Genomic DNA, 58,018 nt, shown 5'->3' on the forward strand with positions numbered 1-58,018 from the left:
TCACATGTAGGTTGAACCAAGTAAGGATGGCAGATTTCCTACCCTAAAGGGGCATTAGTGAACCAGATGGGTTTTTGCAACAATCAGTGATAGTCTCATGGTCACCATTACTGAGACTAGCTTTATAATTCCAGATTTTATTCATTAAATTGATATTCTACCAGCTGTGGTGGGATTTGAGCCCCAGATCAGCCTGGGCCCCTGGATCACTAGTCCAGTGATGTTACCATTATGCCAACATCTCCCCATAATTTTAGATTTATCTAATTTAATATATAAATAATGCTTTCTGTATTTTATTTAGATATTTTCTAATATGTAAGTTACACAACAACTTGTACCTACATGGTGCCTTTAACAAAGAAATAAGTGGATATAGTGTCATAGTGGTAATATCGCTGGACTAGTAATCCAGGGGCCCAGGCTAATGCTGTGGGGATACTAGTTCAAATCCCACCACAGCAGTGGATAGAACTTAAATTAATTTAATAAAACCTGGGAATTGAAAGATTGTCTCAGTAATGGTGATCATGCAACTGGATTTATACTACGGGAGACTTTTGTGATTGTTTGAAATTTGGTATTCTTGCATTTGTCCTGATGAGTGCAAGACAAAAAACATTGACAGCATGTCTCTCTTTTCAGAAATATATCTTTTGTTATTTAAAGGCTCAATAACTTCCATCTCCAGTGGCTACAACACATCCCTGGCATCATGTGGAAAGACAAAGTCACCAATGAAGCAGTCCTTTCTAGAGCAAATATGCCAAGCGTGCAAGCAAAGAGGGCTTCGTTGGCTTGGGCATAGGCACAGGATGGAAGTTGGCTGCATCCCCAGGGATGTGCTATAGGGGGAGGTAACCTTTGCCAAGAGACCAGCTCCAATTCAAGGATGCTGTCAAAAGAGACATGAAAGCCCTCAACATCAATCACAAGTGGGAAGCTGTAGCTGACAAGCAATGCAAATGTCAACATCAGCTTTGGGCAGGAGTTTGGTCTGGCCTACATGTGACCCCAGAATGTGGTTGACTTAACTAGTCCTTTGAAATTTCAGTTCAAGGGCAATGAAGGGAAGGGCAACAAATGTTGGCTTTGCCAGCGACTCCCACATCCCTTGAGAGAATGAAGAAAACATATACACTAAGCAACACTGTGGTCTGGTGGCTCAGAGGGTCAATACAGTTCTCTGTGGTGATGAGCTACACAATCGCTTGTGGCTTCAGAAGCTTCAAAGCAGTTGCCAGCCCTGCAAACAAGGTGTCAGCAGAGATCACCCCGCACCACCGGCGAGGGACAACTTCCCTCTTGGCAGATTTCACCTTTCGGAACCGGCTTGCTCAGCCATTAAAGGAAGTGCAGCTGATGATCTCATCTGACTGCACCAAAGTTCTGAGGCTGCCTGTGTTCCAGTCAAATCTCGTAGATGGAAGGATGCCAACCATCTATATATTATAGTGAACTTCTTAATCAGCCATTCTAGTTTCAGCAGAAGCCCTGGGCAAATTGCGTAAATGGAAACTCCACCAAGGTTTTGGCAGCTGATCGAGAGACACCGTGAAATTTCAAGCTGATTGTGATTATTTCAGGCAAGTTGCCATATTGATCATTTGTGGGCATGAGACAATGGAATGAAACTGGGACGTGGTGCAATATACATTGGTACTTTTATTTCAATTTACAATTTAATCACATTTCCCACGTTTTTGTGAGGTACAATTTTGAGATAGGTAAGAACGTTTTTCAAAAGAATGAACTTTGTTCTGTAGACAGCTGGGGGTGAAGATAATCACTGACGCACACTCCAACATGGAGGAACAGTGAAGAACCCTTCACTCCAGTAGATATGGAGTGTCTCTGCTTAACGTAGGGGAGCCAAACCTTCCAAGTTTGCGGCTCCTCTGAGAAAGAAATGGCGACTAAATAATTCTTTTAAAGCAACAAAATAAATTAAGATGGGACAGGATTTCATGGCCTCGGGGATGTTGGTGCTGTATTTAAATGAACAGGAAGCAGAGATAAGGCCAAGTCACCCCTCGGCTCCTGGATAAGTGACCCCTGAATTGTTTATAAACCCTTCCATGGTCCCGCCCTTCTGTAACCCTCAGCACCACTTCCCTCCGTGATCTCTGCGCTCCTTCAATTCTGACCTCTCGAGCATCCCTGATTTTAATTGCTCCACCGTTGGCGGCCATGCCTTCAGCGGTCTGACGCCTTAAGCTCTGGAATTTCCTCTCTGCCCCTCTCTCCTCCTTTAAGATGCCCCTTCAAGCCCACTCTCTTCACCTGTCACAATATCTCCTCATGTAGTGGCTTGGCACCAAACTTTGTTTTGTAAGGCTCCTGCGAAGCACCCTTTGGATGTTTTGCCACATTAAAAAGACACTATGAATACAAGTAGTTGTTGAAAGACATGATCCTTCAACCTCGCTCGACAGTAGCATTTGGCTGACAAAAGAACAAAAAAAATCTGGCCCTTTGTGGACTTTCATCAGAAAAAGATGACCTTAAACTCCTGAATGATTTAAAAAAAAACAACTGGGTCACTAATGCCCTCCCACCTACCCAGTATGGCCAAGTCCCACAAAACATGATTAGCCCTTGGAAGCAATCTGACCACCAGCGCACAACACAGTTACCCTGAAGCCTTGCAGGGCAACTAAGGGATGGTCAATCTTGCTAGCGACATCCACATTCTAAAAACAATTTTGGATTTGTACAAGTCTCCCAGAGTTGGAATATTGTTTGCAATTCTGGGTATTTCATTGTCAGAAGGATATTAGATCCAGTAGAATCTGGACAAGGAAGATTCACAGGAGCAATACCAAAAATGAGAGATTATCATGTCGCTAAGACCCAAGAAATTTGGCCTCTTTTCGGTGGGACAGAGGAGGTTCAGGATCTGGTAGAGGTGATCAAAGGACTTTGATGAGGTGTCTCCTGAAATTGGTGGATCAGTAAATAGGGGGACACAAACTGAGGATGATCACGTGAAGAATGAGCGGAAGGAAAAAGGTTTCTTTACCCACACAGAGGATTCTTAAAAGATGGAGTGCTTTAACAAGACTGGGGTATGTATCATATGTGAGACACATCAGCTATAAGAACAGCAGAACAAGCCAGAGGGGCTGAATGGCCTTCTGCTATTCTTATGTTCCATTGGTTCTGCCCAGAAACAGGAGACCACAGCTCAAGAGATTTACCAAGTGACCCTGGCCTCAAAATATTTCTCGGACTTTAAAGCAAAGCAGCCAACATAACCCTCTGGGGTTTCAGTCCCTAAGGTGATTTATCATGAAGTGGCCAGCCCTTCCTGCGATGAAGTCTGGGGGAGTTCGTCTCTGTCCTTGGGCCCATACACAAAATGGAAGGCCGACTCCCCCTTCTGCCGCAGCTCTTCCTTGACCTTCTGAGGGTAGCAATCTTCCTCCAGCAGCTGGTAAGAGTCGCCCCTGACCACGAAGATGTCGTAGTTCTCCGGGTCCGGCACTTCGAACTTCTCGCCGCAAGCTTTCCTCACTTCCACCATGCTCGTGTGCGCAGGGGCCAGGATAGTGGCCTGGATGCCGCACGGCTCCCGGAAAGAAATGTGGAGCAAATCCTACAGGGCAAGAAGGAGAAGGCAGAGTAAGGGAGAGCGCTGACTTTTACGGGCCTGACACTTTCACACCACCAATGGTTAGCCATTCCCACTCACTGTAAGCTTGGTTAAACCTATCATTTGCCAAGAGAGAGAATCAGATGGCACCTTAGGATGGATATCAGCTTTGGGGGTGCGTCTGGGGGTAGAGGGTTGGTTACAGTGCAAATTTATCACAATGTGCACAAGTGTCCAAATTTTTTTCTCTGGACTATTTTAGGGGTTCACCATGAGGCTACATATCAATCGGTTCCCATTAATCCCTGCAGAGCTCAAGTGCCTGGTATTAATGTTGTTGGTATTCAGATTTAGGATTTTTCTCCCAACGAGGGAACAACTCTCCAAAATTCCAGGTCCCAAAACCCCGGCACTGGGTGAGAAACATGGAGTTGGGCTGACTGGGCCTCATGAGGTGGATTATCCTATGTTCCAACACCTGAAATGGCCCTTGATGAAGGGGTGTGTATGCTCCACATGAGTCTCCTATTCCACCTCTCTCCATATCACCCTATCAACATATCCTTCTATTGCTTTCTCTCTCAGGAGTTAATCAAGATTAAGTCCATCTATACTATTCACCTCAACCACTCCCTGTGGTAGTGAGTTCCACGTTCTCCCCATTCTCTGAGTAAAGAGGTTTCTCCTGAATTCCCGATTGGATTTGTTAGTGACTGTCATTTACCTATGGCCCCCAGTTTTGCTCTTGTTCACAAGTGGAAACATATCTCCTCTATCTACCCTATCAAACTCTTTTCTAATAGTAAAGACCTCTATCAGGTCAGCCCCCTCAGTCTTCATTTTCCCAGAAAAAAGGACCCCAGTCTCTTTTACCTTTCCTGATGGACCACTCAGTCCTGTTATCATTCTCGTAAATCTGTTCTTGTAAATCAGGGCCTCTACATATCCTTCTTATAACATGGAGACCAGCACTTAGACTGTCTGTTTAGGGAGGGAATTTAAGGGTTTAGGACCTCCTAGTTAGCTGAAGGCACAGCCAGCAATGGTGGAACATTGAAAATTGGCAAAAGGCTAGAATTGGAGGAGTGCAGAGTTGTCGGCGAGTTTGTGTGGGCCTAGAGGTGGTTTTAGAGAAAGGGAAAGGGTGGGGGTGATGGGGGGATTTGAACACAAAGGATAAGAATTTTAAAATCGAGGTGTTGCTGGGGATCAGTGTAGGCTGGTGAGCACAGAGGTGATGGGTTACCAGTAATGATGCTCCAGGGTAGCCTATCAATCTGAGATAGCTGCGTTCCTCTAATCCTGGCCTCTTGCACATTCCCAATTTTAATTGCTGCACCATTTGTGACCATGCTTTTAGCCTTTGGGACCCAAAGCTGTGGAATTCCGTTCCCACACCTCTCCACCTTTGTACCTCGCTTTCCTCCTTAAAGCCTTCCTCTTTGACCAAGCTTTTAGTCATCTGCCCTATACATCTCCTTATGTGGCTCGGTGTAATATTTTGTTTGATAACCCTCCTGTGAAGCCCCTTGGGACATTTCATTATATTAAAGGTGCTATATAAATATAAGTTGCTATTGTATAATTGTACAAGGAGCCCCACTTCTGTTGGCGATACCAGCCCTGCCAGTGGTACCAACCTGTGCCGAGCGTCTCTTTGACTGGGTATGGTGTAATGTCCTTCTCCTTCTCCACTGACGAAGCGATGACTTGGCCTCATCACTCATCTGTCGGGTTATATGCCTGGGCTGGAAGTTGCTGATGTGGTAGAGTGCGCCAAACATCGTTACTAGATAATATCCACCTAGATAGTGTAAAAATGAGGAGGAGACAACATTTTAAGAACAGGAAGAGGATCAGTTCATCCTACCTAATTTTGACCCTGCCCCTGAGTTCTGTTTTAAACCATTCAACAATTGAGGCCTTAGGGGGGAGGTGGTGATATAGCGGTATCGTCACTGGACTAATATTCCAGAGACCCAGGATATTTCAATAAAAATCTGGAATTAAAAATCTGATGACGACCATGAAACCATTGCCGATTGCTGTTAAAAACCCATCTGGTTCACTAATGCCCTTTAAGAAGGGAAATCTGCTGCTTGGTCTGGCCTGCATGTGACTCCAGACCCACAGCAATGTGGTTGACACTGGGATGGGCAATAAATGCTGGCCTAGCCAGTGATGCCCACATCCCATAAACGAATAAAAAAACTTCTCAAACTTAATTCAAGCCTTGATTAGAAGCCTGATTTGAGTCAAGTCTTAAACATTAGCCCGTGACAAAATTATATAGAGGTCATAACACAAGAATAGGCCATTAGGCCCAAGTAACACATATTTAAGTGCTTCACATGCCATATTCAAGGCCTTAACTAAAGATCCTGTAATGCTAGGCCAAGACCTTAGGTCTTGGGCCAAAAGTCTTCTCTAATTCTACATTTAAACCCAAGGATTTTGTACTGATTAAACTTCAGGCCACAATCCGTACATCTATTCCCAGGTAATTGAGAATAAAAGTAGTGAGAGAGGTAAAATGGACGACCAACCCACTATCATCCATTTTACACTACTGCACAAAGGTTATATATCCCAGTGGGAGGGAGGGAGAAAGAGGGAAGGAGAGAGGGAAAATGGAGGGTGGGAAGGAGAAAGCAGGGTGCAGCGCCGGCGGAGAATGCATTGGGAGGAAAACAAGGGCGCACAGACTGTTACTATGCCTGTCGGTGCCCCCACACTTGCCCTATGGATATATGACTCCCTGTGGCCTGGCAATTAACCATTATCCTGGCAAAATCTTGGATTCTGGAATAGGAGAAGCTTTGGGCATCAGAGGCCCATCAGGGACTTAAGCAAGACTGGGGACTGTACACTGAAGTGGGGTATAAAGTGGCTCTGTTCCTCTAGGAGATAGATGGCGTCACTTCACCTTCACCCTGTAGCTGGCTCTGGTCTAAAAGCTCCATCATGTATTCCACATCGAGGGAGAGGTTTGTCAAGTTGCTGCTTGCCAGAACGTAGGTCAGGACCGGTAGAAAGTCATCAGCTCCATAGGGTTTCCCTGTAACAGTGAAATTGGGTAATGTTACATGACAGAGTGGCTCGGATAACAGACATTTACCAGTGCCGAAGTCGCTGATCTGAGAAAGAGCCTATCAGTTGTTTCTCACCTGATGTCGCGGACATTGCTTCATAAATAAGTTTGCAGGCCTTCAGGAGCTGGGTCACCTTCTTCCAGGGACAATAAGACGAGTGCATGGCATTGAATTTCTGCTGGATTTTCTCCAGGCCCACAGCATCAGGTACGTCAGCCAACACGCTCAGCTCTGCCAGGCTCTGGGACTGGAGAACCAGCTGGTTGTCCCTCAGCTTCTTCAGGGAGCCGTCCTTGGTATGGAAGTCGAGGAGGCAGGAGTAGATGTGGTCCCGCAAAGGCTTCAAAATGCACTTCTGCAAAGCCTTTTCAATGGATGCGTCTGAAAGAGACATGCACACACACATGATCATTCTCTGGGAGGAAAGTTCACATGCAGGCACATCACGCAGTTAGGAAGGCAAATGGCATGTTGGCCTTTATTGAAGGGGGACTGGAGTACAAGAATAAAAAAGTTTTGCTTTGGTGAGACCATGCCTGGATTACTGTTTGCCATTTTGGTCTCCATATCTAAGGAAGGATATACTTGCTTTGTAAGTGAAGGTTCACTAAATTGGTCCCTGGGATGAGGGATGTTGTCCAATGATGAGAGGCTGAGTAAATTGGGCCTGTATTCCCTGGAGTTTACAAGAATGAGAGGCGATCTCATTGAAAAATACACAATTCTGAAGAGAGCTTAATGGGGTAGATATTGAGAGATTGTTTCTGCTGGTCAGGAAATGTAAAACACGGGGGGGCACAGTCTCAGGATAAGGGGCCAATCATTTAGGACTGAGCAGAGGGGAAATGACTTCACTCAAAGGGCTGTGAATCTTTGGAATTCTCTGCCCTAGAGGGTTGTGGATGCTCCATCGTTGAATACATTTAAGGCTGGGACAGACAGATGTTTGGTCTCTCAGGGAGATCAGCCATGATCGAATTGAATGGCAGAGCACACTTGATGGGCCATACGGTCTACTCCTGCTCCTATTTCTTGAGTTCTTGAGGACTCCTTCATGGAGTCATCTGACCACTAATACCTCCTTATGTGGCTCAGTGCCATACTGCTCTTGTGTAGCACCTCAGGATGTTTTATTACATCGAAGGCGCTATATAAATATAAGTTGTTGTTGAAACAGCAAAAACTACAAACAGGACTATATGGCTGTTAAACTGCATCAAGTGGAGCCTTAGGAACGAAGCTTAAATTCTGGCTTCAATGTAGTCTTTGTAGAGTGTTATCGACAAGGTATAAATTAGGGATATAGGGCTGGTGGAGTCTTGTCAAAGCAACGGAGATTGTGAATTGAATTTGAAACAGATTAGAGAAATCTGGCAACAAACAATCAAACCCAGAATTTGCAATTTTTGACAAAAAAAAGATTAGCCTGATCCTTAAAAAGAATCAGAGAATAAATATCAGAAGGTGGAATTTCACCACAAAAAGTGACCAATTTCTAAAGACTGCTACTAGACAAGCAATAAAACCATTACCAAATCATTCTCCTCCAGGATATTATTTAACTGGGGGGAAACTACAGAATGCTGCAGTGCAGAAAGACCTGGGTGTCCTTGTACATGAATCACAAAAAAGTCAACATGCAGGTACGCCATGTAATTAGGCAGGGAGATGGGATGCTGGTGTTTATCGCAAGAGGAATGGAGTATAAAATTAAGGAAGTCTTGCTGCTTCTGTACGGGGCACTGGAGGGAGGGACAAACTTGAATTGGAAGCAGTGCAGAGAAGATTCACTCGGCTGATTCCTGGGGTAAAGGGGTTTGACTTATGAGCAAAGATTGATGATGTTGGGCATATACTCTTTGGAGTTTAAAAGAATGAGCGATGATCTTATTGAAATAGTCCTGAGAGAGCTTGACAGGGTGGATGCTGCGAGGGAGAATCTAGAACTGGGCGGCGGGGGGGAGGGCAGAGTTTCAAAATAAGGGGTCTCCCATTTATTAAGGAGATGAGGAGGAATTTCTTTTCCCCCAGAGGGTCGTTAGTGTTTGGAATTCACTTCCACAGAGAGCAGCGGAGGCTGGGTCATCGAATATATTCAAGGCTGAATTAGACAGATTTTTGATCGTCAAGGGAGTCAAGCGTTATGGGGAACAGGGCAGGCAGGAAAATAGAGTTAAGACCACAACCAGATCAGCCAATATCTTACTGAATGGGCGCAGCAGGCTCGAGGGGCTGAATGGCCTACTCCTGCTCCTAATTCTTATGCCCTTGTGTCCCTGAAAAGCTGTAAGATTCTGATTGTCTGTCCAACTGCTGCCCATTTTATTGCCCTCTGTAATTAAATGCCACCTTGGATCTGACACTTTGTACAACCAGGCCAGCAGAGAGGAGGGTGGCTTAAATTTGGGTTGCCAACTCTGGTTGGAAATTTCCCTGGAGGTGTGGTCACTTGACCTTCTGCCTCCAACTGCCCGCCCATCAAACTGACCTGTCCTCTACCCCGTCCCCAAGACTTTTAGAACCAACAAATGAACGTGTTTTAAGAGATTGAAAAGTTGGTCCCATTCTCCTCTGTGATTTTTCTCCCATGGCTTATGCTGGCAGTAGATACCAGGAGGCAATCCTGGAGCTCTGGCAACACCCAAATCCCCGAATCCACGATTTAAATATTAATTCACTGTTCGAGCTCAGCTACCTGACTGATGATGCTTGTAAGCAGGAAGTGAATGAATGAACGAGCTAATTCTATCTGTTCACTCACTGACGTTGCCTCAAGTAAAACCACGAGCTCCAGTGTCTCTGTAGCTGGGCTGTGTGACTGACTATATAAGACTAACAGGTGCTGACGCACAGGCTCAAATAAATATAAAACCTGTGAAAAGGCCACACTGGCTTTTTGCTTGTCATGTGATTTCCCATAAAAGCCAGCCAAAAGGTATGAGTAAAACAGAAATTGATTTACTCCCTTGCCATTCTCTCTATGCCACACGAAAATAAATAATTCCACTGTGAGGGTAGTAGGACAGGCACTTAAAGATGCCCCTACGCCCAGAAAGAAAGCCCTGCATTTATATAGTGCATCCCAAGGCACTTTACAGCCAACAGAAGAACTTTGGGAGTGGCAATCGCTGTTGTAAAGTAGGAAACGCAGCATCCAATTTGTGCACAGCAAGATCCCACAGTAATGTGATAATGACCAGATCGCCTTTTTTTCTTTAGTGATGTTGATTCAAAATCTTGCCATGGGATCTTTTGTGCCCGCCTGAGAGGGCAGACATGGCGAAGGATCAAATCTTGTGGACTGAGGAAGTTAAGGGTGGCACAGGTTTGACCATTTATTCCTTGCCTTAGGAGACACTCTGTTGCTGTCTTCAGCTTCAAAGCCCTGGCCCAGAGGTCTTAATGGTTGGTAACACTCTTGCACTGAAAGTGGTTTTGTTGCCCATTGAGAGTTGGACCCAGATTGGGAGATTCTAGTTTGCTTCTAAACCTCCTGATCTTTCTTGGGAAATGAGGCACGCGGTAGAGTGCTGGGGATAATAAGCCAGAATGATTTAAGAACCAATGATAGAGACACTGTTAAGAAAGAACTTGCAATAATATAGCATTTCAGGGTGTCCCAAACCACTTCTGAAGTTCAGCCACTGTTACTTTCCACAACCCACCGAGATATCTGTGCTCCTCCAACTCTGGCCTCTTACACATCTCTGATTTTAATCACTCCACCACTGGCAGCCGTGCCTTCAGCAGCCTGGGCCCCAAGCTCTGGAATTCCCTCCCTAAACCTCTCCATCTCTTTATCTCCTCCCTTAAGATGCTCCTTAAGAAGCCTACCTCTTTGAGCCAGCTCTTGATCACCTGTCCTAATACCGCCTTATATGGTTCGGTGTCAGTGATCACTTATGCGACTAGAGGTCAATTTTTGTCAGGTAACGTGGGACATTTCTCTACATTAAAACGCGATATAAATGCAAGTTTTCTTAGAGGGCATCAATATAAGATAGCCACCAAATTGATATTACAGAGGAAGCTTTTCTCAGAGTGATGATGGAACTCACCACCAGAGGAAGTGGTTGAAGTGATAGCACAGATGTATTTAACGGGAATCTAAAGGGGCAGGGGAATTGAGCGTTCTACTGATAAGTGGTGTGGTAAAGTGAGGTACCCGGTCCCTTTAAGAGAATGCAAGTGTGCTGATCATGTGACAGCACTGACGAATCACTGTACAGTGCGGGCAACTGAGAACTGTAAGTCTAGTCCTGGAGGTTTTTGAGTGAGCACATATAATCTGGTACTCTGCCCTATGTCTCAATAAACCATCACTGTTTATTCTTACATCAGTCTGTCCCCGTTATTGATTGCAAGCGGCTACTGAAGACACATAGGAAGGTGTGCTGTTAGAGTTTGGTTGGCCAACGAACTCATTTACCCTAGACATAAAAAGTGGATAAGTGGATGCTGGCATGTTAGTAATGTCACTGGATTAGGAAAATCAGAGGTTTAGGCAAATACTGTGGGGGCACAGGTTCAGATCCTATGTCAGCTGGCAGAATTTAACTTTAATGGCAGACAGTGGTTTAGTGGTAATGTTACTAGACTAGTGGTTTAGTGGTAATGTTACTAGACTAGGTAATCCAGAGGTCGAGGTTCATGGTCTGGAAATATGGGTTCAAATTCTGCCATGGAAGCTGGTAGAATTGAATATTTTTAAGGCAGAAGTAAATAGATTGTTGACTATCAAGGGAGTCAAAAGTTATCGGGGGTAGGCGGAATATGGGGTCGAGGCCACAACCATATCAGCCATGATCTTATTAAATGGCGGAGCACGCTCGAGGGGCTGAATGGCCTCCTCCTGCTCTTAATTCGTTTGAGGAAGGATGAGAGGAGATTTGAGAGCAGCAGAAGAACTGGCAAAGGTTAGTTGGGCAGAATGGCCTGTTTCTCCGACGTCCATTCAAAGTAAAGCTGTTGACTGTGATTACCTATATCACATTCTTCATGGTCTGACTGGTCCCGGATGTGAGTGAGTTCTGAGCTTTGGGACAGATAGTGACGGAGGCTGGTGATCATGTGGTAAACCCCCTGCAGCATCTCGGTGCTGCTGGCATACTTGTCCTTGTTTTCCATGGCGTAGGAGATAAACCCTTGCACCAGGCTCCCAAAGTAAGACCCCTTGTCCTGCCCCAGCTCCATGATCTTGTTCCTGATCCTGCGGTCCGTGGACATGAGGCCAGTGAAGGCGTGACCGACAGCCGATAGGCGGAACCTGACCTTGTCGGACAGGCCGGTGGAGTGGCACTTCTGCTGCTTCTGGACCGTACCCGCCGGGTCGCTCTCGTCCTCCATGCTGCTGATCGACAGCGAGTCCAGCTCAGAGATGGGTGGGAGGGGCGGGCTGTCGCAGGCGAAGAGGGAGGTCTCCGAGCCGGATTTCAGGAGGCGCGACGACGTTCCCTGATTGCCCCCTTCCAACCAGGAGGCACGGTAGTGCACCGGCAGTGTGCGGCAGTCCCGTGCTCTCACCTCCGACCCGGTGCTCCGGGGCCTCGCCCGGTCTTGGTCCATGACCTTCCGCTCGGGGAGGTTGGACTCTGTGTCTTCCCCCCAACTCCAGGCAGCCCGCCGTGTGAAATTCTTCCTTCTCAAAGCTGTTTCGGTGCTCTCGGAGGGCGTGCTCTTCTCCACACTCCGGACGGGACCTTCAAAGGAAGCACATAAAGTCAGGATGGTTAGAGCTCTTTAAAATTAGAAAAGGTTTCAATGGGGTAGATGTAGGGAAGATGTTTCCACTTATGGGCGGGAGGTCCAAACAAAGGGGCCATAGTCAAAAATAAATCCAATAGGGGAATTCAGGAGAAACGTCTTCAGGCAGAGAGTAGTGAGAACATGGAACTCGCTACCGCAGGGAGCGTTGAGGTAAACAGAGCATTTAAGGGGAAGCTAGATAAGTACATGAGGAAGAAAGGAATTACATTGACCGGTTGAGATGAAGATGGCCGACTCCTGCTTCGAATTCGTATATTTGTATGTTCATAAGTAGGTCGAAGCTTATGCGCGTGTGGAGCATAAACAACCAGCATGGACCAGTTGGCCTGAATGGCCTGCTTCTGTGCTGTACGTTCTATGTAGTTCGTGTTTCCCTGGCGACCTGATAAAAGCCCCCAGTTTTATTGGTTTGCCCAACAGCTTCACAGAGACAGACAAAGAGGCACATTCAGCCCACCTAGCTCATCCTTCACCAGGTGAACAATGGAAACCTTCCTCTATGCGCAATGTGTTGTATGATTGGCCCTGTCAAAAATGCAGCAAACTCATTGGATAGTCGCATTACAGAATGCCACCGTACAAAAACGAGGGGCATGAAAAGACCATTTTCCCCCTCCTTCAAGCCTGCCCCACACTGTCATGTTGCCTGACCCATTGTGACTAGACCCCATAGCCTTCAGCAGCCACTGAGTCTTTTGATATAGAAGAATTTTAACAGAGAGAGAGAAAAAGAAAGATAGGGCTTCAGAAAAACTTAACTCCAGTAGCCAAAAATGGCAAATAATTCAATGCGTTGCTTGTACAAAAGTTTCAGGGTGCAGAGGTGTTATTAAGCATTACCAAGAGAGAACAGACTTTGGAAATGCCATCTTGGAATTTCCTTTGGGAATTGGATTGAGATGTCCACTGGCGTAGGAACAGGAGGAGACCATTCAGCCCCTCGAGCTTGTTCCACTATTCAATGAGATCATGGCTGATCTGTAGCCTAATGCCATGTATCTGCTTTTGCCCCATACCCCTTAATACCTTTGGTTAACAAAAATCTATCAATCTCAGATTTAAAATTAACCATTGATCTAGCATTAGTTGCCATTTGTGGAAAATTAATGTTTCCTAATTTCACTCCTGAAAGGCCTGGCTCCAATTTTTAGTCTCTGCCTCCTAGTCCCAGACTCCCTGACCAACGGAAATAGTTTCTCTCTGTCTACCCATTCTGTTCCGCTTAATTTCTTGAGAACTTCGATCAAATCACCTTTTAATCTTCTCAATCCCAGGGAATACAATCCCAGTTTGTAGAACCTCTCTTGGAGTCCAGGTCTCATTCTGGTAAACCTACACTGCACTCCCTCCACATCCAATAGATCCTTCCTAAGGTGTGGTGCCCAGAACTACTCACAGTGACTCCAGGTGTGGTCTAATCAGGGCTTTGTACAGCTGAATCATGACACCTACCCTATTTGTATGTTAGTCCTCTAGATTGAGACGTCAGTATCCCATTAGCCTTTTAGATTATGTTTTGTCCTGACGTTAAATAGAGAAGCTTAGTAGCAATTGGTTTCAGACATCAATTAAAAGCTGCATTCAGTTGCCTAGTGAGAATTGGGGTTGAAATATGCACTTGGAATTGGGTTAGGATGCCCAGTAGGGAATGAATTTATGATCTCAAACTAACCACATGCTGTAGACAGACAAGATAGACTTCCATCCACAATTTTATGAAGTCAGGTTGTACAGGTAAAAGGGCAGCATGCCAACTGACCACACCAACAAACCATCTGATGGGTCATCACAGAACTGCAGAAAAGTTACACTGCAGAAAGAGGCCATTCAGCCCATCATGTCTGCATTGGCCAGAAAGAGAAAAAAGGAAACTAGCCGTTCATTTTAATCCCACTTCCCAGCACCCGGTCCATAGCCTTGCAGGTTACAGCATTTCAGATGCAGATCCAGGTACCTTTTAAATGAGTTGAGCGTTTCAGCCTCAACCACTAACTTAGGCAGTGAATTCCAGACACCCACCACCCTCTGGGTGAAAAAGTTTTTCCTCATGTCCCCTCTAACTCTTCTGCCAATCACCTCAAACCTATGCCCCCTGGTGATTGACCTCTCAGTTGGGGGAAGCAAGTCTTTCCTGTCTACCCTATCTAGGCCCCTCATAATTTTGTACATCTCAATTCAGTCACCCCTTAGCCTCCTCAGTTCAAAGGAAACAAGCCTAGCCTTCCCAACCTGTCCTCATAGCTGCAATTTTCAAGCCCCGGCAACATTCTTGTAAATCTCCTCTGCACTCTCCCCAGAGCAGTTATGTCCTTCCTGTAACATGGTGAACAGAACTGTGCATACAATTCCAGCTGTGGCCTAACCACCCTTTTATACAGTTCCATCATTACATCCCTGCTTTTGTATTCAATACCTCACCCAATAAAGGAAAGCATTCCATATGCTTTCTTGAACACCTTGTCCACCTGTCCTGCCACTATCAAGGACGTGTGAACATGTACTCCAAGGTCTCTCACTTCTTCAACCCCTCTCAATAACTTCCCATTTAATTAGTATTCCCTTGCCTTGTTTGCCCCCCGCACCAAATACATCACCTCACACTTTTCTGGATTGAGTTCCATTTGCCACTCTTCTGCCCACTCAACCAAACCATTGATATCATTCTGGAGACAACAGCTATCCTCTTCACTATCAACTACACAGCCAATTTTTGTGTCGTCTGCAAATTACCCAATCATGCCTCCCACATTTAACTCTAAATCATTAATATATACAACAAGCAAAGGCCCCAACACCAAGCACTGTGGAACACCACTGCAAACTATTTTCCACTCGTAAAAACATCCATCAACCATTACCCTTTGTTTCCTGTCACTGAGTCAATTTTGGACCCAACCTGCCACCTTCCCCTGTATCCCATGGGATCTCACTTTCCTGACCAATCTGCTATGTGGGACCTTGTCAAGAGCCTTACTGAAACCCGTGTAGACAGCATCCACTGCAATAACCTCATCAATCCTCCTGGTTACTTCCTCAAAAAGTTCTATTAAGTTAGTAACGACCTTCCCCTAACAAAACCATGCTGACTATCCCTGATCAATCTGTGCCCTTCTAAGTGACAGTTTCTCCTGTCTCTCAGAACAACTTTTAAATTAACGTGCAGACGGCTGGCTACCTTTAACTATCTCCTCCTCTTCCTCCAAGCTCTTGCCAGAATCCGAGCCTTCCGTGTCACTCCGCTCCGCCATCTCCTGGTGCTTTTGGGGGGGAGTGGGACTCGCTTCGGAGCTGACCGATGGTTTCCTGCATCTCACCGCCAGTCTCGAGTGCCTGAAGGGGTGCGCCCGCAAAGGCATTTTGGTGAGCCAGCTGTCTCCGTGCTCTTTCAGGAAAAGGGGGTTGATGAAGAAGAGCGCCCCATTTTCGGCCGTCACCTGGATGGAACACATCGGGAGGTGCTGCTGTTTCAGGAGCTCCAAGCTGGGGGTGGGGCTGACGTCGAGGACATTGCCCGTGGTTTCCTGGTAGAATGCACCTTGGCTTTGGTTGAGCGGCGAGTCCCAGAACACTGGACGGAGACAGGGAACAGGTTCGTTCAAACCGACGGTCAAAGAACGGCTTACATTTCTATAGCGCCTTTCACAGCCCCTGGACGTCTCAAAGAGCGTTTGCAACCACTGAAGCGCTTCTGAAACATCGGCTGGGATTTTCTGGCCCCATCGCAGTGGGGGACCCGCCGGCGGGGGTGGGGCAAGGCGGCGCCCCAGCCAGAAGCCCATTGGCTTGCAGTGGGACCGGCGGTGTCTCTGTCGTGGGAAACGTAGCCGTAAATTGTGCACAGCAAGCTCCCACAAACAACAACGCATTCGTGGCAAGTTTTGGTTTTAGTGATGGGACAAATATTAGCCAGGACACTGGGGAGAACTCTCCCTGGGATCTCTTACCCCCACCCAAGGGGGCAGAAGGAACCTCGGTTTAATGCCACCCCCAGCAGTTTAGCAGGGACACTGGCTATGGGAAGGTTGGAAGCAAAATCCTTGAATGCTTAGGGACGAGGTTTCTCACAGACCTTCCAAAAAATGATAAGTTTATATTATTGGCCGTGAATGCACCTGCCTTTTTTATTTTATTTAATATATTCTAAACAGAAATTATATAGTCCTTCCTCGCGGCCTTATTTAAGGATTCAGAACAAAGGAAAATTGAACCATTGCACCCTGGCAAGGCTCATACACCAGGATAAAATGCAGGAGAAAGACTGCAGAGTGTGGAGCCTCAACAAGAGGTCATTGTCTTTGGAAAGAAGTGGGGGTGAGAGGAGGGAGGTGGGGGTAATTCAGGGAAGAGGGAAGGAAGGAGGGGGACAGAAAAAGGGATGGAAAGGGGGAAGAGAGAGGAGGTGAGGGAAAGAGACGAATTGAGAGGGAAGGGAATGAGGGAAAAAGGGAGAGAGAGGGAAGGGAAGGAGAGGGGATAAGGTGAGAGGGAGAGAAATGGGAGGGGAGGAGGGAGAGAGATGGGAGGAGAGGAGAGAGAGATGGGACAGGAGGAGGGAGAGAGATGGAGAAGGGGAAAGAGATGGGAAGGAAGGAGGGAAAGGGAGAGGGTGAGGAAAGGAGGGGGAGAGAGAGGGATGGGAAGGAGAGGGGATAAGGTGAGAGGAACGGGGAGAGAGATGGGAGGGGAGGAGGGAGAGAGATGGGAAGGACGAGGGAGAGAGAGGGAGGAGGGAGAGAGAGATGGGGAGGAAGGAGCGAGAGAAAGAAAGTGAGGGAAGAAGCGGGAGAGAGAGGGAAGGGGGGAGAGAGGCAGAGGGAGAGAGAAGGTGTAAGAAAGATAGGGAGAGAGGAGAGAAGGAGGGAGAGAGAGAAGGGAAAGACATAAAAAGGGAAGAGAAGAAGTGAGAGAAAGAAGGAGGGAGGGAAAGAAGGTGAGGGAGGAAAGGAAGGTGAAGGAGGGAAGGGGAGACAAAGAAGGGGAGGAAGAAGGGGGAGAGAGAAGGGATGAAGAGAGCGGAGGAGAGGAGAGACCAAACTCTTTCCAATAATGACACTGCGGAGGTGTGAGTGATGGGGAGGAAACACAATGCAGGAAGCAGACTCAAGTGAAAGGAAATCAAACTGAATATGAAAGTGAACTGAAAAGATAGCGTCAAACAAACTCACTCATGCCCAGCGCTGAGATCTGCTGCAGCTCTTCTTTGCTGGTCATGTGTAAGATGGCTGGTGGCAACTGCAGCCGAAATGGCAGGACATCTCTGTGTTGGAGAACAGTGTTAACACAGCAGTGGAAGAATACAGTAAAAATTAACACAGTTCCGTATTTTACTTCTAGCCTTCCTGTTTTTGCAATTAACAAATTTGTAGAATTCAGGATCCTGTTTTTTTTTTCCGTGTGGTCCAAGTGGCCTCATATCCCACATCTTGAGGTTGCTCAGTGTTTTTACATTACTCATTTTGGGAGGGAGAGCAAGAGAGAGAGAGAGAGAGAGAGACGCCCACATCTTAAAAATCTGCCACAGTCATTTCCTGCAAAATTGGTGTCTAGCTGGTGAAACCTTAAAGTACAGCTGCGAGGTCATTGGTGAAAGAAACAGGAGAGAGATGAAAATTGTTTCTGTTAAACACAGTAGGATGTTATGACCTGGAACACAGTGGGATGGATTTTCTGGCTGGCAGAGGGGCAGAGCGAGCACAGGCAGGTGGGGACCCAACCTCCGCCCGCGATCGGGCCTGTGCTGCCATTTTCCGTGGGCAGGTCAATTAAGGCTCGCCCAGCGTACTTTACGACTCCTGTGCATAGCGGGTACGCTCAGGCTGCCGGGTCCTAATGGCGACCCGGCGGCCTGTATAAAGGAAGGCCCTGGCAGCCTCGGAAAGGCCGCTCGCAATGGCTGGACGAGGGCTCTGCAGAGGGGCAGTTAGAGGTGACACAAGGCCGGAGGGTAGGCCGGGGGGGCAGGCCAGACCGGAGGGTAGGGCGGGGGGGGGTGTTGCCAGTGTGCCCCTCGTTTTTCCGATGACTGCCTTGCTGCCCTCCTCAAGGAGGAGGCAACACGGCGGGAGGTGCTGGTTCCCCAGGACTGGAGGAGGAGGCCCCCCCCGCCCCTCCCCCCTACATGACCAAACGTGTCTGGGAGGAGGTGGCGGACATGGTGAGCTCCCGTGATGTGGTGCAGCGGACCTGGGTCCAGTGTCGAAAGCGCTTCAACGACCTGTTGTGCTCAGGAAAGGTGAGCACCATGTTGGCGCTGGTCACTTAACCCAGCAGGTCGGCTTTCCCCCCTGGTGCCCCCACCAAGTCTGAGTGTAGTGACTGCATTGAATCATTGACGCCATGTGTCCTTCGCTGGGTGGGCCAGCAGATATTGCCCATGCCGAGGTCACCCTGAGAGGGTGGTGAAGAGATGGGTTCTGCTCCCGCAGCATGTGGTACACTGAGACCCACATGACTGTTTTGGGGGTGACCTGGAGGAGCTGCACCTGGGCGCAGAGCTGGAACTCCAGGACATGCCAAAGTCAGGGTGATGAGATGCTGGGAGGGGAGCTTCAAGGTGGCGTTGGCACCGATCGATCTGCTGTCCTCTGCGTTCCATGTCCTTGCGCCTCCTTGCTATGGAAGGTTAGGCCGTGTGGGGCCTAATGTGATGTAGGCAGCATTTGGCCAAGGGGGTGGGGGGTCAGGACAGGCCTAGCATCTTTGTGTGAGTGTTTGGCAGCAGCGGGGTGAGGAGGCACTGGATCCCTGCAATGTCCCACTCTGGTTGGGATGGGCCGTCCACGGAGAGAGTCCAGGTTTCCACTAATCAATGCTCGTCTTTTATTTTCAGGAGAAGAATGCATATAACTTAGACTGTGGAGCAGGCTCGAGGGCCGAATGGCCTACTCCTCCTCCTATTTCTTATGATCTTAAGACTTTTTCTGTAGTGGATTGACACAACTAAATGGCTTTGTAGGCCACTACAGAGGATTGTTAAGGCTAAACTTTGCTGTGGGTCTGGAGTCACATGTAGGCCAGACCAGGTAAGGACGGCAGATTTCCCTCCCTAAAGGACATTAGTGAACCAGATGGGTTTTACGACAATTTGGCAGTTGCGTTGCCGAGACTTGCAATTCCAGATTTATTAATTAATGGATTGCAACGGTTCAAGAAGGCATATCACTACCACCTCCTCAAGGGCAGTTAGGAATGAACAATAAATGCTGGCCTTGGCAGCGATGCCCACATCCCAGGAAAGAATAAGAATGGAGAGGCACAGGAAAGGAGGAGAGAGCAGGAGGGCAAATAATTCTTCTCACCACATCCTGTTGAGGAGTGTTTACTCATACGAAGGGGATAAGGCCATTCAGCCCCCACCTCCAAGCCTTTAACGTCATCCAATTAGATTGTCTCTGATTCGCAGTGCAACCCCATCTACCTTCGTCCTGTAACCCCTAATACCCTTAACTCAGAGGGTTGTGAATCTTTGGGATTCTCTACTCCAGAGAACTTGCTCAGACGTTGAATATATTCCAGATCGAGACCAATAGCTTTTTGGACTCTAAGGGAATAGGTTAGGGTGAACAAGTGGAGTTGATGTAGAGCATCGGTCATGATGATGTTGGAGCAGGCTCGAAGGGTTGAATGGCCTACTCCTACACCTATTCCTTATGTCCTACCTACCAGTGTCAGTCATAATACTTTCAAATGACCTCAAGAGCTTTTTGGGGGAGAGGGCTCCAGATTTCTACTCCCCTTTGTGTGAAGAAGTGCTTCCTGATGTCACCACTGAATGGCCTGCCTCTAATTTTAAGGTCATGACCCCCTATGTTTTGGAATAAATGTTTTTTTCCCTGTTTGCCCAATCAGGTGAGGATGGGGGTCAGACTCAAATGCGATGCCTTCCCCATGGTCAAATGACCTGCCAACACAATCTGCCCTCTCAAATGAAGGGGGCCCACTTAACTGAGGTACAAAATTCCAAGCTCAGAATGAAATATAAGAAAAACGTGCGACCACTCTGGACATTGAGGCCAAGGGAGTCGGGTTCCCAACTGGACAATTCTAATTGGACATATTCCTGGAGGTTTCATCACATGATCTCCTGCCCCCAACTGCCCCACCCCTACTCTCTTGCCATTGGTCACCCAACATGCCAATCTTAGCACCACCCCTCCTTACCCTCTGTTGGCAACCCTCTGAGGGGGGCCTATTTTTCCAATTAGCTTTAGTCATGGAGTCATTAAGACACAGAAAGAAGCTCTTCGGCCCATCTAGTCCATGCCGGCTCAGAAATCCACTCAGTCCCATCCCTCTGCAATATCCCTATAGCCCTGCAAGCTTATTTCCCTCAAGTCATTGTCTTGACTGATGTTCTACATCACTCCACCTTCTCACCCTCCCCAGGCGATGGTGTAGTGGTATTGTGATCCAGAGACCCAGGATAATGCTCCGGGCTCCAGGTTTGAATCCCAGATGGTGAAATTTGAATTCAGTAAAAATTGCCTTTTGAAATCATTGGTCACCTCTGTTTCCATCACCCTCGTAGGTGAGTTCCATTTGTTGTGTAAAAATGCTCTTCCTCACATTCCCCTCTGCATCTCTGGTCCAAAATCCTAAATCTGTGTCCCCTAATCTTTGTACTATCAGTGAATGGTAGCAGCTTTACTTTGTCTACCTTATCTAAACCTGTCCTAATCTTGTACACCTCTATCAAATCTCCCCTCAACCTCCTTTGCTCCAAGGAGATCATATTAGTTCATTAATGTAAGTGCGGGTATGTAGTAATACTCTCTTACCTGCTCACACAGTAATAGCCAATCAGCTGGAATAAGCTGCTGAATCCCAGATAGGAATGTTCCAGATAAAAAACTGAAAAATGAAATTAAACTGCTGTCAGTTGCCATCTCTCCATTAAACTAAAAGTCTCTCTTAATTGAACAGTGAATCACAGAATGGTTATAGCACAGCAGGAGGCGATTGGACCCATTGTGTCTGTGCTGGGTCTCCTAAGGAGCACTTCACTTGGTGCCATTTCTCAGCCTTCTCCCTGTAGGCCTTCATATATTTCCTTTTCATTCCTTTGAATGCCTCGATTGAACCTGCCTCCACCATACCCTCAGGCAGCGCCTTCCAGATCCTAATCACTCGCTGCATGATAAGAACAAAGAACAAAAAACAAAGAAAAGTACAGCACAGGAACAGGCCCTTCGGCCCTCCAAGCCTGTGCCGATCATATTGTCCGTCAACTAAAACATTTTGCACTTCCGGGGTCCGTATCCCTCTATTCCCATTCTATTCATGTATTTGTCAAGCTGCGTCTTAAACACCACTATCGTACCTGCTTCCACCACCTCCTCTGGCATTGTATTCCAGACACTCACTACCCTCTGCGTAAAAAACTTGCCCCGCACATCTCCTCTATAGTTTTCTCTTCTCACCTTAAATCTATGTCCCCTAGTAATTGACTCTTCCACCCTGGGAAAAAGCTTCTGACTATCTACTCTGTCCATGCCACTCATAATTTCGTAAACTTCTATCAAGTCGCCCCTCAAACTCCGTCGCTCTAGTGAGATAAATCCGAATTTCTCCAACCTCTCCTCATAGCTAATAACCTCCAGACCAGGCAGCATCCTGATAAACCTCCTCTGCACCCTCTCCAATGCCTCCATATGCTTCTGGTAATGTGGCGACCAGAATTGCATGCAATATTCCAAGTGTGGCCTAACCAAGGTTCTATACTCTTTTATACTCAATACCCCTGCCGATGAAGGCAAGCATGCCATATGCCTTCCTGACTACCTTATCCACCTGCGTTGCCACTTTCTGTGACCTGTGGACCTGTACACCCAGATCCCTCTGCCCGTCGATGCACTTAAGGGTTCTGCCATTTACTGTATAATTCCTGCCTGTATTAGACCTTCCAAAATGCATTACCTCGCATTTGTCTGGATTAAACTTCATCTGCCATTTCTCGGCCCAAGTCTCCAACCAATCTATATCCCATTGTATCCTTTGACAATGCTCTTCACTATCTGCAACTCCTCCAACCTTAGCGTCGTCTGCAAACTTAATTAGCCCAGTTACATTTTCCTCCAAATCATTTATGTATACTACAAACAGGAAAGGTCCCAGCACTGATCCCTGCGGAACATCACTAGTCACAGCTCTCCTTTCAGAAAAGCACCCTTCCACTGCTACCCTTTGTCTTCTATGACCAAGCCAATTCTGTATCCATCTTGCCAGCTCACCTCTGATCCCATGCGACTTTACCTTCTGTACCAGTCTGCCATGAGGGACCTTGTCAAAGGCCTTATTGAAATCCATGTATATAACATCCACTGCCCTTCCATCATCGATCATCTTTGTCACTTCCTCGAAAAACTCGACCAAGTTAGTGAGACACGACCTCCCCTTCACAAAACCATGCTGCCTCTCACTAATATGCCCATTTGCTTCCAAATGGTGGTAAATCCTGTCACGAAGAATCTTCTCCAACAATTTCCCTACCACTGACGTAAGGTATTTCCTCATGTCTCTGCTGCTTCTTTAGCCAATTATCTTAAATCTGTGCCCTCTCATTCTCGATCCTTCCACCAGTGGGAACAGTTTCCCCTAGCTATCCTGTCAGACCCCTCATGATCTTGAACACCTCTATCAAATCCCCCCTCAACGTTCTCTTCTCCATGAAAATAGTGTTAACTTCTCCATTCTATCTATGTAACTGAAGTTCCTTGTACCAGGAACCATAAGGCTGCTGCCTTTTAAGATGTACAAAACAAGATGAGATAAGGTATCAAAGTAAAGTGAATTTGTTGATTTTTGCGTTGTGCACACTATTTGTGTGCAGGACTGAACACTGAGATGCACAGAAGCTGTACATTGTAATACTGAGTGCAAAGAATTGCTACTTTTACATACTGTATACTGTACACACACAGGAGCTAGCTTTGTGTGTGAGAGAGAGAAAGAGAGACTTACATTTATGTAGCGACTTTCCCAACCTCAGGACATCCCAAAGCGCTTTGCAGCCAATGAAGCAGTTTTGAAGTGTAGTCACTTCCCAAAACATTCCTGCCAATTTGTGTTCAGCAAGCACCCTCAAGCAGCAATTCGATAATAACCAGACTGATATTGGTTGAGGAATAAAAGTGGAGTTCAGAACATCGGGGAGAACTCCGCCCTGCTGCTCTTTCAAATTGTGACCGTGGGATCTTTTGCATCCACCTGAAAGGGCAGCTGGGACCTCTCTGTTTAACATCTCAAGTGAAAGACAGCGCCTCCGGCAGTGCAGCACTCTCCCACCAAAGAGTCAGCCAGTATTCAAAATCTCTGATGCTACCCACTAAGCCATGGTTTGAGGTTAAGACAAACACCAGGTATGAGTGAATTGTTACTTTTTCCCTTTGTCAGTAGAATTCTAGATTAAAAACTGATGTAATATTAAGAAAACTATTGACAACTGAATGGAAGAGACAGGCTAGAAACAGTGCAAGAGCACACAAAAGAGTTAGTTTGGAATCAATGTAACTCTGGTTTCTTTCAGCTTAAGTCAACCCTCCCTTGAGCCACAAGACACTCAGAGCACCGATTGACTAACGGAAAGTGTGAACAGACTTTATAGAGTTTCCGCTAGAGTGCTATTCTGTTCATGACAAAACCTTCCCCGTCTCATCAAAGAGATCAAATTCAATCAGACAGTTTCCATGACAAATAGCAAAACTGAAAACAATAGAAAATATCAAAATTCATATTTTTTATTCACTCCATGGGATGTGGACTTCGCTGGCTGGTCCGGCATTTATTTCCCATTCCTAATTGCCCTTGAGAAGGTGGTGGTGAGCCACCTTCTTGAACCGCTGCAGTCCATGTGGTGTAGGTACACCCACAGTGCTGTTAGGGAGGGAGTTCCAGGATTTTGACCCAGCGACAGTGAAGGGACGACGATATATTTCCAAGTCAGGATGGTGAGTGGCTTGGAGGAGAACTTCCAGGTGGTGGTGTTCCCATGTATCTGTTGCCCTTGTCCTTCTAAATGGTAGTGGTTGCAGGTTTGGAAGGTGCTGTCGAAGGAACCTTGGCAAGTTGCTGCAGTGCATCTTGTAGATGGTGCACACTGCTGCTACTGTGTGTTGATGGTGGAGGGAGTGAATGTTTGTGGATGGGCTGCCAATCAAGCGGGCTGCTTTGTCCTGGATTATGTCAAGCTTCTTGAGTGTTGTTGGAGCTACACTCACCCAGGCAAGTGGACTGTATTCCATCAGACTCCTGACTTGCGCCTTGTAGATGGTGGACAGACTTTGGGGAATCAGGAGGTGAGTTACTCGCCCACGGGATTCCTAGCCTCAGACCTGCTCTTGTAGCCACAGTATTTATATGGCTGGACCAGTTCAATTTCTGGTCAATGGTAACCCCCAGGATGTTAATAGTGGGCGATTCAGCGATGGTAATGCCATTGAATGTCATGAAGTTTTGGTTAGATTCTCTCTTGTTGGAGATGGTCATTGCCTGGCGCTTGTGTGGTGCGAATGTTACTTAATGTAACAGAATTATCTTGCAGAGTTTCATTGAAATGGCGGCACAGAATGGTGCCATTCAGCCTGTCATGGCCATTGCTAACTCCCCAACTGGAGCTATCCACTGTGAGACCATGTCTCAGCCCTCTCCCCATACCATTTTCCCAATGGCTAATTTTAAATGGACTTATTAACTCTGTCCCTTCTGTTAAAGCATGTCACGTTCTCTCCCTCTCTCTCCCCAGAGGCTTGAACACAAAACATCAAGGTTGACACTCCCGGTGCTGTACTGAGAGAGAGCAACATTGTTTTAGAAAAAGAGCAGCACAGTTCTTGCCGTTATCAACAGTGAGTATATCAAAAAGCTGGCTGGAAAGCACTTTAGGACATCCTGAGGTTATGAAAGGCTCTATATAAATGCACATTTGTTTTATTTTCGCGGTGTAATCATTTCCTTCTCTTTTACACCAAGTGACCACTCCCTGTCTGTTCCCCTGGTTACCTTTCACCAACTGTTTGAAACAACCCCTCACTCTTTACCCACTCAAAACCTCTCCCAATTGTGGAAACCTCCATTAGAGCCCCCTTTGACCTTGTCCTTTGCGGTTGGGGAGTGGTGGCCAAAACTGCGAGCGACATTCAAACTGTGGCCGCAACGAAGGCCTTGAACAACTTCAACACAACTCTCCCCACCCCCTGCCAGAAACCTGAGCTGATTCTCTCCAGCATGGATGGGGGGGGGGCATACTAAGGCCAGTGGCCCTAACCAGTCCCCAGCTGAGATTAGACATCGAGAATGAACCTGGGATTGTCTTAGTTACCATGACCTAGCAACCATTTGAGTTGGTGGGAGGGGGAGGGGGAGGAGGTTGTGGTTGGGAGAGGAGAGTCATGCATGCCATTGGCTGTCATGGCAACACAACATGTTTTTAACACCTGTTATTTCTTGGATTACATAAGTTAGTCAGAATGAGCTCTACTTTTCCACTGTTAAACTCATAAACTTCCTTTTGAATCTTTCAACTAAACATATTTTTCTCTCCTATTACAGCCACAGAGAGCTGAGTCTGTTTGTTCAGAGTAAATTCTGTGAAGTAAGTGTATGTTTCGTTGCGATAAACATCATTGTATAACTATTGTTATTTGCCTTTATCCATTTGTCTTTCTATCTTTGTTATTTTTGTCACAGTCAGATTTAAATGAAACAGCTCAATGAATCCTGGCTAGGTGATGGATAAAGTGCCAACAAGGAACATATCCCAAAGCTGGTGGCATCAAGGAACCCCTCTGAAGGGATTGAGTCACTCGGATTGGAGGGTCCCTGTCAATGATATGTTAACTATATTGTTAGGATACGCAGGTGAAGGGCATTGTTTCATTAAGTACTTGGAACACGTATAAATAGGGGACAGCTGGGACACTGGGTTGTGTGGGAGGAGAGCTGTGAGACTGAACAAGTCAATAAACACTCTCAATAAAGAAAAGCTCTGTGTCTTGGTTTTTGGTTTCACCAATCAGTGGATCTTGTAACAGTCCCAAGTCTGAACACTGGTTTCAGCTAAGTTAGCTGACCAGAGTTGCATTTGAGGTGGTACAATTGAACTCAATACCACTAGATGATGGGAGGAGGGGAGAGGAGGGGAGAGGAGAGGAGAGGGAGGAAGAGAAAAGGAAATGGAGGAAAGGGGCAGAGGGAGAGCAGGGAGGGGGAGGGATAAAAGAGGGGAGTGAGGGGAGGAAGAGGAAGAGGGGAGGGAGGGAGAGGAGGGAGGGAGGGGAAGGAAGAGGGGAGGGGAGGGAGAGGGTGGGAGGGAGAGGGAATGAGGGGTAAAAGGGGGAGGGATGAGAGGGAGGGGGAAGGGAGGGATAAAAGAAGGGGAGGGGGGAGGGGGAAGAAGGGGGGAGGCAGGAGGGAGGGTGGGAGGCGGGAAAGGGGGGAGGAAGGGGGGGAGAGGGAGGAAGGGGGGAGAGGGCGGAAGGGGAGGAGGGAGAAGGGATGGGGGAAGGGGGGAGAGGGAGGGAGGAGGGGGAGAGGGAGGGAGGAAGGAGGGGGAGAGGGAAGGAGGGGGAGAGGGAGGAAGGGGGGAAGGGGGGAGGGAGGAGGGGAGGAGGGGGTGGGAGGGAGGGGGGAAGGGGAGTGGGAGGGGGAGGGGTAGGAGAGGAGAGGGGAGGGAAGAAGGGGGGGAAGAAGGCGGGAGGGGGAGGGAAGAAGTGGGGAAGAGGGGAGGGAAGAAGTGGGGGAGAGGGGGAGGGTAGAAGGGGGGGAAGAAGGCGGGAGGGGGAGGGAAGAAGGGGGGAGGGCGAGGGGAAGGGAGGGAGGAGGGGAGGGAAGGGAGGGAGGAGGGGAAGGGGTGGGGGGGAAGGGGGAAGGGGAGTGGGAAGGGAGGGGGAAGGGGAGTGGGAGGGGAGGGGAGGGGGAGGGGGTGGGGGGAAGGGGAGTGGGAAGGGAGTGGGAAGGGGATTGGGAGTGGGAAGGGAGTGGGAGGGGGAGGGATAAAAAAGGGGAGGGATAAAAGGGGGAGGGCAGGAGGGAGAGTGGAGGGAGAGGGACAGAGAAAAGGCAGGGAGAGAGAGTGAGGGGAGAGGAGATTGAGATGTGTGGAAGAGAGGAGCGAAGGAAGACAAAAGGATAGGAGGGAGAGGAGAGAGGGGGAGGGGAAGGAAAGGAGTTAGAGTGAGAGAAAGAAATGGAAAGAGGGAAAGGGAAAGGGAGGGAGAGGACAGGCAGGTGGAGGAAAATAGAGGAAGGGAAAGGAAAGAAGAGGGAGGAGGAGAGAGCAGGAGGGAAGAGACAGAGAGAGGGAGAAAAGAGAGGAGGGCCAGGAAAGAGGAGAAGGAAGAAAAGACGTTGGGCAGGTAAGATGGCGATGAAAGGTAAGCAGGAAGGGGATAGAGGGAACGGCCCAGGACTTATGTTTCTGATCCCACTATCTATCAGAAAGTGCTGTTGTGGAGCTTTTGAACATCAGGATCAGGCTATGATGCCCTTTGTGGTGGAATAGCTTGCCAACACTATCGTGGATTATTAGATTTGTCAAACAGTCGGAAGGCAGCTGCAGGACTGATGCTCGTGTGTGGCTCACTCCATCCTGTGTACAACTCACTGCAGCCTGTGTACAACTCACTCCATCCTGTGTACAACTCACTCCATCCTGTGTACAACTCACTGCAGCCTGTGTACAACTCACTCCATCCTGTGTACAACTCACTCCATCCTGTGTACAACTCACTGCAGCCTGTGCATAGGTGTGATACCTTTCATCGTTCAATAGCTTGCTCATTCCCATGACCTTAGGAAAGTGGCAAAACTTGAGGTAAATGATTGTCGAGAAGGATTTACCTGAACCATCCTCCTTGACGATGAAGTCCTCAGATTCAGACGTTCCATTTCCTAGTCGAACAGTCAGGATCTTATTTTTCCCACAATTGTTGCTCCACAATAAAAATGTCTGAAATGATGAAGGAAATAAAAGCAGTTAAATATGAGTGAATTTCTCATGGCGCAGTGTGATACAAAGATGAAAAAGCCACTCCTGGCTGGCCTCTCATATTGTACCTCCATAAACTTGAGGTCATTCCAAAACTCTGCTGTCCATGTCTTAACTCGTGCCAAATCCTGTTCCCCTATCACCCCTGTGCTCACTGACCAACATTGGCTCCCATCAAGCAGCGTCTTGATTTAAAAGTTCTCTTCCTTGTTTTCAAATCCCTCCTGGCCTCGATCCCTCCCTATCTCTGTAATCTCCTCCACCCCCCGACAACCCTCTGAGATATCTGCACTCCTCTGATTCTGGCCTCTTGTCCATCCCTGATTTTACTCGCTCCGCCCATTCAGTTGCCTGGGCCCTAAGTTCTGGAATTCCTTCCCTAAACTTCTCTGCCTCCCTATAAGATTCTCCTTAAAACCTAACTCTTTGGCCATCTGAACAATTATCTCCTTATGTGATTCAGTGTCATGTTTTATTGTATAAAAGCTCCTGTGAAGCACTTTGGGACATTTTGTTATCATCATCAGGTCCCAGGTGGGCATTGGCAACCTGACTTCCATTAGATTGGTCCATGATTACACTTGGCAAAGTAGTGCAGTGGTTTGCTGCAGTATGGCTGACTACGAAACTCTCCCACTCTTACCACCTGCCATCAGGTGTTATAGGAAGGATTTCCAGGCTGATACTCAACCTGTTTGGCCACATTACAAACACACTTTCCATGGCCCTCAAGTCCTGGAGTGGGACTCAAACCTGGAGCTTCTGGCCCAGAGGTAGGGATGCTACAACTGCGCCACAAGACTTCTGTTATGTTAAAGGCGCTATATAAATATAAGTTGTTGTTCATACTAATGTGTGTTCTGATTTTCTGTTAATGTGGATGGCTCTTTTCCAAAACTCGAGGCTCACAAATTTCAAGCAAATCGGCAGACGACAAAGTATTTTGGCTGGACAGACCCAGTTGCCTGGATTTCAAAGGTTAGTTTGTTAAGGGAAAATGTCTGTATGTAGCCCACGGCCTGCAGCTTATACTGAGGGCACAATAGCAAAAGAACACAGGGCAAGTTCTGATCGCTGTCCGAAAGATCTTTGAATAGGAGTAATCGACGCTTGGGATGAAATTGGATTAGCCTATCGAATAAAAAAATAAGCTCTGGAATTGTTTAACAAAGTTTTGAGTTGTAAAGGTGGGATAATAGAGACTCGTTCAGGGAGGATGAGCAGACCAGTTCAGTATCCTGTGATTTACCTCTGTCTTTTTAATGTCAGGAGGGAGCTGACTGCCTACCCCACCCTTTAAAAGATTGTTCGGCGGGGGTGGGGGGGGGGGGAGCACTCTCAACTCAGTGGCTTGTGGTTTCAAGTCTTGCCTCAGAGACTTGAGCACAGAATCTAATCTGAGACTCCAGTGCAGTACTGAGGGAGTGCTGCATTGCTGGAGTTGCCGTCTTGCAGTCGAGATGGTGGGTTTAGGCCCTGTATGCCCTCACAGGCATACGTAAAAGAGCCCATTACCACTATACTGAAGAAGAGCAGGGGAGTTCTCTCCGGTGACCAGAGTTGATATTTATCTCTCAATCAACATCAATAAAAATCAATTATCTGCACATCGCTGTGTGTGGGAGCTTGCTGTGTGCACATTACATACATTACATTGAGCATACAGCAGAGAAACAGGCTATTCAGCCCAACTGGCTAACTGGTGTTTATGCTTAACTTGAGCATTTTTCCTCCCATTTTTCCTCATCTAAGTCGTAACCCCCAATTCCCTTCTCCCTCACTATCTAGTTTCCTTTTCAATGCATTGATACTATTCGCTTCAAACTGGCTGACACGGCTCCTACATTACAACAGTGACTGCACTTCAAAAAAATACTCCATTGGCTGCAAAGTGCCTTGGGACATTGAAAGGCGCTATAGAAATGCAAGTTCTCTTCTTTCGTGAGCATTTCTGACAGTGGGGAGTGCAGCTAGTCACTGAACTCTCTGCAAACAGGTGTGTCCAGAGCTCCGACATTGATGCAGAGCTGGTAGCATACCACTGACCAACACTGCCGCCCCCACCAACCTGCACCACATCCTACCAAGCAACTATTGGTCTCAAACTTCGACTTCAAGAATAACTGTGCACTAACTTGCAGCAATTGTGCTGCATAATTTTTCCTGAATATGTCTTTGCTCAACCACGCACTCCACAATCAACTTCAGCTGGAGGACCATCAACTTGGTGAGAGGCTCTTTGGCCTAACCGAAATTTGCTGATCTTCCAGTGCAAAAAAACGTTGTCCAGGATTACATGCTGGGGGGAAGCACTAACACTTGGGGCAGCTGCTGAGAAGGCACAATGAGGAAAGGCCACTTTCCAAGGCCCTTCAGCCATAGTACACCCAGGGACTGGAGCTATAAACATTCTCAGACTGAGGTGCTTCAGAATTAAATATGCCCAAAGGCCTCCTTGGGCTGTCTATTCATTATGTAATGCATATGATGAATATTAATTGTAAATGGAACCATAGTGAGTAAAATACAGTATTGGAATAAAGTGACTTGGTTTGCACCTCATATAATGTCAACTTTGAGCACTCATGTAATGTACTTTTAAAAATTAAGACTGCACAAATTGACAACAATCACCTGTTATACCTATCTACATCTTGAGAATGAATTAAGAACAGAGCCCGGGTTGGGTAACTTATATCGTTATGATCACTGTTTCCTGAACCGATTAGAAACTGAGAGGGTAGTGAAGAAATGAGGGACTTAAGTTATGTGGAGAGATTGGAAAAACCAGGATTGCTCCCCTTAGAACAGAGAAGGTTAAGGGGCGATTTAATAGAGGAGTTCAAATTATGAGGGGTTTTGATAGAGCAAATTGGGAGAAACTGTTTGCGCTGATAGGTGGGTCAGTAACACAGGTTTGGGATAATCGGCAAAAAGACCTTGTGGTAGGGGGGAAGCTGAGGGGAATTTTTTACTGCAGCAAATTGTCATGATCTGGAATGCGCTGCCTGAAAGGATGGTGGAAGCAGATTCATTAGTAACATCCTGTGATGACTGTCACTTAAAGATCAGTTCAACTGAGTAGTGGTCATGTGATTTGGTCAACCAATGTGTGGCTAGCACAGGGGGAATAAATTCTAGGGAGGGCTTTCTTAGGAAAAATGTGGCTGTATGAGGGGCTGGCTGGATTTAAGCAGCCTCGGAAGCTCTTGTGAAAATAAGAATTGTTTTGTTTAACTAAGAAGCCTCCCAGAGCATGTTTCTACATTCAGCAGGGAACTGGATACACACTTGCAGGGGAAATACGTGCAGGGATATGGGGAATAGAAAGGAGAATGAGACGAATTGGACAACTCTTTCAAAGACCCCGCACAGGCACAATGGGCCGAAAAGCCTCATCTTGTGCTGTCTGAACTTCCAACTCTAATCCAAGGTCCTAATTGAAGGCAGGAGGGGACAAAGTTCTGGTTCCCCTGTAGCTCGTCAGCCTCTTTACAGGTTAAAAGACCTACCCCTGGAGGTTGCCTCCCGAGCACTTGCTTCACTTCAAACGGCTCAATTCCAAGCTGCAGCCAGATGTTGTGGGACAGCGTCAACTTGTCAAAGAGACTGAGCTTTGAACATGCGGAAATGTCTCTTTGATCCTCCTCCTCCTGAGGCCTCTGATATCCTCCATTGCAAAGTTGCTTGTTGGGGCTGTAGGGACTGAAATAAAATAGGATTAGCCATTTCCAGACCCCTGAGACTGGACCCTTACCCAAGTGCAACTCAACATAGGCATTAATTTTTTTCCACATGGGGTGTCACTGGAAAAGTCAGCATTTGTCCTTGAACTGAATGGTTTGCTAGGGCCACTTCAGACAGCAGAAGAGTCAACCACATTGGTGAAGTCACATGTAGGCCAGACTAGATAAGGATGGCAGATTTCCTTAGTAGTCTAGGTGGGTTTATTATGACAATTGGGGACTAGCATCATGTTCTAGATTTATTAATTGAATTACTCCCACCAGTGGCTTTGATGGGATTTGAATTTATGTCCCCAGAGTATTAGCCTGGGTTTACTGAATTATTAGTCCAGTGATATTACCACTACACCACCGTCTCCTTTATAGTAAGGATTTAATTGGCTGTGAAGTGCTTTGGGATGTCCTGAGGTCATGAAGGCACTATAGAAATTCTCCCTTTCTCCTCCTTTACCATATTGTAGGTAAATAAATACTGAAATTCTGGTAAACTCTGTGAGTTTCTGTGAGTTCTCAGAGTGAGGTGTTTGAGAACTGAACATGCCCAAAGACTTCATTATGGTTGGACCTTCTGATCAGACACAAGCTTAATTCTGTTTATTTTTGCTGTATCTTTTCAAGAAGTATATTTTTGCTCTTCTCCAACTGAAAGCTGCCCCAATTGCCAGTAATATCAATAGGGAACAGGTCATTTTCATGGTGGCAACTCGGCTAGTTTGTTGTGACTTGCGAGAATGACAACAGTAACTTATACTTATATAGCGCCTTTCACATCATGAACCGTACCAAGGCGCTTCACGGGAGCATTATAAAGCAAAGTATGATGCTGAGACACAGGAGGTATCAGGTCCAATGACCTAAAGCTTGGGCAGAAAGGTAGGTTTTAAGGAGTGTCTTAAAGGAGGGAAGTGAGATAGAGAGGGGTAGAGGTTTAGGGAGGGAATTCCAGAGCTTAGGGTCCAGGCAGCTGAAAGCACAGCCGCCAATGGTGGAGCAATTAAAATTGGGCATGTACAAGAATTAGAGGAATGCGTGCGTCTTGGGAGGTTTAGGACCAGATGAGATTATTGAGATAGGGAGTGTTGGGGGAGTGGGCAAGGACACAGAGGAATTTAAAACAAGGATGAACATTTTAAAATCAAGACCTGCAGCCAATGTAGGTAGGGAACATGGGGGAACAGGCCCTTGTGTGAGTTAAGGCATGAGCAGCTGAATTTTAGATGAAGTTTACAGAGGGCAGAATGTGGGAGACCAGCCTGGAATGTGTTGGAATCGTTGAGTCCAGCCATAGAGGAGGCATGGATAAGGGTTTCAGCAGCTGAGACAGGGTAACGTCGGGTGAAGTTAAAGGTGGTCATAATGATTGCACGAATATGAGGTCAGAAGCTCATCCCGGGATCAAATATGAGACCAAGGTTGTGAACGGATTGGCTTAATGTCAGACTGTTGCCAGGGAGAGGGATGAGATAACTAAGGATGGTTTCTCTTGAACTTGCCATTTCCACACTTCATGGCTTCCACTCAGCAACTCCTGCCCTCCCTGATACCCATCAGAGTCAGAAAATGTCAATGAACGCACAAAGAAATGGCGAGTGAGAAACTATTCACATGGCTCACCATAGAATTTTCCCAACAGTTCCATACCGGCATTATTGTTTCACAAGAGCCTCTGCCTTCTCACCCTATCAGCATATCTTTCTAATATCTTTCTCCCTCATGTACATATAGAATAGAATCATAGAATGGTTATAGTATGGAAGGCAACCATTCTGCCCATTGTATCTGTGCTGGAACAACTCACCCTGTCACACTTCCCCTGCCTTTTCCCCATGGATCTACAAACGTTTCTTCATCAGATAATGGTCCAATTCTCTTCTCAAAGCCCTGACTGACCTGCCCTCACCAACCTCTCAGGCAGCGCATTCCAAATCCTAACCACTTGCTGTGTAAAAAGGTTTTTCCTCATGTCACCGTTGCTTCTTTTGCCAATTATCTTAAATTTCTTGATTCTTCCATTTATCTAACTTTCCCTGAAATGCATCAGAGTCCAAGAGATGACACTGTATACTATGAAAATGAGTTCACTCTTTAGCAAAGGTGTTTTTTCATTCTTTCATGGGATGAGGGCTTCACTGGCTGGGCCAGCATTTATTGCCCATCCCTAGTTGCCCATGAGAAGGTGGTGGTACCTTCTTGAACCGCTGCAGTCCATGTGGTGTAGGTACACCCACAGTGCTGTTGGGGAGGGAGTCCCAGGATTTTGACCCAGTGACAGTGAAGGAACGGCCGATATATTTCCAAGTCAGGGTGGTGAGTGGCTTGGAGGGGAACTTCCAGGTGATGGTGTTCCCATGCGTCTGCTGCCCTTATCCTTCTAGACAGTAGTGGTCGTGGGTTTGGAAGGTGCTGCTTAAGGAGTCTTGGTGAGCTCCTGCAGTGCATCCTGTAAATGGTACACACTGTTGCTAGTGTTCATCAGTGGTAAAGAGGCTGAATGTTGTGGATGGGGTGACAATCAAATGGGCTGCTTTGTCCTGGATGGTTTGAAGGGCTATAGAAGTTAGGTGGGTATATGGAATTAGATCACAAATCAGCCATGATCTAATTGAATGGTGGATCAGGCCAGAGGGGCTGAATGGCCTCCTCCTGCTCATGTTCCTAGAAGTAGCCAAAATTTCTTTTGATAAAGAGTTTTGACATCTGTCTCACTCACGCATTAATGGTTTCAAACCCTATAATTACAGCTTGAGCAGTTTGGGATCTTATCGGTGTGGGATCAGAGAAACCAAGTAACAATATAGGAGGAAATGTGAAATGAGTATCAACAGACACAAAAAAAACACAGGCTCCATCACTCTGACTGATGTCATTTCCCATACATTGACCAGGGGTTGAATTTTGATAAATGCATGATTACAGCATCATAACCACCCCCTCAAGTTCTTGCACTGCCATTGGTTCAATGATATTCAGCTGGTGAAGCAAATCACACTATTCACAAAGTCAGGATGCCCCAAAGCACTTTACAGCCAATGGAGTGCATTTTGTCAAGTGTGGAAACTTTTGCAGGAAACACATCAGCCAATTTGCACACAGCAAGCTCCCACAAACAGCAATAATCATCTGCTTTACTAATGTTGGTTGATAGTTAAACAAGGTACAGGCGAGAATGTTCCTGCTCTTCCCATAGCGGCCCTGGGGCCTTTTGCGTCCACCTGAGAACGCAGATGGGGCCTTGATTTAATGGCTTACATGCAAGATGGCACCTCTGACAGTGCAGCACTCCCTCAGTACTGCACTGGGCATATCTGGATTTTGTGCTCAAGTCTCTGAAGTGGGACTTGAACCTTTTGACTGAGAGGCAAAACCTATTGACCCACAATGACAAAAATAGGCTCCCTAGAATCTGGAACAGTCCCAGTAGATGGGAAATAGCAAGCATAATCCTGCAATTCAAGCAAGAAGGTGGAGAGAAAACAGGAAACTATAGACCAGTTAACCTTCATCAGTAGTAGGGAAAAGGCTAGCAGCTACTTATTTGGGATGTAGTAATAGAAAACTTAGAAAATCATAAAATGATTGCACAGTCAACATGGATTCATAAAAGCACCCTGTTATAGTTTTTGAGGTTGTATCTAGCTGAGTAGATAAGGAGGAACCAGTGGATGTAGTGTATTTGAATTTTCAAAAAAAGCATTCAGTATGATGCTACACAAAACTATGACTCATAGGATTGGGAGTAATATATTAGCATGAATTGTTGATTGACTAACAGGCAGGAAACAGAGAGTAGGAATAAATGGGTCATTTTCAGGTTGCCAGGCATTAACTAGTGGGATACTACAAGAATCGGTATTGAATTTTAGCTACTTACAGTCTATTGATGAGAAACCGAGTATAAACTTTCCAAGTTTACCGATGATATAAAATTACATGGAAAATTAATCTGAGAGGACACATAAAGTGCTCAAGGGGATTTAGGTCGGTTAAGCGAGTGGGCTAGAATGTGGCAAATGGAACATAATGTGGAGAAATGTGAACTTATCCACTTTGGTTGGAAAAGTTTAATACTTTTTAAATGTTGAGGTTGCATTTGGAGGGAACTGGCTGTCCTTATACACACATAACTGGTTAACATACAGGTACAGCAAGCTATTAGGAAGGCAAATGGAGTGTTAGCCTTTATTACAGAGGTATTATTGAAGGAACAGAGTGCAAAAGTCATAATTTCTTGGTAAGGCCATATCTGGAGTACTGTGTACAGTTCTGGTTTCCTTAGCTAAGGCATACTTGAGGGAGTGCAATGAAAATTCACTAGACTGGTTCCTGGGATGAGGGGATTGTCCTATGAGGAGAGATTGAGTAGACTAGGTCTATATTCCCTGGAGTTATGAAGAATGAGAGAGGATCTCATTGAAACACATGGGAGGTCACAATTTCAGAGAAAGGGGATTGACCATTTAGGACTGAGATGAGGAGAAATTTCTTCGCTCAGAGGGTTGTGAATCTTCAGAGTTCTCTATCCCAGAGAGCAGTGGATAGTCAGTCATTGAGTACATTCAAGACAGAGATCAATAGATTTTTGGACATTAAAGGAATTAAGGGATGTGGGGATAGTGCAAGAAAGTAGAAAACTGAATTGCAGAGCAGGGTTGAAAGGCTGAACAGACCCCCTCCTGCTCCTATTCCTAATGACACCATAAAGCAGCAAATAAGAGTGGGAGCCTGGCAGGGTTTAATCTCCTCCCCCAGGTCTAAGATGCACATCACCTCCACAGCTGTTCCTTCTCAGGAAAGAGCAGCAAATTGAACACGGGTCAGGTTTGGAACCCAAGGCTCTCTAAAGGCTTAATACCATGCTCGACAGTGCATTTAACTGCCAAGGTCACAGGCTGGTCTATGTAGTAAAGCACTTTGAGCTGGCAAACTATGCAAATTGGCAAGATCAGCTTTTACACCTTCTAGTAAAGGAAGCCAGCTTGGGGAGATGGTGGTATAATGGTAATGTCACTGGACTAGTAATCCCAAGGGTATATAGTTAAGCTCTAGGAACATGGGTTCAAATCCCACCACAGCAGCTGGTGGAATTTAAATTCAATTAATAACACCCAGAATATAAAGCTAGTCTTGGTAATGATGACTATGAACTGTAAAAATCACTAATGAGAAGGAAATCTGCTGCTCTAACCCCAGTCTGGCCTACAAGTGACACCAGGCCTACAGAAATGTGGTTGACACAGCCCAGCAAGCTTCATAATTCAAGCCAATTAGATTTGGGCAACAAATGATGCCCACATCCCATGAAAGAGTTTTTTAGAAGTGGCATTGATTGACAAAAGCCTGGCAACAGGGCCTTTAGGATGTCATCTATAGCGTGAGTGTCCAGCACAGAAACAGGCCATTCAGCCCAACTGATCCATGTTAGTGTTTATGCTCCACACGAACCTGCTCTCAGCCCATCAGCATATCCTTCTAACCCTTCCACCCTTTGACAGGAGGGCAGAATGGAGGCCTCAAAGTGAAAAGAAACTCCAAACAGTGAAGGTCCCCGGCTCGACCCGTGGTCTTTACTAAGGGCACTGAGCTTAGCTGGAACCTCAGCTAGTTCTGTGGGTTAGGGAGAGAGGGGAGGCAAAGGACAGGGCCTGCAAAACCTGGTTAATTGGTAACCTGTGTTGCAAAGTCAACAACTATCAGGACAGATTGATCAGGCTGAGGGTCTTTTCTCTACAGAAAAGAAGATTCTGGGGTGACCTAATAGACATAGTCAAGGTTATGAAGGAATATGTAGGGAGGATGTTTTGATTTGTGGGAGAATCTGAAGCTATATATATATATATATATATGGATAAAAAAGATAATCACTAATAAATCCAATAGGGAATTCAGGAGAAATATCTTTAACCAGGGAGTGGTGAGAATGTGGAACTCACCACCACAAGAAACGGTTAAGGCAAATAGTATAGATGTACTTAAGGGGAGCAGATGGAGAAATGGATAGAAGGATATGGTGGTGGGGCGAGATGAAAAGGCATGGGAGGAGGTTTGTACAGAGCATAAACACCAGCACGGAGAATCTCAGGCCGAATGGCCTGTTTCTGGGCTGTGGACTTGCCTTAATTCTATGAATAAAGGAAACTTTCTTCAAGGTACCTCATCTGATGCTCCGAGTCGCTCGTATCATGTAACGATGTTCTCAGCATTGTTCGCTGTCCACGGAATCTTCTATTCACAGGGATACTTTCCCAGCTCAGCCATTCTGCTTGGCGAGATTGGACCGTAGCAACACCCAAAAAAATGCACTCTTGCTGATGATCTGCACTCACTGAGCTCCCTGCACCTCAGCCGAACTGCACAGCAGGAAAGAACAATGAAGCACACCGCTAAATTACAGTTAGTAATCCAGCTCCCGTCAGGAAACGAACGAGAACAACAAAGAGGGTATCTGTCGCAAATTGAATCGCTAATCTCTGCACGAGCCACTCTCAAAGATTAACGGCTCATGTGCATCCGGAACTGCTTACTGTTCGCACTGCTCTCTCAGCTCAGATCTTGTTTTGAGAGCGAGCGAGCATGAGGGAGACAATGTTATAACAGTTTATGGGAAACCACAGCCCCGTTTGCGGTTGCCTCTCTCAATGTCTTCACTGGTGCCTTTTTTTTGAGCTATACTGAGCACAGTGTTCGCACAACCAAGTGGTGTGACCCAGTTTAAGTTGATTCTTTTCAGTGAGGAGCTCTTTAAACATTGCTTTCTGCAAATGCTTAAAACCCAAACTCTCCGGAGACATAAATGTCACCCCCCCCCCCAAACAAGGGAAACTCTTTAAAGCACTCTCACATTCCTGGTATGTACGCAAAGAAACTTTGATGGATTTTTTTACCCCTTTGCCTCCAATCTCTGTCTGTCTCTCTTTCTCCCTCTCTCTCTCTCTCTCTCTCTCTATTTCTATCACTCACATCCCTTGCCCCCAATCTCTTTCTTCCCTTCTCTGTTGCAACCCCTTCTGTCTCTATTCCATGACTATTACTATATGGTTAGCCAGGCAAACAGAAGTAAAGGAAGCTCACGATCCCCAGAAGAATAAACCAGTCAAATTTGGAAAATGACTGGTCCAAGTTGGTATTGTACACCTTAAAATGGAACTCCAGTTCGGACCAGCCTTTTCCAAGTTTTCCTGTTTTTCCTTTCTAATTTCCTGGAGTGAACAAGTGAAGTTAACCCTTCCAATGCCACCTGTTCTTCCAAACTGAAAAATGAGAGGGATATTCATACAATCAGACAATGGGAGGGAGAAATACATTTTAAAAACACCCAGAGAGGAATCCTGATAGATTGGTATAACACCATAGATGACTAATGGACTTTTAAGATTATTTCAAGATATTTGAGAAGGGTAAATAGAGAAGGAAGTGAGAAACTATGATTGGTTGGCCAGCTGTTGCTCTCTTCTGAATCAGAAGGTTGTGGGTTTAAGTCCCACATGAGCACAAAAATCCAGGCTGTCACTCCCAGTGCAGTACTTAGGGAGTGCTGCACTGTCAGCGGTGCTGTCTTTCCGATGAGATGTTAAACCAAGACCCCCATCTGCCCTCTCAGGTGGACGCAAAAGGTCTTATTTGAAAGATGAGCATGAGAGTTTTCCCGTGATGCCCTGGTCAATATTTATCCCCAATCAACACCACAAGTAAAGACAGATTATTTGGTCATTTATCGAGTGGGTGTTTTAGGGGTCTCGTTGTGCAGAAACTGGCTGCTGCGTTTCCAACATTACAAGTTTTGTCCTTCTTCATTCATTTAGGAAGCCTGTTGGCTCTCCCACCTCACTGCTGTATTGGGTCTGGGCTGAAGTTTGCTGGTGGCAGGAGCAGATGTAGGCCATTCGGCCCTTTGAGTTTGCTGCACCTTTCAATTAGATCATGGCTGATCATCTAGCGCAACACCATTTTCCTGTACTACCCCCTTATCCCTCAGTATCATTAATATCTAGAAATCTAACAATTTCTGCATTGAACATACTCAATGACTGAGCGTCTGCAGCTCTCTGGGGTAGAGAATTTCCCCCTGGGGCCTCAACTTTTTACAATTTATATAAATGACTTGGGTGAAGGGACTGAAGGAATGCTTGCTAACTTTGCTGATGACACAAAGATAGGTAGGAAAGTAAACTGTGAAGAGGACATAGGAGGCTTACAAAGTGACATATTTAGGTTAAGTGAGTGGGCAAAGAGCTGGCAAATGGAGTATAATGTGGGCAGATGTGAGATCATTCATTTTGGCAGAAAGAATAGAAAGGAAACTTATTATCTAAATGGTGAGAGTTTGCAGAGCTCTGAGATTCAGAGGGATCTGGGTGTCCTACTGCATGAATTACAGGGGGTTAGAATGCAGGTACAACAGGTAATTAGGAAAGCTAATAGAGTATTATCATTTATTGTGAGGGGAATTGATTACAGAAGTGAGGAGGTTGTGTGTCAGTTGTGCAGGGCATTGGTGAGACCACATCTGGAGTATTGTGTACACTACTGGTCTCCTTATTTAAAGAAGGATGTAGGTGCATTGGAAGCAGTTCAGAGAGGGTTTACTAGACTGGTACCAGGAATAGGTGGGTTGTCTTGGACAGGTTAGGCTTGTATCCACTGCTATCTGGAAGGAAAAGAGGCAACTTAATTGGAACTTTGGGATCCTGAGGGGTCTTGACAGGATGGATTTGGAGAGGATGTTTCCTCTTGTGGGAGAATCTAGAACTAAAGAGGTCACTGTTTGGAGGTAAGGTGTCGCTCATTTAAGACAGAGGTGAGGAGAAATTTTTTCTCTCAAGGGGTTATGAGTCTTTGGAACTCTCTTCCTCAGGAGGCAGTGGAGGCAGAGTCTTTGAATATTTTAGGAGCAGAGCTGGACAGATTCTTGCTTAGCAAGGTTATCGGGGTAGGCTGGAATGTGGGGTTGAGATTACATTCAGATCAGTCATGGACTTATTGAATGGCGGAGCAGGCTCGAGGGGCTGAGTGGTCCAATCCTGCTGCTAATTCATATGTTCGTATGTTTATAGACTCATAGACATTTACAGCACAGAAGGAGGCCATTCGGTCCATCATGTCCACGCTGGACAACAAAGATCTGACTACACTAATCCCTTTTTCCAGCACTTGGCCCATAGCCCTGGAGGCTATGGCAACGCAAGTGAATATCTAAATACTTCTTAAATGTTACAAGAGTTTCAGACTCAACCACCCTTTCAGGCAGTGAGTTCCAGACTCCTATCACCCTCTGGGTGAAAACATTTCTCTTCAACTCCCCTGTTAGCCTTCTACCTCTTACCTTAAAATCCATGCTTGCACAAACAAATTCCTCCTCATCTCAGTCCTCTTATTTCAAGACTGTGTTCCATGATTCTGGAACTCTAGCCCAAGGAAACATCCTTCCTGCATCTACTCTGTCGAGCCCTGTAAGAATTTTGTACGCTTCAATGAGATATTAAGATTTTGTAAGTAATAGGGAAGACAAAGAACTGGGAGCTCTGCAATAAGGGAGTGGGTTCCTTGTGGATGGGTGAACTAAGGTGAACATTCCGCATCTGAAGCGACCTTATTAATTGTTTAACTGACCTCATTACCACATCAACATTTATGAATAGGTTATACAAGGGGCTGAAAGAAAGAGGTCGGAAGGGATGCATCAAAATGTTGGGACACATAGGATTAGAACCACTGCTGGCAAGGAGGTTGCAGCTGGTATGTCCAAACTGAGCAAGAGAGCGTAGACCAACAGCAAACTGATCAAGGACGCCAAAATCCGAGTCTGCCCAGCCTGCGTCCTTAGCACACTCTACAGTGGTGAGAACTGGACAACATGCACAAGGAAGCAGTAAAGGCTGAGCAGTTTTCACCTTCGCTGTCTCAGATATATCTTCGGCATCTCTTGGCGGGACAAAGTCACCAACTCTGAGGTCCTGGAACGTGCTAATTCCATCCCATTCAATAAGCCAATGACATCCGTGTTGTATATTTTATATATTTGATTTTCCTGCAGAGATGCGGAGATGACGCTGTGCAATGAGTTTACTTACAAGAGTTTTAAAATATCTCTGCAATCACAAAATGTCTGTACTCATGCTTACAGGTCGGCTTCTAGTAGTTTCCGTGGTGTCTGTTTACTTTACTCTGAGTCAACAACCAGGCTTGACGAATCAAGCACAGTGAGCATAGATCAGTTACCAGACCACATAATTGAACTCAGAACAATTGAAACATTGAACACTACAGACTGCGCTCTGCGACATTCATTGGATGGATGATGGCTATAGACCCAAAGACCTCTGGACAGTGAACAGGTTACTGGGTCATGATCTCCTGGGTGTCCATCCCTCTGCTACAGGGGCACCTGGGATTTGAAGATGGCAGACATTGACACAGGCAACTGGCAGACAGTTGCCAACAGGCGTGACTTCTGGAGGCTGGCTGTTTGGAAGGGCACCGGAAGAGATGAGCTGAAACAAAAAGGTCAACTGGCCAAGAAGAGGCTCAGAGAAAACAGAGGCCAGGGAGTTATAGACCTTCTCAGCCCACAAGCCACTCACCATCCTGGCTTGGGAATATATCGCCGTCCCCTCACTGTCACTGGGCCAAAATCCTGGAACTCTCTCCCTAACAGCACTGTGGGTGTACCTACACCACATGGACTGCAGCGGTTCAAGAAGGCAGTTCACCTTCTCAAGGGCAATTAGGGATGGACAATAAATGCTGGTCTAGCCAAGCGACACCCACATCCCATGAATGAATAAAATGAAAACTGTCTTCCTCTGCAGCAAATGCAGCAGAGACTGCTAGGCCAGAGTTGGGCTCCTGAGCCTCACCAGTCGATGCTTAACAGGGAGTTGACCACCACAGTGCAAACCATCCTCTCATGAGAGGGAAAGCCACCACCAATGGACACCTGGGTGAACAGGTTGGGCTGAGTGGCCTGTTTCTGTGCTGTAACTTCAACCTAGCTCTTTGGATGGGCTGAAAGGTCTTTCTTACTCCTCTCCTATCTTGCAAATTTGCAAGGTGCAGTAGCTCTTAGTGTACTGAAGACAACCATACTGTGCTGAGGCACTATGTCTGCCATCTGAATTGTTTTGCAGGTGTTTTCAGACTGACATTGTTAGGAATATTTCACTGTTGCAGCCTGAAGGTTCACGAGCGTTTCTTTAAACAGACCACCCTGGCAGGAACACAGTGTTAATGATCTGCGATTTGTCAGAATTGTCCTCTTCCAATCAGCACCATCCTAGACACTTGCGTGTTAATTGGTTATGTGTTAATTAAGAACCTTGAGCTGATCTCAGGATGCCGGAGCCACTTTCGAGAGATCGGAGCCAAAGCCTCTCTTATCTCTGATCTTTCGGAGTGTATTTCTTGCGCGTATTTTAGATTTGTGGCTGTCTGACTTCTTCCAAAGCTCTGGGTCAGGATGCCGAGGGGATTTTTAATCAAGAGGAGCAGGGAGACGGCATCGTACCGGACGACACACAGGAACGTTGAGGTCTCTCAGGAGAGATGCACCAAGTCACAGTCCACGGTCGCAAGGTGTGGGGCACTGAATGGAGATCGAAGCCAAGAGCAGCATGAGGGATACTGGAGGACAAACGCCTTTTCTAATGGCTTCCCAGAAGTGTTATCGACAGATGGTTCTCGGACGGGGTCAGCGTCCACAACAGACCCTCCCACATCTCCGGCACTTGGCTTCCGTCAGCCAAGGACAAAACCGTTCCCTTTGACAGCTCTAGCCAAGGTGCTGGGGCAGAGGAGTTCTGACTCTTTGGCGGAGCAGCCACGAGGTTTGCGCTGCCGAGACAAGGCGGGCAACGCTGCCAAGCGGGGCGGCAGTGCCACCGAGAGGCCGACTGGAGACAGAAAGTGGTCGAGTGGCAATGTCCTCGGGGCGTTTGTTTGCCAGTTATGCAAGGAGGAATATCCCGACGGCTTCGCGCTCGCTCAGCACAAGTGCTCCGGAATCGTGCAGGTGGAGTACCGATGCCCCGACTGCAGCAAGACGTTTGGGTGCCCGGCGAACCTCGCTTCTCACCGTCGGTGGCACAAGCCTCACCGCCTCATCGCCAACCAGCAAAAGAAAAGCCAGGTGGGGTGGAGCGCTCAGGCGAAGGCTCGACGCAGTTACTGCAGCTTCAGACAAAATTACGAGGGCACAGTGAATCCAAATACACCCCCCCCCTGTCAAACAGAACAGCGTCTCCAGAACCAACCGGACAGTGACCCTAAGTTGACGAGAATGGAGGTGGTGGAATATGTCCCTCCGCTGTGTTGGACGGGCAGTGATCCTCGCTCAGGCCACACCAGAGGTCTTCTGCGTCCACCAGATGGCCCACGGCCATTACATCACCCCCTTCAGGGGAGACAAGTATATTAAAAGCGCACGCTACTTGTTTTGGTCTGTGGCTCCCTATCTGAACAGTTATCTCCAAGAGTCTAGGCATCAATTACCATGCCAATGTCCATCTCATTGTTGCTGTCTATATCTTGTGACCAATCTCATTGACTGTTTCAGTATTGCTAAAAATAAGAGACATGCTGTCAAAGCTCTTCAACCTGTACTCATCAGGACTGATCCACAAGAATACCAATTGTAAAGGGAGCAACAATTTATACTGCATGAGAAGAGGGTGCTGATTAGTTGGCAGATGGGCTCTGATTGGTAGAGGCATTGCCATGGAGAATGCGTCATGGAACAGTTAACTGCCAAGCTGGTACAGTGTGATGCCAGATATGTAGGCCGCATGTCCTAACAACTGGTGGATCATATCAGACAGGGTGTCCCTTTGGCTGTTTTCAACAGGAAAGTAGTGACCGTGCCCAACCAGCCCTTGCTGGCAAAACTCAAAACATAGTGGCCAGGATTTTCCCCTCGGCGATTGGGGGGTGGGGCTCGCTCGCTGACGGGACAATGGCACGGGATGATGTCAGGAGGAATCCCCGACGTCATCCCGGGCCATTTAAATCTTAAGGAAGGCGGGCTGACAGCGAAATCAGCTGTCCGCCCGCCGACCTGTCAGTGGCCAATTAAGGCCATTGGCAGGCTCATTAAGATAGTTAAATGCCCTGTCCTGTCCGGCCAACCTTAAGGCTGGTGGGCAGGACAGGAGCCCCCAGCGGCCTGTAGATTATTAATGAAACTGGCGGGATGAAGTTTCATTACCGTTTTGTAAAAATTTAATAAATTTTATGAGTTCGTCATCAACATGTCCCATCTCATGTGACATGTTAATAATTTTAAAATGTCTCTATTTTTTGACTTTACTTACCTTTCACTAAATTCCCTGAGACAGGACTTTGCCTCAGGGAGCAGTGCGCTCTTTCGGGCACTTTGACAGTTGGGGATTCCCTCCCCCTTCGGAACAGGAAACGCTTGGTGCTTCCTGTTGGGCAGGCCGCTGGGTGGGCCTTAATTGGCCCGCCCACTCAAAATGGCGGTGGGCCCCGCTTCGGCAGCGCGGTTCGGCTGCCTGCCTGCCGCTGAGCCAGTGGGGCCCACCCGCCAGCCAAGGGCTAAATTCTGCCCAGTGTCTAACATTAGATCTGATTCCACCATTGGACAGCACTTGCTAAACAATCCTGATTGTGCTAAGAATTACATTGACAACCAATTCAAGGTTATCAGTCAGGCTCACAGTGTGGCCCACTTACGTACTAGAAGCTATGTAAATTCACACACAGGGCCCTGTCTTTTCCAGACAGGAGAAGCGTGTCCACGCATTGCGCCTTTTTCAACTAAATAAAACCTTGGGAGACAGCCATTCCCTGAGTCATTCCCCCTGGCTATGCCTTGACCAATCAGAGTCGACCTGCCTTGTTTGAATTTAAACAAAAGCTTGGTGGTTAACTGTTACCCGACGCATTCTCCATGGCAATGCCTCTACCAATCAGAGTCCACCTGCCAACTAATCAGCATTCTCTTCACATGCAGTATAAATTGTTGTTCCCTTTTCAATTGGTATTTTTGCGAACTGTCCTGATAAGTGAAAGACGAAAAGCTTTGACAGTATGTCTCTTTTTTCAACAAATCTCAAGTTCTGTACTACCAAATGACTATAGCTATCTATTTCTTTATTTCTTCTTCCAATTGTCTCCACTCCTCAGTGGAAGTTTGCAGGGCCATGGGGAAAATGCTGGGGAACGAGACTAGGTAAGTTGCTCTTGTAGAGAGCCAGCAGAGACACTACAGGCCGAATGGCCTCCTTCTGCACTATAACCAATCTTTAATGCTATGACCGCTGCTGAGATAGGATTTCCTGGGCTGTCCTCAGCAAGTTGTGAGCCTTTGCACCTCGCAAAATTGCAAGATAAGACATAGATAAGAAAGGCCGATTAGTCCATGGGAATCACAACCAAACTCAATCCTTTCCCAATGCCTAGGTACACATACATTCCCCAGCAGGGAGAGCTCTTGTGAGCAGACACTTTGGGCGATTAGGTGGAACGTTAAACCATCAATTAGTCGAGGTCAGTCTCGGGGGGGATTGGTCAAATCTAGGACCTTTGTGACTTAAAAATACAGTGGGAACAGCACTCACCAGCTGAGTGTTGTAGCTGTGTTTCTAGAACGTGTCAAGGATGTGGTCTAGACCAGGAATGAACTATCTGACAACTTGCAGAAATGACCACAGACTCTGTGATCATCACCATATAGGGTGGCTCTAATTTGATATTCGGCATAGTGGTAGTGTTACTGGACAAGTAATCCAGAAGCCTGCTTTGGAGACATGAGATCAAATCTCACCATGACGGCTGGGTGAATTTAGATTCAATTAATTTGTAAATCTGACGTTGCAAAAGAAGCTAGCCTCATTGATGATAATCATAAAGCTGTTGGGTTGTTGTAAAAACTCTACCATCTAGGACAAGGGCAGCAGGCACATGGGAACACCACCACCTGCAAGTTCCCCTCCAAGCCACTCACTGACTTGGAAATATATCGGCCGTTCCTTCACTGTCGCTGAGTCAAAATGCTGGAACTCCCTCCCTAACAGCACTGTGGGTGTACCTACACCACATGGACTGCAGCGGTTCAAGAAGGCAGCTCACCACCACCTTCTCAAGGGACAATTAGGGATGGGCAACAAATATTGGTTGCCCTAGCCAGCGATGCCCGTTTCCTGTGAAAGAATAAATTAAAAAAGGAGCAAATGGCAAAGCATGTGACCCAAGTCTGGTAGAAATGCCCATGTTGAGGGAGCAGTTGCTGAGGGTTAATTCCTTTTGCCACCCATTCCATGGGTGGGTATGTAGATTGAGTACGATGTTGGATTCTGCAGTTCAGGTGGTCTGATCCTCAGTCTGGGTCCAACAACTTGCCTTTAACTTGCTAAAATATGCCAAGGCGCTTCTTGGAGTGTAATGAAACACTTAAGACAATGTTAAGACTGGTGACCAAAGGTTTGGTCAAAGAGGTAGGTTTGAAAAGGAGAAGAGTGAGAGGTAGAGTAGTTTCGGGATCCCATGCTCTTTGGGACTAGGTGGCTAAGGCACAGTTGTCAATTGTGTATGAAGAAAATTGAGAATGCACCAGTTCATAGAATCATATAGCACAGTAAGTGGCCATTTGGCCCATCAGGTTCATGCTGGGAGAGGTTGTCTATCTTAATTAATTGCTCTTGTAGACAGCCAGAATGGACACGATGAGCCAAAGGGCCTCCTTCTGCACTGCAACCATTCAATGTTTCTATATTTAGACAGTTGTTTAAAGGAGTTTTTTTTTTAAAGAAATGAAGGCATGCCAAATGCCACCTAACCATTTTCTCACTCTTTATAAAGCCAGAATCGCTTGCCAATGGGTTAAAAGGGCAGTGTTTAGAGTTCATGTGCTGGGGCATTCCCCCACACACCCTAATGATTTTCCACCACAGTTTCCACATCTGTGAGCAATTTTTGCTGTGAGAGCAGTTTAGGCTGCATTGTGTGTCCTCTGTCAGTGGGACGGAGTACCTTTAGAAGTGAAAGTGGCAATAGTTTGTGAGCTGCCCACTCTCCTGGATAGTCGGGTGCTAAATCCATTCATCTGTGAAGCTATTTTTACATTGAATGTGCAAGTGAGGGGACTGTCCTGTGTGGGCTCGAGTTGGCTACATTGTTCCAGGAGGCGACGGCAGCTCTTAGGTGCTGTTCAGCTGTGACTGGAGACCTTTGTCATCAGTCTCAGCCGTGAATCAGTGGGTAGCACTCTCGCCTCAGAATCAGCGGCTTGTGGGATTCACAGCCCACTCCACAGACTTGGGCACAGAATCTAAGTTAACTAGGGGGTGGGGTTGCCAACTGTGATTAAATGTATTCCTGGCGGTTCCATCACACGACTCACCCCCACGCTCCAGCCATTAGTCGGCCAACGCGTTCAACCGTGTGACATATGGCCTTCCTACACCAAATGGAAAGCAGAAACACTCATTTGGATGATGCTTGGCTGTTAACCAAATAATCTTTTTCCCCCATTTTCAATATTTTTATATCTGGTAAAGAAAAATATTCAAAGAAAATGACAAAAAATAAGGCCAATCTTTTTTAATGTCCCAATGACTTTTCTCCAGGGCGGCACACAGCCGTGTCCTGGAGATTGATCTTCAATTCCTGGAGACTCCAGGCCAATCCTGGAGGGTTGGCAACTCTACTAGGGGGGGAGGAGAGGGGCACTGTCAAAGATGCTGCCTTTCTGGTAAGATATACAAATTAGTAATACCTCAGAAATAGGCCAATACCAGTGTTTCGGCTCCACACCAGCCTTCTCCCACATGTTAACATAAGAAATAGGAGCAGGAGTAGGCCATTCAGCCCCTCGAGCCTGCTCCGCCATTCAATATAAAGATCATGACGGATCTGATTGTGGCCTTAATTCCACTTTCTTGTCTGCTCCCATTACCTCTGACTCCCTGTTCCATCTGCCCCAAGTCAATGTTAAGGACACTTCCTCCATTCTTTATTCATGCAAAGTCCATCACTCACTTTATGCACCATTTAACTTATCCACTGTTTAAAAGCCTCACTGAGGCCAACTAGGGCTCCACTAAGATGTTTCTGAGCTCCCGTGCTGGTGAACATCAAAGTCAGCAGGAGCCTTAGAGACAGGAATGTATTAACAAAAGTGTTGCCATGAATTGAAGAGACAGGACCAAGCTTTGCAATGATGTCCCCCATTTCAACATGATTTAAGTCATTAAGAGAATGTGATATTTTGGGGTCCAAGATGTGATTTTCAGGCCAGCACAGGTATTTGGTAGAAATATAGAATGATAGAGAGCAAAAGGTGACCTTCAGCCCATGTCTCTGCCTGCTCCTCGAAAGAAATATCTAATTACCCCTGCACTATCCTCACAACTCCTTCCCCTTGAAGTATTTACCCAATTCTCTTTTGAAAGTTACTACTGAATCTGCTTCCACCACCCTTTCGGGCAGCGATTTCCAGATCACAACTCATCATTTAAAATTTATTCTCCTTATGTCCTCCACTTTGAGCTAATCGCCTTAAATCTGTGCCCTCACCCTCCACTGCAATTCCTCCTTAATTTTTGTTTTAACCATTCGCAGGATGTAGGCTTCGCTGGCTGGGCCAGCATTTATTGCACATTCCTAGCGGCCCTTGAGAAGGCGGTGGTGAGCTACTTTCTTGAACCGCAGCAGTCCATGTGGTGTAGGTACACCCACAGTGCTGTTAGGGAGGGAGCTCCAGGATTTTGACCCAGCAACAGTGAAGGAACAATAATATAGTTCCGAGTTGGGATGGTGAGAGACTTGGAGGGGAACTTCCAGGTGGTGGTGTTCCCATGTATCTGCTGCCCTTGCCCTTCTAGATGGTGGAGGTCGTGGGTTTGGAAGATGCTGTCTCAGGAGCCTTGGTGAGTTGCTGCAGTGCATCTTGTAGATGATACACACACTGCTGCTATTGTGTGTCGGTGGTGGAGGGAGTGAACGTTCGTGGATGGGGTGCCAATCAAGCGGGGCTGCTTTGTCCTGGATGGTGTTGAGCTTCTTGAGTGTTGTTGGAGCTGCACTCATCCAGGCAAGTGGAGAGTATTCCATCACACTCTTTGCTGTATCAATTCCCTTCATCATTTTGAACATCTCTATTAAATCTACCAATTCAAGGCTGAGTAACCTGTCCCCTCTACAATAAATTTACATCTTGGTCAGTAACATGTTGTGTATGGAAGTGAAGAATTTATAAATTTTGCTTGTAACTGTATAGAAAGTGGGAGCGACTGAAATAGGGTTGATTGTATTGTTGTTATGGTGACGAAGTAACTTGGGTTGAGAGCGAGCGCGATTACCTTCTTCACGCAAGTCTCAATAAACCCCGTTTGATTGCAATACCTTGTGTTTGGCGCTTTGTTCACACTTAACAAAAGGGTCAGGATTGGCTTAGCCTCGGGCACAGTAACAGAAGGGTTACCAACTCAGGCTGGACATCTTTCTGGAGGTTTCACCATGTGACCTCTCACCTCCAAGCGACACACCCCACCATTGGTTGTCCATCATCATGGCACCCTGCCTCCCCACAGCCATTGGATGGCTGAACGTCTTTGCATTATCTGATTGGATGATTCTTCGCTGTCAGTCAAAGAATATTTATTCCCACCTCCAATGCTTTTATAAACAATAAATTGACCTGTTGAAAGGCAATGGGAAAAATAGAAATTTTGTTGACCCTCTAAGATTTTTCTCCTGAGTTTTTTTTCTTTATTTTTTCATGGGATGCGGGTGTTGTTGGCAAAGCCCTTCCCAAAATACCCCTGCGTTGCTCCCCACAACATCCTGGAGATTAAGCTTTAATTCTTGGAGACTCCATGACCAAACCAGGAGAGTCGGCACCTCCTAAACATGGTGTCAAAAACTGTGTAACTGTATAAGTAGACAAATTATCTACTTGGTGAAGCTGAATGTTAGCCTGTGGCAGTGCCAAGGGGTGCCAGTTTGGCTCAGTCAGTGGCACCCTTACCTCCAAGTTGGAAGGTCTTGGTTTCAAGCCTCGTTACAGACTTGAGTGCATAAGTTCAGTTGACACTTTGCTGAAGTACTGAGGGAATGCATCACTGTCATGGGTGCAGGGTGAGATGTTAAAGATGTTAAGCAGGACAAATCCAAGCCGGCCAATTACCACCCCATCAGCCTACTCTCCATCATCAGTGAAGTAATGGTAGAGGTCATCAGCAGTGCTATCAAGCAGCACTTGCTTAGCAATAACCTGCTCACTGATGCCCAGTTTGGGTTCTGCCAGGGCCACTCAGCTATTGACCTCATTACAGCCTTGGTTCAAACATGGACAAAAGAGGTGAACTCCTGAGGTGAGGTGAGAGTGACTGCTTTTGACATCAAGGCTGCATTTGACCGAGTGTGGCACCAAGGAGCCCTGGCAAAACTGGAGTCAATGGGAATTGGGGAAAACTCTCCGCTGGTTGGAGTCATACCTAGCACAAAGGAAGATGGTTGTGGTTGTTGAAGGTCAGTCATCTCAGCTCCAGGACATCACCGCAGGTGTTCCTGAGGGTGGTGACCTCAGCCCAACCATCTTCAGCTTCTTCATCAATGACCTGCCTTCCATCATAAGGTCAGAAGTGGGGATGTTCGCTGATGATTTCATGACTCCTCAGATGCTGAAGCAGTCCATGTCCAATTGCAGCAAGACCTGGACAATATCCAGGCTTGGGTTGACAAGTGGCAAGTAAAATTTGCATCATACAAGTGTCAGGCAATGACCATCTCCAACAAGAGAGAATCCAACCATCGCCCCTTGATGTTTAATGACATTACCATCACTGAATCCCCCACTATCAACATCCTGGGGGTTACCATTGACCAGAAACTGAACTGGACTAGCCATTTAAATACTGTGGCTATAAGAGCAGGTCAGAGGTTAGGACTTGTGCAATAAGTAACCCACCTCCTGGCTCCCCAAAGCCTGTCAACCATCTCCAAGGCACAAGTCAGGAGCGTGATGGAATACTCCCCATTTGCCTGGATGAGTGCAGCTTCCTCAACACTCAAGAAGCTTGACACCGTCCAGGACAAAGCAGCTCCGCTTGATTGGCACCACATCCACAAACATTCACTCCCTCCACCACCGATGCACAGTAGCAGTCAGTGTGTACCTTCTACAAGATGCACTGCAGGAATTCACCAAGGGTCCTTAGACAGCACCTTCCAAACCCACGACCAACTAGAAGGACAAGGGCAGCAGATAGATGGGAACACCACCACCTGGAAGTTCCCCTCCAAGTCCCTCACCATCCTGACTCGGAAATTTATCGGCCGTTCCTTCACTGTCACTGGATCAAAATACTGGAACTCCCTCCCTAACAGCACTGTGGGTATACCTACACCACACAGACTGCAGCGGTTCAAGAAGGCAGCTCGCCACCACCTTCTCAAGGGCAATTAGGGATGGGCAATAAATCCTGGCCCAGCCAGCAAAGCCCACATCCTATGAATGAATAAAAAAATAAAATATACTGAGGCCCATTGGTCCCACCGATGTAGATGTTAAGATCCCATGGGCACTATTTGGAGAGGAGAAGTGTTGTTCCCCCTGGTGTCAGCTCAACATTTCTCTACAGGAAAAAGACTTAACTGGCACTTCACTGTATCTGGTGGCTGTGGGATCTTGCTGTGCATAATTTAGCTGACGTTTACCCACATAACAACACCTGCACATCAAAAGGTAATCCAATGGATGGGATCTCCTAAAAACTGAAAGGACTCTGCATTTATATAGCACCTTTCTGAATGTCCCAAAGCGCTTTACAGCCAATGAGGTGCAGCCACTGTTGGAACGTAGGAAATTTGCACACAGTGAGCTCCCACAAAAAGCAATGTTAACAACCGGATCATCTACTTTAGTGGTTAGTGGAGGTCAGACACGATAGGTCGAATGGCCTCAATCTGCACCATAACAATTCTCTGATTCAGTGGAAATATTGGTCAGGGCACCGGGGAGAACGCTCCTGCTCTTTGTCAAGATAGTGGCGTGGGGTCTGTTACCCCCGAGGGGGCAGGCAGGGCCGCAGTTTAACATCTCAAATGAAAGACACACATGATAAGGTGCAGTATAAGGGCACATTCGAACTCCGAGTCAGCAAGGCCCCAGGTTGGATCCCTGGTCTCTGTTACCCAGAAGGAAAAACCAGTAAAACTTGGATATGATGGTTCTGGTCCTAACAGATCTTGTACACCTTAAAATAGAACTCCAGTTCAGACCAGTACCAGTCATTTATGGTTAAGTCCATACACCACCAGTTAAGAACTGACTAACATTCGGTGGAAGATTTGCAAGCAGGCACTGTCCCTTTAAGATGCGAAAGCTATACAGAAACCAAAGAAGGGAGGCTGTTGTAAATGCTTTTCTGTTGCAGACAGACACAGAAGTTAGCTGTTATCACAACACAGAGAGTATTTGAAACTCAAGCCAATCATCAGCTTGATGTTCTATTTCCAGATGCGAGCACCTCGCACTTTCCAACATTGACACATTATAGAGGTGTCAGAGCAATCACACTGAGATTCACACACAGTTCACTGGAGAATTACTGAGGAGAGATGGCGGGGAAGATATTCGAAGCAACACATCCTTCTTCCATGATAATTGAAAAGTAAAGCGGGTGTTAAACTATTATTATTCTAACTCCTCATTGCTATAACACAAATACATTTATAGTTTTAAGTGGAGGAAAGGAACTGATGTGATTGTGCAGAGAAACAAAGGGACAGTACAAAAATAAAAACAAAAAAACTGCGGATGCTGGAAATCCAAAACAAAAACAGAATTACCTGGAAAAACTCAGCAGGTCTGGCAGCATCGGCGGAGAAGAAAAGAGTTGACGTTTCGAGTCCTCATGATCCTTCGACTGAACTCGGCGGAGAAGAAAAGAGTTGACGTTTCGAGTCCTCATGACCCTTCGACCGAACTCAGTTCGGTCGAAGGGTCATGAGGACTCGAAACGTCAACGCTTTTCTTCTCCGCAGATGCTGCCAGACCTGCTGAGTTTTTCCAGGTAATTCTGTTTTTGAAAGGGACAGTGCAAATGGATAAGGAAAACCGATTCCTTAGTTTTGTGACCTCTGTTTTCCTTCAATTCCGGCCTCTTGAACATCCCTGATTTTAATCGCTACTGACTGTGCCTTCAGCTGCCTGGGCCTCAAGCTCTGGAATTCCCTTCCTAAACCTCTCAGCCTCTCTGTCTCCTCCATCCTTAAAACCTACCTCTTGCACCAAGTTTTTGTTCACCTGTCCTACCCAGAAGTAAAAGAACAGTTCAGACCAATACTCTTGTTTCCCGGCTTTTGCTGGTGTTCCATTTTGAGGAATACAAGACCAGTTCAGACCAGTATAGTTACTTCTCAGTTTTTAACTGTTTTGTCGTTCTGAGTAATATCTCCTTACGTGGTTCAGTGTCAACATTTGTCTGACTATTGAAGCTATGAAGCGTTTGAATGTTTTACCACATAAAGAATGCTATATAAATGCAAGTCCGTGTTTCCTCTGTTAGCCATTGTATGGCATGAATAAAAAAAAGAACTTGCATTTATATAGCACCTTTCAAGATTTCAGCTGATCCCAAGGCACATGCAGCCAGTTAAGTGCTTTTGAAGTGTAGTCACTGTTGTAATAGACCAGTTTAAACTGTGCCACTAATTAAGAAATTATTAGAGCAGTCTGTTTATCCACAGAAATCTGCTCCTGCATCTCAGTAAAGCGCATGAAAGGTAAAACCTTTTGAGTGCACCAACCTCGAGGCGTACTTTGTCTCCCAGTAACTAGATCTGAGGGTGAAGGGGTACTTAACTCACTCTGAGAGTGTGGTGACTCTTGTGTGTAATCGGTCCCTAACTGTAAGAAGATTACAGCACTTGAAAGAACGCTTGACATTTAAAATAAAAATCAAACAGCAGATTCTGAGATCGAGAAAGGAGATTAAAGAATGTTAATTAGGTAACTCTTTCAGAAGTCAAAAAACAGGAGGGAGGAAATGCGTACAGCCCAGTGGTTACATTACTGGGTTTGGAATCCCAGTGCTGGAACTAATAATCCAGAAATGGGAGTTCAAATCCCACCACATCAAACCCAATTAATTAATTAAAACTGGAATATAAAGCAAATCTCATTGATGGTGACCATCAAACAATTGGATTGTTGTAAAAACCCATCTGGTTCATTAATGCCCCTTTAGGGAAGGAAATCTGCCATCCTTACCCAGTCTGGCCTACATGTGACTCCAGACCCACAGAAATGTGGTTGACTCTTAACTACCCTCTGAAGTGGCCAAGCAAAACACTCAGTTGTGTTCAAAAAGATGGTCCACTTCTGCACAAGGCTGTTAGGGATGGGCAACAAATAATGGCTTTGCCAGCAATGCTCATGTCCTCTGAATGGATTTTAAAAACCTGTACTGTAAAGACAGAAAAAATTTTCAGGACTATGGGGAACAGAGAAGGGGAGTGGGAGTAATTGGATAGGTAACTCTTTGAAAGAGCTGGCACAGGTGCTGTGACCCAAATAACCTCCTTCTGTTCTGCAGGATTGCTGAAATCTGAATTTTACAGCTAGCTGCTTTCTCGCAGAACACAATTGACATTCTGGTAACGAACCCCATTTAGTGTTAATCACCGAATCACAGAACTGTTACAGCACAGGAGGCCATTCGGCCCATTGTCTCTTCTAATGAGCAATTCGCGTAGTGCCATTTTCCTGCCTTCTCTCTGTAACCCTGCACATTCTTCCTTTTCAGATAACTGTCTAATTCCCTTTTGAAAGCTTCGACTGACCTGCCTCCACCTCACTCTCAGGCAGCACACCCCAGATCTTAACCACTCTCTGCGTGAAAAAGTTTTTCCTCACATCGCTTTTGCTTCTTTTGCCAATTACTTTAAATCTGTCCCCCCTCGTTCTCGATCCTTTCAGGAGTGCGAATAGTTTCTCCCTATCTACTCTGTTCAGAGTCCTCATGATTTTGAGCACCTCTATCAAATCTTCTCTCAACCTTCTCTTCTCTAAGGAAAGCAGTCCTAACTTCTCCAATCTGTCTTCATAACTGAAGTTCCTCATCCCTGGAATCATTCTTGTGAATCTCTTCTGCACTCTCTCTAATGCCTTCACATTCTTCCTAAAGTGCCAGCCCAGAACTGGATGCAATACTCCAGCTGAGGCTGAACTAGTGTCTTATATAAGTTCAACATAACATATCCTTGCTCTTGTACTCTATGCCCCTATTAATAAAGCCCAGGACACTGAATGCTTTCTTAACCGTGCTCTCAACCTGTCCTGCCATCTTCAATGGCTTATGCACATATACACCCAAGTCCCCCTGCTCCTGCACCTACTTTAGAGTTGTATCATTTATTTTATATTGTCTCTCCATGTCCTTCCTAATAAAATGAATCATCTCACATTTCTCCGCATTGAACTTCATCTGCCATCTGTCCACCCATCCCACCAACTTGTCCATGTCCCTTTGCTCTTCACTGTTCACAATGCATCCAAGTTTTGTATCATCCACAAATTTTGAAATTGTGCCCTGCACAACAAGGTCTAGGTCATTAATATCAGGGAAAGCAAGGGTACCAGCATTGTCCCCTGGGGAACTCCACTACAAACCCTCCTCCAGCAGAAAAAACATCCATTAACCACTAATCTGTTTCTTGTCACTCAGCCAATTCCGTATCCATGTTGCTACTGTCCCTTTTATTCCATGAGCTATAACTTTGCTCACAAGCCTTGTTATGTGGCATTGTATCAATTGCCTTTTGGAAGTCCATGTACATCACATCAACAGCATTACCCTCATCAACCCTCTTCAAAAAAACTCCAGCAAGTTAGTTACACACAATTTTCCCTTAAGAAATCCATGCTGGCTTTTCTTAATTAACCCGCATTTGTCCATGTGACTATTAATTTTATCCTGAACTATTGTTTCTAGAAGTTTCCCCGCCACTGAGGTTAAACTGACTGGCTTATCCTTACGCCCTTCATGAACAAGAGTGTAACGTTTCCAATTCTCCAGCCCTCTGGCACTGTCCCAGAGTCTAAGGAAGATGGAAAAGTTATGTCCAGTTTCTGCACAATTTCCACTCTCACTTCTCTCAATATCCTTGGATGCACCCCATCCAGTCCTGGTGCCTTAACAAAATTAAGTACAGGCAGCCCATCCAATAGCTCTTCCTTAACAGTTGTAAACACTTCCGGTATCTGAATTACTTTCTCTGTCACCATGGCCTGGGCTGCATCTCCTTCCTTTCTAATGACAGATACAAAGTATTATGTAATACCTCAGCCATGCCCTCTGCCTCCATGTCCTTTTTGGTCCCTAAACGGCCCTACTCCTCCTTTCCCACTCTTTTACTATTTAAATGCCTAATGAAAGATAATCGACCTGAAACGATAACTGTTTCTCTCTTCACAGATGCTGCCTGACCTGCTGAGCATTGCCAGCATTTTCCTTATTTTATTTCCAATTTGTAGCAGCATTTTATTTTTGTGGTTTATTTTATTCTGGCGTCACTGACAAAGCCAGCATTTATTGCCCATTCTTAATTGCCCTTGAGAAGGTGGCGGTGAGCTGCTGTCTTCTTGAACCGCTGCAGTCCCTGTGGTGTAGGTAAACCCACAGCGCTGTTAGGGAGGGAGTTCCAGGATTTTGACCCAGCGACAGTGAAGGAACGGCCGATATATTTCCAAGTCAGGATGGTGAGTGACCTGGGGGGGTGGGGGGGGGAACTTCCAGGTGGTGGTGTTCCCCGTGTGTCTGCTGCCCTTGTCCTTCTAGATGGTTCCAGTTAGCATTAAAAGTGCTTAAGGCAAATAAAA

At 46.4% G+C, this 58,018-nt stretch overlaps 1 protein-coding gene across 1 annotated transcript; it reads right to left on the bottom strand.

Moving 5' to 3' along the window:
- Nucleotides 1-1,647: 1,647 nt before the first annotated feature.
- On the bottom strand, nt 1,648-38,595 carry LOC121272631 (ras and Rab interactor 3-like). Its single transcript, XM_041179317.1, has 11 exons — nt 38,332-38,595; nt 31,948-32,140; nt 28,288-28,396; nt 21,231-21,303; nt 17,619-17,710; nt 15,629-16,021; nt 11,670-12,386; nt 6,763-7,068; nt 6,522-6,653; nt 5,236-5,399; nt 1,648-3,598 (listed from the first exon to the last, which is right to left on the bottom strand). The coding sequence occupies exons 1-11, from the start codon at nt 38,379-38,381 to the stop codon at nt 3,290-3,292; spliced, it is 2,538 nt and encodes an 845-aa protein (XP_041035251.1). The 5' UTR covers nt 38,382-38,595; the 3' UTR covers nt 1,648-3,289.
- Nucleotides 38,596-58,018: the final 19,423 nt, after the last annotated feature.

Source organism: Carcharodon carcharias, chromosome 34 (assembly GCF_017639515.1).
Source record: "Carcharodon carcharias isolate sCarCar2 chromosome 34, sCarCar2.pri, whole genome shotgun sequence".
Classification (NCBI taxonomy): Eukaryota; Metazoa; Chordata; class Chondrichthyes; order Lamniformes; family Lamnidae; genus Carcharodon; species Carcharodon carcharias.

What these genes read in the sequence shown, in the direction of transcription:
- LOC121272631 (XM_041179317.1), bottom strand. Translation starts at nt 38,381, where the DNA reads ATGCTGAGAACATCGTTACATGATACGAGCGACTCGGAGCATCAGATG. An exon ending in CCATGAAGAATGTGATATAG is followed by an intron (nt 7,069 to 11,669) that starts GTAATCACAGTC and finishes TGTCTCTTTCAG; the next exon opens with ACGCATCCATTGAAAAGGCT. An exon ending in CAAAGAGACGCTCGGCACAG is followed by an intron (nt 3,599 to 5,235) that starts GTTGGTACCACT and finishes CTTGCCCTGTAG; the next exon opens with GATTTGCTCCACATTTCTTT.